Below are 72,089 nucleotides of genomic sequence, written 5' to 3'. Positions count from 1 at the left end.
GCCTTAGACCACTGATCCAGCAGGATGCCCCCGATAAAGTAGATATTAAATAAACTATCAGGAACAAAATGTTACTGATGTGTTTTTATCAGAGATCATTATATTGCAATTCTGCGTTATTACAGTGTTATTCAAGTATTTTTATGATTGACAAAAAGAGAAAGACAGGATGGCATACTGACTTGAGTCTCACTTGTATCTATCCATTTTTTATTAGTATTATTATTTTTTTTTTTTGTGTGTGATCCATGTAACGTGGATGATTGATGCCTTGTGATATAGTGTTGCGCTCACCAAATGAGCTGGACACAAAAAGTCCATCTTCTATTTGTTAGTATTTAGAAAGTTTTTAGAGATGGTTATTCTGCTGGGAAAGTACGACAACTGCATCGCACTGACAAAAACAAGAACCGACATCCATCTGGGTCGAGAGGCAGAGGTTCCCATCACTCACACACATTTGAGTAGCATGTAGATGGTCAAATACATTCTGGACAGAACATTTAAGAGAGAGGAAAGAGAACACAACAAAGCATGTGCCATTGATAACATAAGAAATGAGATGCTAAAATATAATGCATTGGATTTACAAACTGCAATTCTAAAATCATTCAACATCGTCTTGACCTCTGGATACATTCCAAATATCTGACTTACTGTATTTCACCCATCTTTAAAAACAGAAACCCTGCTGACCCAAATAACTACAGGGGAATATCCGTCAACAGCAATATGGGAAGATTATTTTGTTCCATTCTAAATTCAAGAATTCAAACATATCTCAATGACAGAAGAGCCATTAATAAATGTCAAATTGGATTGTAGCAAAAACACCATACAACAGATCATACACATTAAATACCTTAATTGGCCAATATGTTAAACAAAATAAAGGTAGAATATTTGCCTGTTTTATAAATTTTAGAAAAACATTCGATTCAATCTGGCATGAGGGATTATTTTATATACTCTTAAAAAGTGGGACAGGAGGGAAAGTACATGATTAAATTCAAAATATGTATATCAAAAGTAAAAATGCAGTTAAAGTTGCCAAGCAGAGGACAGATTTATTTCCCCAAGGATGTGGTGTCAAACAATGTTGCAGCCTAAGTCCAACTTTATTCAATATTTACTGAAGTCACCTGGCAGAAGCGCTTGATGAGTCCACAACACCAGGACTTACACTTCTTGACACAGAGGCGACACATCTTCTCTATGCAAATGATTTGGTACTATTGTCGAGAGCCAAGGAGGGTCTCCAACAAAGTCTTAATATATTGGAGGAATACTGTTAAAAAAATTGGGCATTGACGATGAACTTAAGAAAAACATTCAGAAAAAAAAAACATTTTATTTGAACAATACACAATGACACATATACCAACAGGCCAGAAGGACAGCAGCCTCAGCTGTGGCGGACAATGAAACATACCCAGAGCTTTACTTACAATGTTTGCAATAAAAATTGAAATTATACAAAATCGATATACCGGCAAGAATGGTACAGGTACAAAGGAAAACACCCAATAACCTGTGCAGGGCAGAACTTGGAATATTTCCCCTTAATATTTGTATTGAAAAGAGACTGACATTTTTGAACCGTTTGAATTTAAGCCCAAGTGATACTCTTCAATACTACAGACTACTACTACAATACTACACACTGCAGACCCAAGAGCTGAATCCAGGGAAGAGTCCCTTCAGTTAGCTGGTGTGCAGACTTACTACCCATAGTTACACCAACTACCAGCTCTGAATCCATACAGTTTATCTACTTATACTCATACTGAAGTGGAGGTTTTGGGCGGAATGTGCAGCAACCCAGCTCCACCACTAAAGAGATACCGACACACACACACTGATACAAGGGAGTGGGTAAAAATCAAGCTTTACTTATTGTTGTAAATTCCATCATATTCAATATTGTAATCAACACTGTCATTGAGGACACAGTCTGTCCTCTGTAGCCAGCCATGCCTTTTGGTGCTGTCCTTTTTCTGTTGACAGGCTAGTTCTATATTTTCTTTGGAAGAGGTCTTTTACCAGAGTCAGGTAACTGGTCAGTTTGAAGTCTTTGCGTGACATTGCATGATAATATATATATATATATATACATACCTTTAAGTATTTAAAAAGATGGTAAGACACATAACAGTGTCAAATCTTTAATCTTCAATATCTCAGAACTGCACTCCGGATAGAACCTTATAATTCCAAGCTCACAATATGATGGCAAGTATCATTGAAGCAGATCAGAACATTAGTGGCTTGATGAAAATATCTCTCAGAGAGGAAGATGAATGAACATGAGAGAACATTTACTATTCTCACTGAAGAAATCAAGAACACAGTGCTATCCAAAAACATGACTGTAACAACACTGAGCTTTTTAACTGGTAATTATTAGGGCATCAAAGTGGGTGGTAGGGAGGACTGCGCCTCCCACCCTTTAGGGCATATATGGATGATATCACTACCATAACGACTACAGCTCCTTGTACAAAAAGGTTGCTGAATAAATTGAATGACAACCTAAACTGGGCTAGGATGAAAGTTAAACTGAGTAAATCAAGGAGCATATCCATTGTTAAGGGGAGCTGGCAGGCAAAAGGTGTTACATAGATGAGGCAGCTATACCGTCAGTTATAGAGAAAGTTGTTAAAAGCCTAGGAAGGTGGTATGATACAAATCTGAGTGCCAGGGAGCAGGTTCAGGAGATAAGGCAGCAGCTAGTTGGAGGTATTCAGGACATAGGACCAGGCAAACTAAAGTTGTGCTGTTTGCAGTTTGACCAATGACAGTATATGAGATACCATTATCAAAGGTGGAGAAGTTAGAGAGACTGGTCAGTTCATATGTCAGGAAGTGGCTTGGAGTTCCACGTTGTCCTGGTAGTGGAAAGGAATTCTGGAACTAGGCCTGGGAATAGAGCAACTTTTATGGAGTAAGGCAAGAGACAAATGGTTGTAGATGAAATACATCAACAGGAGGAGGTGAAACAGAGTCTCAGGCAATGCAGGGCCAGTAGATAAAGTGGGAGAGTGAAGAGAGAAAGAAACTCATCTGGAGAGAACTATGTGGGATGGAGGCAAACCCCATTAAATGAATCAGGTGCTACTTATGATTTGTTACCTTCTCCCTAAAATCTTAGCCAATCGTTAGGTGAGGATCTCCTGCCGTATTGCCTCTGCGACCCTGACCCAGATAAGCAGCAAGACAATAAATTGGATGGATGCATGGAATATCTCTTCTACATACTGGGACGCAGAACAATAAGTAAACACCAAACAACAGAACTGAAGAAACAACAAACAGTGAAAGTTACTAGATGAGCAGGCATCAAGTAGAACATACAGACAAAATGGAGACCAATATGTTGATATAGCACTTTTACATACACTATGGTGCTGTCTGCATGAAAAAAAGGATGAGGATAACATGATCTATTTGTCTAATAGATCATGTTATCCTTTTTTTCATATTCATGTTGTTTTTTATTTGTGGAAGACAAAGAAAAAAGAAAGAAAGAAAGAAAGAAAGAAAGAAAGAAAGAAAGAAAGAAAGAAAAAGAATGAAGGAAAGAAAGAAAAAAAAAAGTTGCCTCTTGTTGGCTGCTGATGAGGTTATTAAGAAAGTGAATGAGGACACAACAGAAACACTCTTGCCTTGGAGGTTGACCGTCTTCTTTGTTTTTTTAAACAGTCTAATGGTCTAATGAGTGTGTGCTCCAGTACCAGAGGGCATCCTGGTGAGCTGTCCTTAATAGCAGCTGTATTTATACAACTCATTTTAAAAACAAAGTTTACATAGTGCTTCACCATCAGTTAGGTCTGGAGAACAGAGTCCTGCAAAATTCAAATGAGGACAAAGAGAAAGAGATAGATAGTAGGGTCAGAAACTAAAAAGCATTTGAAAGTTCATAAAATGCCTGTGAAATTAAAAGTGATAATTAGGAGTGGCCTTTTTACCATTTTACCCTGTTAACAGTTTTGTCTTTGAGCTGTCAAATACTCATAAGGGAATGCACCTACTGTCCCCTGTTGGCCACCGTAGGCGATATGTGAGCGTTACAGAAAAAAACCAACATGATTACCAACATGATTACTTAAATAGTACTTAGACATAAAATTGTAATGATATTTTTAAAACTGAGTGCACGGTAGATTGCTACTAGTTTGACAAATTGACAAATATTGACAGATATGTTGAAGATAGTTTGATCAATCTTTTTCAAACTAAAGACAAATGATGTCTGTACTCTCAAGATGTTTATCTGTAAAGCTATGTTTAAATTGATTAATGTGGGGCACATACAGTATACAGTTATAATATTATTTCTTAGGCTTTCAATATGAGTTGGACTATGACCAATCACTTGTCTCTTTGTTTTATTTCCCGAGTCTGAATGCCAAAGTGGAAGTTGGCAGAGTGGTTATCACAGGTCCTTGGAGCATAAGATTGTGAGTTCAAATCCCTCACACATTGTGATCCTTTGAAAGTTTAATGAAAAGTAAATCAACACTAAATCACATAAAACTCAAAGCAGAGATCTGTCTCACGAAGCAAGATTAGTGGGTTAGCGAGCTAATTTTGGGTTTAACCCTGGCTTTTCGGTCTCAGGAAGGTTCACTTTTAACCGGGGTAGATCACCATGGTAACTTATGCTGCACGGCTAACCTGCTCCGGACCAGGTTAAGTTCAGGCTATCGGATCAAAATGTATAAAAGGCCCACCTCCTGACCAATCAGCTGTCTGGAAAAATGGCATCGCCATTCTTACATGATCTTATAGACTTGGGTACACAGATAGTGAGTACTCTTCGCAGGGAAAGGGTGTTCAGAGACTGCCAAAAACCCTTTGATTTCCCAAATGAAATATTGTATCAGCGATATAGATTCTCTGCTGAGGGACTGTCTTACAGCTGTAATCTATTAGAGCATTATGTAGCAAATCCAGTTCGGCGGAGCCATGCAATAACTATGCCACAGACTATGTGCATTGCCTTGCGTTTTTTGGCTACCGGGACATATCTGCATACGGTGATGCTGAAAATCTCAGCAAGCACACAGTCTGCCGTGCCATACGTAAATCTCAGCAAGCACACAGTCTGTCGTGCGATACGTAAAGTATTTTTCGCTCTGAAAGAACTACTCAACTTGGTTGTAGTCTTTCCAGGCGATTTGCCCACTCTGGCTATAAAAGAGAGCTTCTATTACATCGCAGGTACAAAAAAGGCGAGTAGAGTCGAGTCGAGTTGAGCCGGTACCATGCGATGGAAAAGAGGCTATAAGGGAATGCAGCTACTATACCCTGTGGGCCACCGTAGATTATATGTGGGAGCCTGTGAACAGGGGAACTTTGCAGTGCATTCTGGGTGAATAAAATGTAGCGGTTGATGATGATGTTAATGTGCCTTCTCATATCATCTCATTGTTTTACTTAATAGACCTGAGTCCTTAGTAGCAATGTCCAAGTTAAACCACTTCTCCCACCACTTTAACTTGAAGGTTGTGGTAAAGCACTTCTTGGCTTTGGCCTGAAAAGTTGCGCTTTCAACACAGTCTAATCACCGTTGCTTATAGTCTCTATGCCGACAATGCATCATGGGCTTTGCTTATCTGATATGCTGGATCTTTGGCGCGTCGTTACCCGCTGCGGTCTTGTCGTCTCTCCTACCTGTGTTGAGCAGTCGAGTTCTCACTGTACCTCTCTTCACAACAACACAGACACAGGTCGGGTCTTTGAAACGGGCGTTTATTGCTTGGGCACGTATTGTTTCTCTGATGCATCCACGCCTTGACAACTATATTTGTAAATGAACATAGTACAAAATACATCAACAAATTGTACAGTGCATGGCATGAAAACAAATGAAAATACAAAATTACGCTTAGCGCGAACATGAAACAAAGGGCATTCTACAAGTAGAACAAAATACCTTGTTGGCCGCTGGTCATGAAAAGAGGTTCTTGAGTCCTTGAAAATCTTTCAAAAGTCTCTTTGACCGTCTGCTTTGACTTCAGACGTCAATAATTATAACTTTGAATGCAATATAGCAGAGCCTAATGAGACATCCGCTCACACTGGATTGTACACAGTCCATCAATGAATTCTGCCGTAGTGGTGCTACAAACAGACTAATGCACTAGTGGCTACGACCTTTTCAGTAGCCTATATTAATTTTATATAACTGTTATATATCTCGCTATATTCCTGTACTGTATGGGACAAATCCGTTTAATCACATCAGATTTAAATTTTAACTTTACATCAAATAGATTATTTATTTATTGCATGAAATTATGGAATCAATCAATTATGCATCATGAACATAGAGCAGTTATGTAACAGCACTTACACTGACTACTTGTGTTGACTAACACTCACGCTCCTGGTGTTGTATGTTATATTGTATATTGTATTATAAATTGTATTGTAGTGTACATTGTGTAATGTACGGATTGTATTTATTGCATATTGTAGTTCTTATATTTTGTACTGTATTGAGTAAAAACAGGACAATTACAGTTACTACATTTCAAGATATAACTTGTAAGCCTAATTCTGAGGAGAGTAGGCAACAGAAATATATGGTCAATCTGTCCTTTCATTGTCCCATACTAAAATTCTTTTACAATTCCTCATATTTCAAGTACACTCAGCAATCACTGACTGACCCAAGGGTGGAACTACATCACTGGTGGGGGACAACATGTTTACTATTTGCTTGTTTCTTAAAGTCACTGCCACCTGTGTAAGATAAACCCATAGCCCCCCAGCTCTCTATTTGGCCCTCTGTGACCTACTGCCAGTGACAGTGCTACTACTTCTACTACTATTACTAATACAACTACTGCTACTGCTACTACTACTGCTACTGCTACTACTAACTCCCAAGCAATTGTTAGCAAAACGCTAGCCACCACTTAGCACCACTTTTTTTCAGAAAATTTCCCTTTTCTAGTTTATTATTGTTACGGGGTATTATTGTTATTATAGAGCTCCGGTAGTTGACGTAACGCAATCCCGGCATTCAACAGTCAAAATCAAAACACCGCCATATTGGCAGGAAACAGGCAGGAAAGCGGGAGTATTGCTGGGCAAGTGATTGCTAGCAGCTAGTCTCTTCGCCTGCTGTATTTATACAGAGTGAACATGGTGGATAGCTGTTGTGCGCCGGGATGCCAGAGCAATCTGGGACAAGTAAAAGGGAGAGCATTTTATCGGATTCCTAAAGATCCTGAAAGACGACAAAAATGGATTACTGCCATAAAACGTGCTAGAAGCGAACAGAAGAAAACCGAGCGATGGGACCCCACAAGCAACAGATTCCGCTTGTGTAGTGACCACTTCATATCAGGTACAGAATTAGGGCTGTCGCAATAACCGCAATATTGCAATATTGCTATAGACAAGCCAACCGCGGTGGATGGCAAGCAACCGCCACAACCGCGCTATGTTCACGTTTTTTCTTTTTTTCATGAGGCTAGGCACTTCTTGTTTTACACTTCAATGCGTGTGTATTGAATGTTGAATAAATTCATAATGAAAACAATAAGAGTGTATTGTTTCCCCTGCGTTTACATGGAGCCTTTTAATCAGTCAATGTACGTAACTCTTTTTTCCGGGAGGATTGGAATGGATGTGCCCGTTACTAACCCCAGGGCGCTCGGGCTTGATGTGGGCGGTGCAGCCTGTTTTTATATCAAGTCCTGACTCCGCCTCTCCGGGCCAGTTTCGGTTTACAGTGGTGAAAATTACAATGGGACCCAATCACTGCGGGGGCAAAACAAAACGTCTTTTCTGACACTTATGGAGTCGTATGTTTTGATAAAGCTGTTGCTTCATCAGAAAGAACAGCAGTAAAGAAATAACCGACGCAGGTCCATCTTTCAAAAACGTGCTGGATTTGGTGTTTTACGCATGTCAGAAACTTTTATTCTGATTACATACTGTGGAGCATGTATTGTAAACACATCTTAATGCGATCGTTATATTTAGCGCTCATGTAAACACTCGCGTAGCAATCTTCCTTCGGAATGATTTCATTCAGAATGAAAAAAAAATCCCAAAGCATTTGCCAATAAATTGGTACGGCTGATGCCGGTTTGCTCTTCTTGCTTGTCATCCAGAGAGGTCTAATGATCACAGCGCTTCCCACACACAGTGCAGCCCCCCCTCCCTCCGCTACGAGCGGAGACTGTAGGTTATATATTTATATGCAAATTAGCATGTGACGTCATCCGGCGACTTCTTATTGCATACACCGTATACCGCGCTGTTGAGCCAACCTAAATCACCGCAGGGGAAATTCCTTCACCGCGACAGCCCTATACAGAATACAACGCTTCCTAACGTTAATATCTTATTTATTTAACAGGCTTTTATTACGCTTTCTGACAATTTTGTCAAAGGCAAGTTCGACCTATGCATTATGGCGTGGGTTTTGCGGGGCTAACAAAGGCTAAGCTAAAAGAAACCTGTTGCTCACTAACCATTTTCGGTCAGTGAACTGTGGTATCAACGCGGAACAAATGTGGGATAACAAATTGCTTATATTGCTAGAAATGTTAGAGTTAAAATCTTCCATATGAAAAATTCTTGCATTAAGGTTATGCCTGGAAGTGTGCTGTCTGCATTTTTGTTATACTGTATTTACAGCGAGGAAGAGAGCAATATTTGATAGTTTCTAACAATGAGATTCATGTAAGAGTCAGACTTTGATACCTCTACATCTAATAAACCTGTAACTACATGTGCATTTACTTATGTTTTAGGGAAAAAGAGTGATAACCCTCTGTCACCCGACTACTTCCCATCCATCTTCAAACATGTACCATCCCCGGAGAAGAGAAGAAGAAGAATGCGGTTAGATGTATTCAACAGAAGACAGAAGAGCAAACTCCAAAGAAGAGAGCAAGCAAAGAAGTCATCAGCTGCAGCAGTAATCCTTCCAACAGATGGTCCTCAAGACAGCAGCAAGCATCCTACTGCAGACCAGATTCTCACAGGAGAATCTCCTGTGAAGGAATCTACCCACAAAGAACTTGAAAATGATTTCCAGCCTATTCCTGATGATAATGATGACCCAGCAACTCCACCATGTTCCAGTGAAAACTGTAAGAAACACATTAAATCTCTTGAGTTGGAATGCCAAGCTCTGAGGACTGAAAACATGTTGCTAAAAGAAAAAATGAATAGAACTGGACTGAATGAGATGAGTCTGCAAAACAATGATAAAAAGGTTAATATTCTCACTGGTTTACCAACATATTCACTTCTGATGGCAGTTTTTCATTTTGTAGCTCCCCATCTCAAACCTAAGTCTGGCCTAACATTATTTCAGCAGTATATGCTAGCTTTAATTAAGCTTAGAATTAATTTGTCTTTTGACTTTTTGGCTTATTATTTTGGAGTTGATTCGACCACTGTTTCAAAGCTTTTCAAACACTGTATTAGTGTAATGTATTGTAGACTAGTGTCAAGTCTAGTTATATGGCCTGACAGGGAATCATTAAGAAAATCTCTTCCATATGCATTTAGGAACAGTAACTTTGAAAAGACAGTTTGCATTATTGACTGTTTTGAAATATTTATTGAGAAACCAAGTAACTTATTAGCCAGTGCTCAATGTTATTCAACATACAAGTCACACCATACAATGAAATATTTAATTGCCATTTGCCCACAAGGTTCCATTTGTTTCATTTCCAATGGATGGGGAGGCCGCACAAGTGACAAGTTCATCACAGAGCAAAGTAATTTCTTATCTCATTTGCTCCCAGGGGACCTAGTTTTGGCCGACAGAGATTTCAATATCAGAGAGTCCATCCATTCTTACCAAGCTGAATTAAAGATTCCAGCATTCACTCGTGGCAAGAAACAGTTAGATCCTGTTGACTTGGAGAACACCAGATGCTTAGCATCTCTTGGGATACACATTGAAAGAGTCATTGGAGTTCTCCGTCAAAAATACACTGTTTTGCAAAGCACTGTCCCCATAGGTTTCACTGACATTGACAGAGAAAATTATGTGACATACCTCGACAAAATTGTAAAAGTATGTTGTGCTCTTACAAATGTCTCCGAATCTGTTGTACCCTTCAGTGATCCCGTAACAGATGTGGGGTAATGTTACTCAATACAGATGTGGTTAGGGCTGGGTGATATGGACAAAATCAAGTATCACAATATTTTTGACCAAATACCTCGATATCGATATTGCAACAATATTGTAGGGATGACTATTGGTGCTTTCACAAAATATTTACACAATGAGATTTTTGATAAATAATCATCAGTAATGTGGATATAATGACTAAGTGGGTAAAGGCAAATAATAGAACAGCTAGAACAGTCTGGTAAGTTCAGAAAATGACATCACTTTACTGTAACGCAGCCTTTAAAACCAGGAAAAGACAACACTTATGCCATATTACGATATCCAAAATCTAAGACGATATCTAGTCTCATATTATGATATCAATATAATATTGATATATTGCCCAGCCCTAGATGTGGTCATGTAACTCATAACAGATGTGGGGTCATGTAACTCAGTGATTCTCAACCTTTTTCATATCAAGGACCCTAATTTAGTCCACATTAGAGCCATGGACCCCCATTTAATGGGATTTTGTCTCTTGGACCCAAATCTGAGAATATTTTTATTGTTAGATATCAAGGACCCCGGACACCACATTGAGAAACAATGATGTAACTCATTACAGATGTGGTCTTGTAACTCACAACAGATATGGCCACCATACAATACTTGAACATTAACTTTTGAACTGAATAATAATAGATGTGTGGTCATTGGACATCTGTATATTTTGCCTTTGAACTGAATTCAGTTAGTTAACTGTAAATAAACCTGTTTTTCTCACAGTTCTTGTTGCTTGTGACAAATTCCTTTTGAAGAGAAACTGAGGTTAAAAACAGGGTCATTAACTCCTTTTCAGATCTTCTCACCACCGATTAGTTTTTGAGTTTTTTTTGTGAATTGATTACTTTTCTGCAGCTGGGACATATCCACTGTTTAGGAATTATTTTCATGTGAAGGCAAGTTTGGTGATACTTTTTAACTGAACAAAAACCTGATGCACAGACCAACATGTTCCCTGCTTCTGGTTCACGACAGTAGCACCACTGTTGACCATGATTAGCAAATGCTGCTGCTGGTTTTGGGGCATAAAAATACTTGGCAAGCAGCTCTGGAATGATACATTTCGTAAAAAAGTCTCTGGCACATTCCAATTCTTTGTCAAAAAATGCCACATCTGGTGTCACACGTTCCACAAAAGGTGAAGTACTTTCCCTTTCAGTCCAAAGGATAAAATCACAATATGGTTTGTCAGTAACAAATAGCTGCATTTGTACTTGGTAATAATATGCATGGCCCTGCTTCAGTCTGATGGTTCCTTGCTCATCTTTTTCAAGGCAAAAGTCTGCAACAGAGTTTGCTGCCTCGTTTACAGATAGGTCCTTTGCACAAAATGGGCACTTTATTTCTATGACACCTGAACCACAGCAGCTGCAGGAAACATATCCATCAGGTGAGGCCCCGATAAATGGGTGTAAGGGTGAAATCCTGAATCCAGCAGTTTCTACCAGGACATCCGAGTGTGAGAGGTGATGCTGCATTTCATAGTATTTTCTTGCCAACTCCTCATGCTTACAACCCCATCTGGAACACAATAAAATTAGTTTAGATATCTTTTAGACAGTACTAATGCCTAACAGCAATGTATTAACATAAACATTCATCTCACAGACCACAGGTTTTTATGTGATAAACATTGTTATAAAACAGAGTGGAGGTTGAGTAGAATTTGTTGTTTGAGTTTGAGATTAGCACACAAGTCCAACTGCTAAAACGTCTATGCTCATAAATACCTGGTAGCCTCAGTGGTGAAGCTATGAGACTTTGGGTAGCATATTTTTCTTCTCAGGGACACTGAGGGCTTTTTGATGTCTGTCTTTGTGGCTGCTCTGAAGGTAGATGCTGTTATCCTACCGCTTCTTTGATCAAACCAGATTTTGGACTTAGACTGTGCTCGAGTCTCCTCCTCTACAATATCACTCTGAAAATACGATGATTCAAACTGTTACACAATTACATTTTTAAGTCAGCAAATGCACCTCTTTATTTACACTGACAGCATACACATGCAGTACATGTTTCATTTTAGATTAGACTATTATCAGCTCTTGGCTTTATTTTAAACAACATTAATCCTAAATAATGATTTACCTGTTCTTTGGTCACAGTTATGTGTTCAAACAGTGCTTCTGCTCGGTCTTATAACTCTGCTAGGTTGACATCTCTTGCCTGCTTGTCATAAAGATTTGTGAGGGGTTCTGGTAGATCTAGCATAACAGCTTTTGGCACATAGGATGCTGCATACTCTCTGACAACAGAGAGGACCACTGGCTTTATGATCTGTCCCTCTTGCGTACAGCTTTTGGAGAGGTTGTTGTAGAGTTGGGCTTGCTCAGCAGGGGTCAGAGATGGGAAAGCTGGTGGAATGGTAGAATGGCCTTTGGAAGATCTCTCTTTTTTGCATCGTTGTGTGTTGTTAAAAATGATGTCCTTGCCTTGCTGATATTCTACTCTTTTCAAAGATTCCTCACTTGGTGTGGCCCACTTGCACTTTTTTGATGTTACAGCTATCTCTTCCTCTCTTCCATGGTTATGCTGCCATACCCTGAACAACACAGTTGACACATGGGAGCAGCTCTCACCAAGTCCAGCTGTGCAATTGCAGTGGGCTCCTAACACAACCCCATCATTCCTGACCACCACCCATGGCTTCAACTGAGGGTCATTCAATCTTTGGGAATGATTCACCTGTAATACAAATTTCATGGCACGTGCGTGATAATAACTGCTGTTTATCATATAGGTATAATTTCATGTATGAGGTGGTGCCTTTCGAAATTCATGCACACAGTGATAATGAAGTAACTCTTGGTAAATCGAAGATACAGACTTGCTAACGCTACATACAAGTTAGCACACCGATTATATTACACTGCCCGTTGCTTATGCTAACATTAACTAAGATGAAGTGACACTTACCCTTCCAGTGACGATAACGCAATTTTTAGCCGGTAGACTCCAAAACTGCAGATTGATCACGAATCCAGATTGCGTCCATTTGTAGCCCTCCAGGCTTTTGTAGGCTTTCAAAGCCTCTCCAGAGTAGGACGAAGGAAAGTTGATCAGATAGTTGTAGATATCTGGATACTGCAGGTCTGGTACGTTTTCCGCTGTTTCAATCCTCGTAAAAAGCACCCCGGGGGCATTATAAGGGTCAGTAATATTTAATCTCTCTAGTTTTGCAATATAACGTTCAGTGTCTTTGGAATTAAAGTGCGCAGTGCACTCAGACGGGTTGAAATCGACGCTGGCGCCATTCATTTTTGCTCCCGCTTTTCCTGCCAACATGGCGGTGTAAACAAAACAAGTCACGTGACGTCCGGAGCTCTATTTGACAGTTTAACTGTCAGTAGTACATTTTTATTTTCTACAAATATATCCATCTGTTCCTGTAAAAGCCCAAAACCTAGTAATTGATCAAACCATAATAATTCACCATAATGTAGTCAAATCAAATGTTATAAAGCCCATAATGTAATAAAAATCCAATAACGTGATACATTTTGAACCTGTATTATAATAGCTTTGACATTACAGGCCTGATAACAATATGTTTGCTAAATAATGTAATAACATAAACCAGAACGAAAGGAGGAAGTAGAGGAGGAAAGGACGAGATAGAGGAGAGGAGGAGGTAGTGAAGAAAAGGAGGTAGAGGAGGTAGAGGAGAATGTAGAAGAAGAAAGGAGGTAGTAGAGGAGAGTAGGAGGGAGAGGCAGAGAGGAGGAGGTAGTTTTGGGATGCTCCTCATGTTTATTGTAGAAACAGTACAGAAAGCTTTCAGCCTGAAACACTTGTTCTCCTGCTGCTGCTTTTGGCAATAAATGCATTAAGATTCATTTTTGAGTGCATCCTCTGATTTATTCATTGAATGTGTGATATATGTAGAAGTAATAGTAGCAGTAGTTGTGGTAATAGTAGTAGTAGTAGGCTAGTAGTAGTAGTAGTAGTAGTAGTAGTGTCGCAAGGTGGAACTAAGACCAGGTTTTTTTGGTGTGTTCACTGGTGTGCTTTTGGGTTTTACTGCTGAGACTTTAATGACTCTTTTAAATTCCACTTGTGTTTTTAATGATGATCCTGTTCTATAGTGAGGCACCTGTTTACAGACAAGTGGATATTTGAACTGAAGACCTGCTGTGAGGCCACAGTGCTCACCACTGAGCCACCCTGCTGACCTACAGTGAGATTTTCATGTGATCAAATTTCTCCGCCTCCATGCATCTCATTGTTTTGTGCTGAGGCTGTTCTTTAGTACACTGTAGATGACAAGGTTAATGTGCTCCATCTAGTGGACACATAGCAGAACTACATCACCTGAACTGTGATTTGCCACAGGTTTGGCAACAGGTTCAACTGGTTTGATGTCATACTGATGTTTCTAGACTTATAAGTTTAGACTTAGAAGTTATGTGGATGTGACAGCAGCCTCAGATCAACAGACAGACTGACAAAGGAGAATAAGCAGCGTCTTCTCTCTCAATGTTTCATCTACAGATGAAGGTGGAAAGTGTCTTTGACTTGATCTGGTTGTGAGTTCACCAGGTAAGGATCCTACCAGGGAACATTATAAATGTTTGATAAATAGGCTGGCTCATATCACATTGTGTTGTATAACAGTATAGCAGACTTGCTTGAGATGATGGTGATAGGGTTTTTCAAAATGTCTATTTGTAAATATTCATTAGATGAACATTTCTGTCTGACTTTGAAGACAATGAGATGAGAATGATTTACATGTATTACTTTTAGTGGTTGCCAGGTAGAATGAGCAGCAGTTAGATTGCAATCTCAGCTTGTAAAAAATGCAGGAAGTCTCAGAACTGGTCTGACAGCTTGGATCAGCTTGACTGAGGTGCATACTTCAACTGTGCAAAACACAACCATCTTACCAATACTGAGATACACTTTGTTTCACTCAAACCCCTTTTGTAATGTCCATCTCAATTGCCCTAGAGGCTTAAAAGTCATGTACCTGCTCAGTCTATGTGATGGAAAGAGCAGTTATTTTTTAATATTTTGTACACTTGATGTATATGTGACACGAGCACTTGAAATAATATATCCTGTAATGGAAACCTTGTTGTAATGAATCAACCTAGTGTGTTTGTGTAAAGGTGTTCGCTCTACTATGAGTCAGTCTGAGGAGAGTCTGTCTAGGGAACATGACAGCCAGACCAAAGCTAAGAGGTAAGATGAGGATCTCTAACTGTCCATGACTGTTCTCCATCTCAGAGTTCAGCAGTGAAATCATTACAGCATCATTATTCAGAGTAAAAGCTCTGTCTCTGTTGTGTTGAAGCCCTGTCCAGCAGGAGAGACCAGACTCCCCTGTACCCAGCTGTGTGTCCATGAAGAGCGACCAGTCTAAGGATCCACCTCTACACTTTAAAGATAAACATCCCTCTGAAAATATGTAAGTCATCATTATGTTAGTATGTTAGCATTACTAAGTAAGTAAAATTGTCTTCATAAGGACACAGATACCTTCACTGTGTTCATAATGTTTCTATCAGGATCCAGCAGGAGAGACCAGACTCGCCTGAACCCAGCTGTGTGTCCATGAAGAGCGACCAGTCTAAGGATCCACCTCTACACTTTAAAGACAAACATCCCTCTGAAAATATGTAAGTCATCATTATCTTAGTATGTTAGAATTACTAAGAAAGTAAAATTGTCTTCATAAGGACACAGATACCTTCACTGTGTTCACAATGTTTCTATCAGGATCCAGCAGGAGAGAGCAGACTCCCCTGTACCCAGCTGTGTTTCCATGAAGAGTGACCGGTCTATGATTCATCGTCTTGATTTCAAAGAAGGACAGCACTCTACTGAGCAAAGGTAAGAAATGAAAACAGATGAGTTTGTTATTATTCATTTCTACTGAACAGAGGAAAGAAGTCATGATACTCATCACATAAAATATCAGAGCAGCATTTACAGTGGAGTTCACATTGTGTTTCTACTAGGATCCATCATGACAGAACATAGTCACCTTTAACCGCCTGTGTGTGTGTGTGTGTGTGTGTGTGTGTGTGTGTGTGTGTTTGTGTTTGTGTGTGTGTGTGCGTGTGACATTATATGACCTAATACATCATGTATTCTCCAGAGTCCACCAGGTTCCCAGTGGTCAGTCTGTCCAGGAGCTTCAAACAGACCTGAACTCCATATTTATGGTGTGTAAATGTACAACAACACATTTTACTTTACATTTTACTTCAGCTACAAATGAAATACAAAACAACAACTCTGGCCATAACAGTCTTCAAGCTGCACTCTTTAGACCAGTGGGCTTTCACTCTAAGCCAGATGGATCTGATGTTGTTACCTCCGCCAAGGAGGTTATGTTTTCGGTGCCATTTGTTTGTTTGTTTGTTTGTCTGTTAGCAGGATTACGGAAAAACTACTGGCCCGATTTTCATGAAACTTCGTGGAAGGGTGTAGCATGGGCCAAGGAAGAACCCTTTAAATTTTGGAGCGGATCCGGGTCCGACTCACGAACAAGCAATAATAGCACAAACCTTGGCGGTAGTGTTGGGCGGTATGGAATTTTGTATACCGGTACGGTGCCGTTAATTTTTACCCCGGTATCCGGTATTACTGTCCAATTAAAAAAGCAAGCAGCTGCGGCAGATATTACAGGCTGAATTTCCCTTTTATTTGCTTGCTATATTTTTTTAACGCCACTAGATGGCAGCGGGCCCTGTAGGAGCCGCCAGAGAGCATACTAAGTGATGGAAAAACATTTTAAAATAATGAAACAAAGACAAAATGTATGATGTACCACGTTAACAACTTTTCTTAGCTACTCATAAAAACCTGAGTTCAAAAATAGCGACTCATTTAAAAGCCTGAGTGCAAATGTGGGTACTCAATCATGAACCAATTATTACAGTCAGTAGTGCAAGAAGAACATGACATCAATTTTAGAAAAAATATGTTGAACCTGAGTGAAAATTCAGCGGGTACTCATAAAACTGAGACTGCCAACATACAGTAGCCTATACTGTAGCCTTAGTGCAAGAGGAACATGACATCAACTTTAGAAAAAAAAAGTATTGATTCGGCCTCAATTCCGTGCAATAAACAAAACAAAATCACAGTCTTTACTAGTATCTCTCACTAGGTTTATCAACGTGTGTCACAATGAAATAAAAAACAGCGTTGCCCATCTACAGGTCGCAACATTATGGCTCTTCATTCAGCCGACTTTACATAAATAATGAAATATAACAGGCAGGCACCATTAACGAAAATACGCACTTCAAATAGAAAAAAGCGTAGCCTATCTACACAGGCCAACAGGCTCTTCTTCAACCTATTTAAGGAAATAACAAAACAGGCGCTTAACGAAAATTGCACTTCACTTAAACTTAAATAAACACTTAAATAATAAAAAACAGCTTATCTATAGACCGCAATTAGGCTCATCTTCAAATAGAACGAAATAACAAAATAGATTTAACGAAAATATACAGTTGCAGCCAGGTTCACTTAATAAAAGATTCACTAACTTAAATAATAAAAACAGCGTATTTACAGGCTGCAATTCGGGTGCATGTTTTCCACCGCTTACTCTCCCGACTGTACTTTTTCAATTTCCCAAATGCACCTGTAATTGTTGGCTGTGCTAGTTTAGATCTGGCAAATAAAGTCGGGACTTCAGGGCTTTTTTGGGGCTCCCTTTCGCTTCCAGCCTCGCAGCAGTTAGGGGATGTTTCTTGCGGAGATGTGATAGCAAATTACTGGTATTTCCTCCCGTGGCTTTCACTTCTTTCATACAATGCTTGCACGAGACGAGATCGGGATTATCTGGTTCTCCTTTTTCATTCGGCTGGAACCCGAAATGCTGCCATATAGGAGCATTTCCAGTCCGTTTGGAGACCAACTTGCTCGGGCTTGTTACCCTCTTCGCCATGTTTTTTTTTTTCCTTTCTGTGAAGGTGGCACCGCGACCGCACCTCTCCACTCATCTCTTAATTAAATTTAGCTGGCATGTACAGGTTATTCATTAGGCAAATTATAGTTGTTTAAAATAAAACTGAAATAGTGTTGTAAAATTATCACACACAGACAGTAGTACTTGACAAAAAAAAAGCCATTTAGGCGTTTATTACAAATTATTATAATAATATATATATAATGACGGTATGGGTGGTATTTTTAATGACACCGGTGCTATTTTTAGATACCGTCTTATACGGTTTTACTGGTTACCGGCACAACCCTACTTGGCGGAGGTCTGCGCTCTCCGAGTGGCCTTCTAGTTATTCACGATTTTAGTAAGAAAGTTTAATTCATATATTATTCTGTTCCAGCTGCTTGAGGAGAACATCGTCACTTTTGTGAAGAATGAGCTGAAGAGATTCCAGAGGGTTCTGAGTCCAGATTACGCACAATGCTTGGAGAGGCAGAGGGAGGACGAGGAGGATGTGGACGGTGAGGAGGAAGGGCAGAGGAGGAGCAGCAGAGAGGCTTTTCTGCAGATCACACTGCAGTTCCTGAGGAGAATGAAGCAGGAGGAGCTGGCTGACTCTCTGCAGAGCAGTAAGAGGCTTTTAACAGGTTTAACATGATGGAGAGGGGAAATGGTGGATGTTTACATCTACAACTCTGCTGTAAATATAGACATTTCTCAAGTCTCAATTCCAAATTGGAAGGTAGATGAGCACAACCCTCATGAATCATCAGCTAAAACCATTGATTTGTTCATGTGGGTGTATAATGATGAACACAGTATTGTTTATAAAAATAAAAAAATACCGCCACAGTTGCCTTTCACATTCGGCTGCACACACAGTCAGGACCTGTTTGTCCACCAGTGAGGAGCAGAATAGATGCCATGGGGTTGGGAAAAGTATGTATTCACTGAGAAATGTTTACACTCCTCATATTTACAGCAATATCCACTGATTGATGTAATTTGTTCATTCAGAAACTCTTGCTGCAGTGTGCCAACGTAAACTCAAATCTAATCTGAAGGAGAAGTTTCAGTGTGTGTTTGAGGGGATTGCTAAAGCAGGAAACCCAACACTTCTGAATCGGATCTACACAGAGCTTTACATCACAGAGGGAGGGAGTGAAGAGGTCAATGATGAACATGAGGTCAGACAGATTGAAGCAGCATCCAGGAAACCAGTGGGACCAGAAACACCAATCAAATACGAAGACATCTTTAAACCCTTACCTGGAAGAGATGAACCAATCAGAACACTGATGACAAAGGGAGTGGCTGGCATTGGGAAAACCGTCTTAACACAGAAGTTCACTCTGGACTGGGCTGAAGACAAAGCCAACCAGGATATACAGTTCACATTTCCATTCACTTTCCGAGAGCTGAATCTGCTGAAAGGGAAAATGTACAGCTTGGTGGAACTTCTTCATCACTTCTTTATTGAGACGAAAGAAGCAGGAATCTGCAGCTTTGACAAGTTCCAGGTTGTGTTCATCTTTGATGGTCTGGATGAGTGTCGACTTCCTCTAGACTTCCAGAACAACGAGATCCTGACTGATGTTACAGAGTCAACCTCAGTGGATGTGCTGCTGACAAACCTCATCAAGGGGAAACTGCTTCACTCTGCTCGCCTCTGGATAACCACACGACCTGCAGCAGCCAATCAGATCCCTCCTGAGTGTGTTGACATGGTGACAGAGGTGAGAGGCTTCACTGACCCACAGAAGGAGGAGTACTTCAAGAAGAGATTCAGAGATGAGGAGCAGGCCAGCAGAATCATCTCCCACATCAAGACTTCACGAAGCCTCCACATCATGTGCCACATCCCAGTCTTCTGTTGGATCACTGCTACAGTTCTGGACCATGTGTTGAAAACCAGTGAGAGAGGAGACCTTCCCAAGACCCTGACTGAGATGTACATCCACTTCCTGGTGGTTCAGTCCAAACAGAGGAACGTCAAGTATCATGGGAAAGAAGATCCACTCTGGAATACAGAGAGCAGGAAGATGATTCTCTCTCTGGGAAAACTGGCTTTTGAGCAGCTGGAGAAAGGCAACCTGATCTTCTATGAAGCAGACCTGACAGAGTGTGGCATTGATATCCGAGCAGCCTCAGTGTACTCAGGAGTGTTCACACAGATCTTTAAAGAGGAGCGTGGGCTGAACCAGGACCAGGTGTTCTGCTTTGTCCATCTGAGCATGCAGGAGTTTCTGGCTGCTGTTTATGTCTTTCTGTCATTCATCATCACTGGTGTCAGTAAACTGTCAGAAACTCAATCAACATTCTGGTGGTCAAAGCTATTAAGAGACAAATCTAAACTAACAGACCTCTACCAGAATGCTGTGGACAAGGCCTTACAGAGTCCAAATGGACACCTGGATTTGTTCCTCCGCTTCCTCCTGGGTCTTTCACTGCAGACCAATCAGACTCTCCTACGAGGCCTGCTGAGACAGAGAGGAAGTAGCTCACAGACCAATCAGAAAACAGTCCAGTACATCAAGCAGAAGATCAGGGAAAATCCGTCTCCAGAGAGAAGCATCAATCTGTTCCACTGTCTGAATGAGCTGAATGACCGTTCTCTAGTGGAGGAGATCCAACAGTACCTGAGATCAGGAAGTCTCTCCGGAGCCAAACTCTCCCCTACTCAGTGGTCAGCTCTGGTCTTCATCTTACTGTCATCAGAAGAAGATCTGGACGTGTTTGACCTGAAGAAATACTCTGCTTCAGAGGAGGCTCTTCTGAGGCTGCTGCCAGTTGTCAAAGCCTCCAATATAGCTCTGTAGGTGCATACATAACTGGATATATTCAATATATTAAATTTAATATTCATACAAGAGAAAAAATAAATATTTTCAAACTTTTTGTTCATCACTAATTCTTCTTCAGGCTGAGTAGCTGTAAGCTGTCAGAGAGAAGCTGTGAAACTCTGGCCTCAGTTCTCATCTCCCAGTCCTCTAGTCTGAGAGAGCTGGACCTGAGTAACAATGACCTGCAGGATTCAGGAGTGAAGCTGCTCTCTGCTGGACTGGAGAGTCCACACTGTAGACTGGAAACTCTCAGGTAAGATCAGGTTATGATGTTTTTGTGTAACAATATGTTGTAACTATAACATTGTATGCTGTTTTTGATGTATCTTTTATGTAAAATAATTTTGCATGGTATAAACTGTATGATAAAAATGTATGTATGTTGTATTCCTCTTCTTTTCTACTGCTGTATGTTCCTTTAATTGTATTAAAGGGCTGGGCAGGTTAGATCATCATGTTTGATCTCTGAAACGCCCAATGTTCTCTGTCCAAGTGTACTTGAGTAAGATACTGAACCCCTTCCTGCTCACTGACAGAGTCGCTCTGGGAAGCTAAATATCTAAAATATAAAAGAAAAAAAATATATATTTTCAGGTTGAATCAAAACAAGCTCACAGAGACATGCTGTAAGGAGTTGTCATCAGTTCTCAGCTCCCAGTCCTCTAGTCTGAGAGAGCTGGACCTGAGTAACAACGACCTACAGGATTCAGGAGTGAAGCTGCTCTCTGCTGGACTGGAGAGTCCACACTGTAGACTGGAGACTCTCAGGTCAGTATTCCTGAACAGAGGTGGAACTTAAGGATTTGGGGTACTAGTACACGCTAGTGGGCTGAAATTTCTACTAGCCCGGACAAGTTATTACTACTACTACTACTACTACTACTAATAAGAGAGTGGAGAGCAGACCCATGTCTGAGGACCGCAGATTCCAGGACGGGGTATAGGGGTGGAGGAGGTCAGATAGGTACTAGGGGGCGAGGGCATGGAGGGATTTGTAGGTGAGGAGGATGATTTTGTAGGAGATGTGGGACTTGACCGGGAGCCAGTGAAGGTGGATGAGGGTGGGGGTGATGTGCTGCCAGGGCTTGATGCAGGTGAGAACCCTGGCAGCTGAGTACTGCACATACTGGAGCCTGTCCAGGGCTTTGCTGGGTACCCCGAACAGGACTCCACTGCAGTAATCCAGACGAGAGGTAATGAAAGCGTTGATGAGGGTCTCTGCCACGGAGTCAGAGAGTGATGGCCGATGTCTGGAAATGTTTTTGAGGTGGTAGAAAGATTAGAAAGGAGTAGAAAGGATGGATTTGATGTGTGACTGAAAAGAGAGGGTGGAGTCCAGAATGACACCCAGGTTGCGGACTTCTGGGGATGGGCAGATGGAGCAGCCGTCCAAGTCGAGAAGAATTATTACAACTAATTTCACAGTAGGTTACTAATAAAATCTGACATGTGGCTTGATTTGTGTGTGTGTGTGTGTGTGTGTGTGTGTGTGTGTGTGTGTACAGGCTGTCAGGCTGTCTGCTCACAGAGGAAGGCTGTGCTTCTCTGGCCTCAGCTCTGAGCTCCAACCCCTCCCATCTGAGAGAGCTGGACCTGAGCTACAATCACCCAGGAGCCTCAGGAGTGAAGCTGCTCTCTGCTGGATTGGAGGATCCACACTGGAGACTGGACTCTCTCAGGTATGGAGAGGCAACGTCTGCTAGAAGGCTGAGAGTCACACACATTTTCTCTGTCACACTGCCGAAGGAGTACTGATTAATGTTTAATTGTGGATATGAGTGATTTATGGAAAATCCTTCATAGGGAAGGTTATGTTTCTATCATATAATAGAATATTCTGGTCTGACTTTGTTTCCCCCACAGTGTGGACCATGGTGGAGTCCAGAGGTTGAAACCAGGTGTGAGGAAGTGTAAGTGTGTATTTAGTTTGATTCAGGAAAACAAAGCAGCAAACATTCAACTGCTTACATGGAAAGCCCCTCTACACAGCAGTTTGTGACATCTATTCATTCAAGTCCTACTGTGAATGAAGATGATGGCTGATATAATGCGTCATCATGAAACTGTTAAGAAATTAAAGGTCAAAGTGATAATCAATCAACAAATAATAATCAGCTCTATTAGAATAAAAATAGTTTCTGTATTGTGTCTTGTTCTCTCCATCAGATGCCTGCGTACTCACACTGGACCCAAACACAGCACACAGAAACCTCTTCCTGTCTGAAGACAACAGAAATGTGGCAGTGACAGAGGAACAGCCATATCCTGATCACCCAGAGAGATTTGACTGCTGGTATCAGCTGCTGTGTAGAAATGGTCTGACTGGTCGCTGTTACTGGGAGGTCGAGTGGGAAGGATGGGTTTATATAGGAGTGACTTACAGAGGAATCACCAGGAGAGGATGGGGTGATGACTGCAGGCTTGGATGGAATGAAAAGTCCTGGAGTCTGGACTGCTCTGATGATCGTTACTCTGCCTTTCACAATAACACATTAGTATCAACAGGAATCTCCTCCTCTAGCTCTAACAGAGTAGCAGTGTATCTGGACTGGCCTGCTGGCTCTCTCTCCTTCTACAGACTTTCTTCTGACACACTGATCCACATCCACACGTTCCACTCCACATTCACTGAACCACTCTATCCTGGGTTCTGGGTTGAGTTTGGTTCCTCAGTGTCTCTGTGTCAGCTGGAGGAGAGAGAGAGAAACACTCACACTGCTGACCAAAGACAGCTGCTGAAATGATATTCACTCTGTTCAGGATCACACACACACACACACACACACACAGACACACACACAGCTATGCCTTAAAATGAGAATATTAATGTTTGTAACCACATCATATGTACAAGAAACCAGATATTTTATTTGGAAAATGAAATGAATGAGTTATTAACACACCTGAGAGTCTGTTGTTGATGATGGACAGGTTAAAATATCTTTCCTTTGGAAAATTAACATTGTTTGATCGTATTGGTTTCAAACAAGCACAGTTTCAAACAAAATTGTTGTTTTACTTAATATGTGATTATAATTTTCCTAAAATCAACCAATATCTTGTTCCACAGTTGTATAAATGAAGAGATGAGTGCGTGCATAAAAGTATCGACAGTTGACATCAGGGACAGACTGGGGAAAAACAAGCACAGATCCCAGTGTTTCCAACAGAATTTTGGCAAACAAGAAATTAGCAGGGTAGATCCATTATGAATTGTGTGGTTTTGTAAGCAATGCAGTCATAAATACATATTATAAATACAAACAAACCTATGTTATTGATGAATGCATATATTTTTATATATATATATATTTATGGTGGAGTTATATATTTCATAAAAATGAGCTCTTGCTCTATTATTGCCATGCTACCTCTGATTGTTGTTTCTCATCATCTCCTCTTTTGTTTAAGTAAAGGGTGTAAACATACAGCAAAAATAGGGTGTAAGCGTGCATCGAAAAATAATGGTTGAATTGAATGAACGTTGGCATACAGTCACGTATTTTAAAATATTCATCTCGAAATAAAGGGTATAAACATTCTGCTTATAACAAATGTCAAATTGGATGAACATGTAGGATACAGTAACACTCGCTATTGCCCCTAATACACAAGCGGTGGGGTGCTCACTTATTGAATTTGACGATTAAATACAAAGTAATTGGTTTAAAACAGTATTTCTGGGGCACCCGGTGGCTCACCGAGTAGAGCGCAAGTAAGGCTCAGTCCTTCCCGCAGCGACCCAGGTTCGAATCCGGCCCGCAGTCCTTTGCTGCATGTCCTCCCCTCGCTCTGTCTCCCATACCTTCCTGTCTCTCTCTCACTATATCTGTCCAATAAAGCATAAAATGCCAAAAATAAATCTTTAAACAGGAACAGTAACTCAACCAACAGTGGAGAAACATATGTGACAAAGACAATACTGAACAGTTCAATTAGTGGTGTTTATTTACAAGGTGGTAAGATGGTGCTATAAGTGCACAGTGACTATTTACAGTATTTTAGAAGACCATATTAACCATTCATATGCACGCCGCTGCTAGGTGCATATAGGGGAAACACTGAGGCTAACGTTACCTGGTCATTGATGGCAATGAAAGAGCAGTCTTTAGCCTTGCCTTGCTATGCCATTTACTCTGTCACTGTGATTAGCAGATTCATTATTTTTGTTGTTTGATGTTACCTTTTTGTTGTTTTTGTTGTTTGATGTTTCGAGGTTAAACATGATGTGTTGTTAAAAAGGTAGGCATTATAAGCTGTAGCTTCAGCCTACACCTTTTTCAGACTGCAGAGATCTTTAAGTTGTGTTATTTTGTTGTTGTCAACTGCGGTATTGAAGTATCTGCCTCTTTTTTTATGTGTCTATGTATGTATGTATGTATATGAATTCGCTTTTAGACAAAGGGCAAACACATTTACGCCAAACCATGCAGTTGAAGAAGAGGGTTGCTGCAATGTGGTACCTAGCAACCGGCACTGACTTCAGAACCCTGTCTGAGTTGTTTGGAATAGGTAAAGCAACTGTACATTTCTGTGTTTGGGAGGTGTGTGTTGCTATACGGACATTACAAAGCCAATTCATAAGTCTGCCTAAGGGGGAAAAACTGCAGGACTCGTGGACGGCTTTGAAGAGAGATGGGCTTCCCTCAGTGCTGTGGATCAGTGGATGGATCCCATATCCCAATTACTCCTCCTAGCAATAATGCAAAGGACTATTACAACCGCAAAGGGAGCTATTCAATATTGCAAGCTGTAGTGGATCATCTCTCTCGGTGAGTAATATAAGTCTGGTTCCCACACAACCCAAATCCCCCTGCTGTAAATATCAATAATCTGTCAATTTGTTATTCTCTCATGCAGGCATGTCCCAGTACATAGTCATCATTCTGTTGATGAATTTTTCATCTACAGATTTACAAACATCAACGTGGGTTGGCCCGGCAGTGTCCATGATGCGAGAGTACTCCAAAACTCTACCTTGTTTGAGCTGGCTGAGAGTGGCAACCTTTTCCCACCGGTGAGACATTTTTAAAAATCTTTTAGCCTACTATTCACAAGTTTACACAAGTTTACCTATGTATTATTCTTCACATAAAATGTTTTGCTTGCAGATACATATCAGTTCTACACTGTATGCACAATTACTAGGCAATTAGTGTTTTTCAGGATTAATTTCACTATTGAACAGATATAATGCTATCACTGAATCCAAAACTTTAATTTGTATCAAAACTGAATGGTGAAAGAACACGAAATTGTCCTTTCTCAGGGGAAAATCCAACTATTTTCTCAAATAGTGAATGCAATAATTAAGCAACTACACTACAAATTATTTTTCCTCCACTTTTTCCTACACAATTTAACAATAAACAGGTAGTCTACGTTTTACAAATAACTAACATAAAATAACATAGCAATTAACAAATAACATTTTCTACTCACTGGTGTAATTGGTGCAAGAAAGCACAATTTTCACTCATGTGTAATACAGATGCAAATGGTGAATGGTTTAAACAGTATTTAGAGGATGAATAATTTACAATTTGCTGCCTAACACAGATACTTCTGTCTCCTGGTGGCAGAAGTTAATGCACCTGACATTCCAATAGCTGAGAGAGAACATCCACTTGTTGTGAGACGGGCCCTTGCTCAGTATTTTTCTGGGCAGAATGATTAGTGTTGTCAGCTATTTCAGGGTTTACTGCAGTGAGCATTTGTTTGCTTTGAGTTTATATCACTGATTCTCAACCTTTTTCATATCAAGGACCCTAATTTAGTCCACATTAGAGCCACAGACCCCCATCTGGTGTTAGTGTGTGTTACAGTGTGTTACAGTGTTACACTGAGATTTTGTCTCTTGGACCCAAATCTGAGAATATTTTTATTGTCAGATATGATTTTGTCCAGAGTCCCACGACTGTCTGTATTACAGGTAGAGAGATAACAGAAACTATGATCTTCTACGTTTTCTAAATGTGTTCACTTCTTGTAAATTAAATAATGGTGAAGTTCAATTCATCAGTTTGCTGGGGACCCCCTGGAACCCCCTCAAGGACCCCTGGTGGTCCCCGGACCCCACATTGAGAACCACTGGTTTATATCAATCACTTGTAGTTCATTTGACATTTGCATTTCTAATAAAGCAGTACTCTTTGAGAAACTTGTCCAATTGCTATTAAAGAACATAATGGCTTCCTAATGTGAGTGTAAGAACATTCAGAATCCCATCCTAGTAAATTCACCTGTGTACTACGAAGCTGGCTGAGTTTGCTGCCAAACCTGTGCTGAGTAAAACTCCTAACAGTGTTTTTTCCTTCAGTCCATGTTCCAGATTTGGAGGGTTCCAGGTTTTAGTCAGCACAAGATAGCCAGCTAACTCATTTAGCCAGCCTTGTACTACACCCCTCTGTTCTTAGAAAGTTGATCACCTGTGCTGGGCAGCAGCCAACCTTTAACTCATTCAGTGCAAAGAGTGACAAGGTGGCCATTCACACAGAGATGCGCTGCTAAGGAAAGACGCTTTGAGCTCCATTCACTTCAATGGAAGGATGTGCCTCCAGGTGCATCCTTCCATCTCTCTCTAGCGGCGCATCTCTGTGTCAATGGCCACTTTGTGACCCTCTGCACTTAATGAGTTAATGTAGTACTACACATAAAATATTGAGGGTAGACAGTTTACAGTTGTCAAAGGAAATAAGACAGGAAGATCAACATAGTATAACCCAAGAGCTTTTATTGGTGCTGCTTGAGAAGTTAACCATCAGCACATAACCTTGTAAAAGTCTGGCAAAATAACACAAGGCATATAACCCTATATGCTATAAAATTAGCAACAAATAAACAGACACAATATATTGCCTTATCTGGAATAACACTGCCAAAAACAAGAAAATATTATCATATAAAAGACTTTATGGAACACAACTCTTACAGTAGTACTGCAATGTCTGGAACATGTAAGCATTAAGTAAGCAAACAACAAGACTTGTGTTGAACACAAATCTTACAATGAGGTGAACTGATAATGATGAGCTGGTGATGAGGTGAACTGATGGGGTGACACAGGTGGATGGGGTGATACGGATGTGCTGCAGTGTGGGAGGTCAGCAGTATGCTGCAATAGGCTTTATGCACACTCTCTTCCGCATTCCGAGTCAGCCAGCTATGTCACTTCCGGCACTCGTAACGCCAACAGACTACAACAGGCAGCTATAGCATTTTTCTTACCCAGACTTACGGTCAACGATGTTAGTCGCATTATTCAAGCATTGTGCCACACGTCAGCAACTAAAAAGGAGAAGGGCTTCAAACTATACATTTCAAGCTACATCCACAATTACGAAGGTAAGATCCGGACGTGTAATGTTAGCCCTTAACATGTTTGTGTACTAGCCAACGCTAGCTTAGTGATACTGCTAACGTTATGTGTCAATCACTATTACAGTTTTCTTTACGTCATTGTCAATCTCAGTTTCAAACAAGGATTCAAGGACAGGAGAGGTAACCATTAGGGCTGAGTGCTACAGATCAATGAGGAAAAGCCAAAAGCCTCACAGTTTGAGCGTAAGGGAAAGTTATCCTGCAGGTCCAGTGCAGACTGGTTCATGAGACAGGTTCCTGTTCGTCAAATCAAGTTTCTGTGAATCATATCAATGCTATGAATCTAATACTGCTAAAGGCTACTTTAAATATATATTTTGTACGATATTGCATAAATAACACTAGTGTGTAAAAATATGTAAAAGTAATGGGATTCACAGAAACTAGATTGAGTTCTGAGTTCTGTCACTTATTTTACACACGTTCTGTGTTCCTTGTTATTTTAAATGAGTAAAGTGAGATTAATAATGATTTTGCTACAATTTTAGCTTTTACACATTATTTAGTGCATATGAACTGTAGTTATTTGGTTCATATTTTTTTTCAGACCTTCTCACTGTACTCATGTATTCTCCTTTTATAACAAAAGTTCACTAATTTATTGTTTAAAAAAAAGAACATTTTAATGTTTAACAGCACTTGCAGCAAGTACAGTATGTATTGTAACAGATTTGTGTATTTTCACAGGTTGTGCTTAGGGATTCCCATCCTGTGCAGCTACAAAGCTACCCGTGTACCTGTGTGGCAGGTACAGCTTTGTGCAACCATGTGGCAGCACTTTTGTACCAGACTGCACATTATTCCCAACTGAAGATCACCTCTGTTCCCCCAATACACAGCTGCACAGAGACTGAACAGAAGTGGCATGAACCAAGAACCATGGTAACTAACCTTTTTAACATGGTACTTTGATTTTATTTATGTTTTTTTTGTTTAAATGCAGGGTGTTAAACGTGGTCTGGTAAATGACATGGTGATTCTTTCAGCCAGACCTAGGGAAAGAAGACTGGTAGAAGGCATCAGGTTATTATTATTATGTTTATTAATAAAGTAATTTTCTGTTCTGTGTAGATATCAGATAAAGTAATCATCTGCTACATTATTGGATACATTTGATTTTAGCATTTATTGTTTGTATTTATACTGTCAGTCGATCAAGCAAGAAAGTCCAAACCCGATCTCTTCAGGCTTTTCACACAAATAAGGTCTTTATTTATTCATAGGTGTTTCATTTGAACTTATGCTTTAGCTTACTTTATGCAAACAATAAGACATTTTTTTGTTTGTTTTTTCTTTTTTTAATTTGTCTTTTTCATATAAGGGAGTCAGTTCACCTCTGCCTGAACTTTCCACACTCAGGGTGGATGAAATCTACAAATGACCTTCCCAGTGATGTGGCTCCACTGATAACAACTATGGGTATAGCCAATAATGTACCTCTGGTTGACAGAGGAAAGTGCAACAAGGAAGTGTATTATCCTATCACATGCCACCAAAGAGAGTGCCGAAAACCTGTCCACACACAGATGCCCCTTCTCCCCCACAGCTGCCACTTCGTGATTACAGGCTGGGACCGTCTACCTGTTCTTTTGTCTACACTGAACATCAGCAGCTCCACATGATGTCCCCGGAAACATCCTTAGAGACAGCACACAAAATTGAAAACAGTACAAAAGAGCAGAGTTCCTGCGTTGAGTGGCACCAACTAAGGCGGTCCCGTGTCACCTCCTCCAAATTCAGAGAGGTCTGTCACACTAGGGGACAGAGCTCTGCCGAAAATCTTGCGAAAAGGCTTCTGAGACCTAGCCATCAGACTGCAGACATGAGGAGGGGGCTTGACATGGAACCGACATGAGTACTGCAGAGCAAGGGAGGTTAACCACTATCCTTGTGGGTTCCTTATCCACCCCAACGCACCATGGATGGGGTCATCACCTGATGGGATTGTGTATGATCCAAAGGGGCAGCCAGTGTTTGGCCTCATTGAAATTAAATGCCCAAATGTAACAAGCTATGTGGACTGCCCATATATTAGGATCAGTGAGGGCACACATACACTAAGGAAATCCCATCCTTACTTTTGGCAGATCCAGGGCCAGATGTTGATTTCTGGATTTGACTGGTGTGACTTTGTCTATACACAGGAAGACATGTTTATTCAGAGGATTCACAGAGACAAGGAAATCACAGAAACAATTTAAGAAAAAACTATTTCTTTTTTTATTTTTACCTCTATGCTTTCCTAGATAATTAGATTGAGATAGGACTGCCCTGCAAACAGAACAGAGAGAAGCCTGTCACGCTAACATTGCCTTACTCAGCTCTGTCCATGTGTTGATATGACCTGTCTGCCCATCACCTTGCTTTCCAGCTACTGTGCTGTCCAAAAAAAAAAACTGGCCAGTGCATTGATGGTCACTGTTGGTCTATATCTGTGGGGGAAAAAAATCTTGTGCTGCTTTCTGTACACTTGGAAAATGTTTAACTTTTAAGCTGTAATTGTATCAAATATTGTTACTGGCAAAATGTTGTTCAAGGCAAAATTTTCAATTTGATCCCTAGACACTGGCAGAGTGAGATATTGTGCTAGCTAGAGAGCCAAATGAGGAGATCTTTCCTCTCCTGAATTTTCTTGTGTTCATATAAACATACAGTCACTACATGAATCCTATTAAGCTGCATCTTTGTCAAGCTGCTAATAGCTAAGAACGGTGCTATACCATCCAAAGTGAAATTGGAGGTTGATCTCCTACCAGCAGTGTATGCACTTGTGTCGAATGTTACAAATTTGTTTTGGTTTGAGGTAAATGGAATCTGGACTTACAGTGTTTGATCACATAAAACGTTTATGAAATAGTCTGATCATAAAGCACTGTTGTATCATCCTTTCTTGTGTGCGAGTTAACACTGAAATGTGCATGCAAACAGTGATCAGAGCTTCTCTATTAAATAAAAGGTGCAAGTAGGCCTACTGAGGGGCACAGGCTAGACAAATGTATACTGATTGCAACAATATTACATCAGTGAAATGTTGTAAACGACTAACAGTATAATAAAGATAAATGATTAGCATTGGAGTGTTTGTGTCTTGTGTAAACTACGGTAATTGTTATAGAAAGGTAGGTGAGCAGAACTGACAGGTGGGTGACCAAAAAAATTGAGTACTAGTTAAATTGAAGTGAATGTATTTCAATAAACCAATATTCAATAACTTCAACAATATAAAACAGATTTCATGCAAGTTTATACAGATAATTGCTATTTACAAGATTTACATTTTGCCCTCAAGACCGTATGGAGCAGTATGAAGCTGAACAGCCTTTGTGTCAAGCCTCCAGTAAGTACATAGTACTATACTACAGTGGTTCTCAATGTGGGGTCCGGGGACCACCAGGGGTCCTTGATGGAGGTTCCAGGGGTCCCCAGCAACTTAATGAATTGTTAAACTTAAGCATTATTTAATTTACAAGAAGTTAACACAATTAGAGAATGTAGAAGAATGACTGTTTTGATCATAGTTTCTCTGTTATCTCTCTACCTACAGTACAGATAGTCATGGAATTCAGCACAAAATCATACCTAGCAATAAAAATATTCTTGGATTTGGGTCAGAGAGACAAAAACTCATCAAATGGGAGTCCGTGGCCCTAATGTGGACTCAATTAGGGGTCCTTGTTATGAAAAAGGTTGAGAATCACTGCTATACTGCATACTGTGATGTGAATTGTTGAACTTGCCACCATTGGACCGAGTGTGATGAACTAATGAACATCAGGTGTGACTGAACGTCAGGTGTGACTGATTGCACAGCCTGTGGGACTCTGGGACAAAGAGAAAGGGGAGAGCCAGGCATTGTGTGTAGGACTGGGAAGCGTGCTGTTGTGCTGTGTGGCTGTGTTCACTCCAGGGAGAGGGGGGGTGTCGTTCGCAGTTGTTTAGGGCTGCCGGCGACGAAGCTAGCTACAATAGGGGGTTAGCGAGTTCCTGTGTCAGGAGGGGAGGTCTGCGCCTCCTTTAGCTAGTTATGGCTGGGGCTTTAGGAGCGCAAGCCGCCGCCACTCTCCAGCCTTGCTGCCGCCTCCGGCACGCCACCGTTGGCGTTCCCTGCCTGTCCACCTGCTGCGCCGTCCAACGAAGCCGTGGTCCCCCGGGGAGTTGGACGGTGTCACAAGCCTAGACCCCGGGGGGGGGGGGGTCTCGCCGACCGTGCAAGTTTAGTATATATGTTCATTTGTATGTACAGTGTATTTGTTTGTGTATTTTATTAGAGTGGGGACCGGACAGAGGCTGGGGCGGGGTTGAGTTAGGTCGCAGGTAGGGGGGGCTTATTGGTCTCACCTTAATTCTTGTAATTTAGAAGTGCAACTCCACTGTGTGTAGCATGACGGGTTTTCATGCATTTTCAGAAGGTTGTAGTGATGTGCTCTTATGATGTGTGTTTTGCATCCCTTGATGGTGGTGTGTACATTTTTTCTATAGTGTGGCCAGTCCTGGCTTCCCCCCAAGTGTGGTAGCTCTCCCGCCTAGTCAAACTCCAGGGACTCTTTTATTAATTGATGTTGATATAATAAAGATTGTTATTTTATCCGTTATTCCTTGTGGTCGAGTGTTGTTCTGAGGTCTCTGACATTTCTCCCACACGATCCCTGGTTTCTGGTAGCCTTTTCCGGCCTAAAGTCAAACCCAAATTCATTACAATACTATACTACATACACTACTACAGGGTGGAGGTGGTGGGAGGCTAACACCTCCTCCATCTTCAAAAAAGCCCAGCAGAGGATGTCGCTTTAGATAAAAGCATTTGCCAGTTGACTAAATGTAAATGCAATACACATGCCCTACTCTGGCTTCTTTGCCCAAGCCTTTACAAGAGGCCCATTTTCATAGTTTGTCAGGAGACATGCAACAGTATACAGCTGATTAATGTTGCCAAAAAGCCAGAGTGGAATCTCGGTGTCAAAGAACTTGTGTTCCTTCACTCGGCGTATGAGGAGCTCCACATGCACTCTGAGACGTGCAATGGCCTGGGTCTCCCTGACCTCACAGGCAGACATCTGGGATCTGCCAGAGAGAAATGCCGGCCTATAGATCTTACACAGCACAAAGTCATCAACAAGAAAACCTCGTTCGACCATGATGGCCATCCCAGGTCTCAAAAGGGAGAGAATTCCAGACTCTTGCATTATCTGTTTGTCACTGATAGATCCGGCATACAGTGGAGAGATAAATGTGACCGCCCCATGATGAGCAACTCCAAGCAGCCCTTTGAGAGTACAGTGGGACTTGTATGCAGAAAACACTTCACTTTGGAGAAGAGGTGATGATGGGCACTGGCACCTCAGCTCCGTGCAGTCCAGGATGACTGTAGTGTCTGCATAGTCCTTGAACTCTGCTGGCAAATGTTCCCTTATTTTCTCCTCTGGTATCCAGATCCTCACTGACCCTAGCACAGTGTACAGAAAGTTGCTCCACGTTGTAATAATCTGACTGATTGTGGACTGGTGGACTCCATACCGGTCAGCAAGGTCACGCTGTTTTGAACCCAGTGCGAGATAGTTCCAAAAAATGAACATCGCATCTATGGGCTGCAGGGAATGAGTCTGTTCAAAACAAATGAAAAGTTATATTATGTTTCTCTCAATTTATTTTAATTCCATCAGCCCTGATCTTTGTCAAGTTGTATTGTATGGTCTATGGAAATTATTATTATTATTATTGTTAGATTATTATTATCATAATTATTATAATAAAGAGTACTTACTGCAGTGGCACTCTCTGTGCTTGTGTCACACTGACCATAGATGGCAGCGAGGGCTCTATTAAGGCCCAGAAGCGCGTTGGGAAGGTCATAGGATGCAAACCTAAAGAAATACAATTCAGATGTTACCATTTAAAACTTGTATCAGTGTCTACTATGACACACTATGGACATACGACAAATATATGATTACATTAGCCTTCATCACACACACAGACATAATACTATATCTGCTGCTACTGCTTAAGTACTACACAACAATCAGGAGTCTGGACATCTTACCTTGTGAAAAACCGAATGTCTCTGTCTGAGCCAGCAAAACGGTGAATGCCAAACCGCTGCTTCGTAGAAAGCTTCTCAATTTGTTTCCTCAGCTGGAGGATCTCCTCTCTGAGAGACATGTTTTTATCGAGAGCTAAGTCAACAACTGTGGGATCCGGAGCTGAGCCCTGGCTCACGAACATCCTTGTTTTTAAAATGCCAGCTACAAACTCGGGTATGGGGACTAACTTTAAAGTTCTCCCTCCGGATAGCGACAATCCATTTTTGCCTGGTTTCCGCATCAGAGGGAAATGTATGAAAACTAAGTACTGGAGGCTTGACACAAAGGCACACAGCAATGTTCAGCTGTAGTGCTATCGGTTCGTTGAAACTTAAACTTTTTCTGGGACATTTAGCATCAGACTAGCAACAGTATGGATCTAGCAAAAGTGATTTAGCTGGCGGAGATTTTACCGGAAGTACGTCAGCACCACCGTGTACATATAGCCTATTCTGTGGCCATCACAGGATTATGGAACGCAGGGCCAGGTTGTGGTGGGTGCACTGGTGGGTACCAGGGGTAAGGGGCTTAGTGGTCAGGAAGATGTTGGGCAGACGCCAGGGAAGCAATGGACTGCATCATCATACCAAACTCCTACCAATCTCCTCGTGACAGTGCCGGGCCTGTTGCATCTTCAGCATCAACCCTTGTTGCTGTCACTCAAAGCTTTAGTGAACCCCTCCAATGTGGCTTCGAACCAAGATTTCTTTCTTCTGGTTGTGCCCCTCTCTTTCTCTGGTCAGATGCACATGAAGCTGGAGCTGCAACCTCGGACCCAGTAGTGTCTAATGTTACAAACACAAAGTTAGACTCCTTGCCAACCAATAGGTTTTAATCTCACACCAACAATGCAGAAATCTTTGCTTACAACAGCCAAATTCTCAGAATTACAATACATACTATAATACTGTGCAACCATAGTTTTGTTAACAATGTTAAACCTGCAACATACCTTCATTATTTTCTCCAGATATATCGTCCACACTCTCGCCAGTCACGTTAGCGGTTGTGTCGGTACAGCTGGAGATATCGCTGTCAGCAGAATCTAACACATCTCCTTCCATAGGGCAAAACGATGGACGGTCACGCAACACTTCGTCCAACTCGTCGTAAAATGGGCAAGTTATCCTGTCCCTTCCAGACTTGCTATTGTTGTCTTTGGCTTTACGGTATGCTAGCTTCAAATGTTTGATTTTACGCTGGCATGAGTGTAAATGCTCTTGCCATGCTTGGTCCTTCCTTGCTGAAGGACCATGAACAAGGAGAGCCACTCAGTCTACGGTTGGATGTGAGAGAGTGTCCAGAGGAGAGGGACAGAGCCGTACTGTCATTTTACAAGAGACCTCACGTGCAGTGGGCCAATCGCCTTCAGTGTTTTTTTAAGCATTGGAAGTTCAGAACAGTATCAATTGTGTAAATTTTACAAGGTGATGCAGCCATTGGCGAGTGGGTGACACGACGTGTTATCAACAGTGATGTCAAAACTTCAAAATGGTTTTGACCTGGACTCAAACAAAGGTATTTTTTAACCTTGTCATATATAAGCCTGAAGATGTACTTTTACAATCATCTGTTAAGTATAGATCAACTTTTTAATTGTGTGAAAGGACAACTTTGCATGTTGAAGGTGCACAGCAGTATCTTGGATTCAAAATTGGGTGGGATTAGGCGTGTGTTGGTGGTGGGTTGGGGGGTCAGTTGATCAACTGCATCTATAGCATAATTGTGCTTCATATTCTATGTTCTAGCTGCAGTAACTTTTTGAATTGACATTAAAAGCTTTAAATTGTGGGACAGGATGCAGAAGATGGAGGACTGAATGTGGTATCTCTGCCAGCCAGTAATATTGGGAGAACATTGAATGCTGACACCCAAATCAACCAAACGCACTACAAAACTTGGAGGTTTTGAAAAGTGTGTCTGAAATTGAAGACATCACAAGTAATGTTTTTTTTCCTTTTAGGGGTGAAGACACTGCTTTTTGAAGGCGAACAGGACCACCTAACTCCTTCCACCTCAAAATGTCTTGTGGAGAGTGACATGTTTGTAGCCGCTGGACATATGATTGGCCACAGTTTTTTAAAATAGTGGTCCACGTCTTACTGGCTTGAGTCCAGCTATCCTCCATGTCGTATTATATTTAGACTTATTATATTTAGACTTGGTCCTCAAAATGAATGGAAGTGAATGAGGAGCCTGACACCAGTAGTGGTCGCTAGCTTATTTGTAGATGACTTTAGATAGAGGTAAGACTGCTGATTTTTGACGTTTGAAGTTCTACTAAAGTGAAATATCCCTTTAAAGGTTGAGATTTACCAAGGTTGGGACTTACCAAGTGTTAACACCAGTGCCCCTGTTTGCACCTGTTTTTTTAAGGAGTCACTTTTGTTTCGTTTCCATAAAAGTAAAATATACAGCTACATGTAAAGTAAAAATTGTTTCAGGTATTATCTATAATTTGAATCAATTTAGTATTTAGAGTGAGTTTTTTGGGGAAACATTACATTAGTGAAATGTAAATGTCCATCATTCAGTTGTTCATCATCAAAAAGTTGTGTCAAATTGGAGAGCTCAATTTCTGTTATGACCCGTTAAACAAATAAATTAATTTTACAACGTTGTGTGTTGTTCTTGCATAGATTTAATGATATTTTTTTTCACTTTACTTAAAGCAAACAATGACCACTTATTGTGACTTATAACCAGCTTGTAATGTATTATATCTGCCTATACCTCAGGAATTTCATTACTTAACTTAAAGCACCCAATGACCACTTAGAGTAACTTAAAATCACATTATAATGGATTATAACAGTGATTATAATGCATTATAACAGTGATTATAATGCATTATAAAATGATTATAACGTATTAAAACTATGAGAATTATAATACACAAGGATCCTTGCAAAAAAATCAGTCAGTGAGTGACCAGCAATTATGAAGTATTATGATACTTGACCTTATAAGTCATTATAAAATGCTTTATAATGTGTTATGAATATTTATGAGTTCTTATAACTATACTGATACAGTGTTATAAGCAGATTATAATGCATTATAAGTATGTTTATAATGCATTATAGACATGGACGTCATAGAAAGTGTTACCAAATTTATTAAACACAAGTATTGATGCCCTTTGCTTCAGTTGGACACAATTTCCACTCTGGCCCAAAAAAAATTCAATCTTGATATCATATTTCTCAGACATGATTTTCACTTGATATTTAGGAATTCTAAAAAAAAAAATTATAGCTGCTGTGCAGCGGTGAGTCGGGGCCGGGCATTTTGAGGAGGTAGAGGAAGAAGAGAAAATTTTGACCTTTAACTTCCCCATCAGGCCGATTGGGTAAATATTTCTTGAGCAGAAACTAGCCACCAATATCTGTCATTGGGTCAAATTTCATGTCTCTGCGATGTACCAGCTCACGGCAATTTGCGTCGCGGCAGAAGAACAATAATAAAATATAGCCGCAAGCAGCCATGAAAGGGGTTCAAGCCTTGTCTGAGCGGTACTGACGTCGTGAAAAAAGCGTCAGTGTTTCTTAGGAAATCGTCCAAATATATCCCTTAATATATGTAACGGGTCCCAGGCTTGGTATATATACCAAGCCTATATATATATATATATATATATATTTTCTTTATATATAAAAATAAAGAAAATACATCTTTTAAAAATAAACAATAAAACCTTTATGAAAACAAAAATATATATATCTCAAAACCCTTTTTGTGAGTATCACATTCACCCCGACAAACAAAAATGGCTCCTGATATTCCAAATAAAAATGGCTCCTGGCATTTTCTTCAAACTCATAACTCAAAGACTCTTATTTCACCCTCAGTAAGCTGGTGTGGTGTATGATGTGTAAGTGGATGGCTGTGCGTATGACATGCATGTTGGTGGTGTGCCAGGTGTTATGTATGTGTATGGCATGTACATAGGTGATGTGTAAGGCACAGGTGAGAGTAATGATCGGATGTGGTGCGGCATACTCAGTACAGGTAAGTGAGATACCGGTGTGGCATATGTGGTGACTGTGTCAATAGCGGGGTAGGCATGTCGAGAGGGTTGGCCAAGTGTCTCATATGTAAATATCTGCCTTGGTTTTCTCTCCCTGGCTGACTGTCTAACCTCTCTGTGTTCATCTCTCGCAGGACTAGATACTACAGGGGGGGAAACCAGTATCTCCTCCTGTTCTTGTTCAGGGTGTCCATCGTGCTTATCTTCAAGCTGTGGTAAGTATCCGGTATCCGATAGTTCATTTGTCTGTGTTTCGTCTCTCATTGATATCACATCTCTTTCAGGTAAGTTTTGATCGTCCATCTCTCCATCGTCTCTTTCAGGTGTTTCCATTACATCAGGTAAGTATGCATCCATAGGTTGGGTTTCTCTCACAGGTATTATTTTTGCATGTTCTCTTTGGACTATAGCAGGTCTCCTAGGAGTTTGAACAGTCACCTTCGCCGGTGAGGACGGCGCTTCCAACACTGGCATTTGCTCTCTCTGTGACACTGTCGGTCTGTCATGTCCAGTTGATCTTTGTTCCATCCTATTTACAGGTGTCCTCAACCAGTAACCTCCTGTCCACTCATCATCAGAGTCTGATGTCTCATCACTGCGAGCCAGGTCTTCTGCAGGTCTTGCTCTCAGCTGAGGGTTTCTTTGCCTTTGTGGCGGTTTTAAGACCATGTGGGCTGGTTGTGGTGGGGATTCAACTGGTAAGTCATTGACTAGCAGTAGCAGGTTTCTGTGCAGGGTTCTGGTTTTTCCTTTATAGTCTCCTTCTGGATGAATGACATATACAGGATTGTCTGAGACCTGCTCCTTTACCACATATATCCTCTTCTCCCAGTAGGAGCGCAGCTTGCCGGGCCCACCCCGCTCACCTAAGTTCCTAACTAGCACTCTATCCCCTGGTTTAAGGACTACTCCCCTCACCTTTTGATCATAATAGGACTTGCCCTTAGCACTAGATGACAGGCTGTTTTTGTTCGCAATTCTGTATGCTTCTGTCATTCTTTTAGCCCATTTCTCAGCATAGCCTTTGTGTATTACCGGATCTGTCTCCTCCAGTAGTCCAAACAACAGATCCACAGGGAGGCGGGGGTGCCGTCCATACAGCAGGTAATGAGGTGAGTACCCGGTTGACTCGTGGTGAGTACAGTTATACGCATGTATAACCTGTGGGAGATGTTCTTTCCATTTCTCCTTTTCCTTTTCTGTCAGTGTTTGTAGCATCTGCAGCAGCGTGCGGTTGAACCGCTCAGCCGGGTTGCACTGGGGGTGGTACGGGGATGTCCGAGAATGACCGACTCCTGACAGCTGTCCGAGTGTTCGAAAGAGTTAATTCTCGAACTCGCGTCCTTGGTCATGGTGGAGTTTATTTGGATATCCAAAACGAGGTACATAGTCGTCGTAGATCCGCTCTGCTGCAGTGCGTCCAGATTTATTTTTGGTTGGGTAGGCTTGAGCGAACCTGGTAAAATGGTCGATGACCACTAAAATGTACTCGTAGCCTCCTTTGCTCTTCTCTAGATGCAAGTAGTCTATGCAGACAAGTTCAAGGGGAGAGTTAGATGTTAAGCTGCCCATAGGTGCGCGCACATGCATTGTGGGCTTCTTTTGTTTTATGCAACAGCATTTTCTTGTAACATAGTCCTCTATACACCTTTTCATATAAGGCCAGTAAAACCTTTCTCTGGCGAGATGAAGCACTCTCTCTGTACCCACATGTCCCATGTTGTCATGGAGGTGTTTCAGGGCAACAGATTGGTACTTGACAGGAAGGACTAACTGTTTTCTTTCTGGTGTCCGTCGGTATAGGATTCCATCCTCAAGGTGTAGTTGACTCCACTTATGAAGGAGCTTTCGGGTGGACCCACTCACAGACTTCCGGATCTCATCAGTCAGAACACTGCTCGCCTTTTTGAGCCTTATTATTTCCCCAATGGCAGGGTCCTCTTGTTGGGCTTTTACAAGCTCATTGTGGCTGATTTCAGGCAGGAGTACACGGGGCGGTGGGATTACATCGAGAGAGGAAGTGTAGAGGGCAGCTATCCAGGCCACATCTTTCCTCTGGGCTGCTTGGCTACCTTCCCAGGTGGCATGTAGCATGTCCTGTGACAGCTCCTCTGTACATGTTGCCACGTAGCTGTTAATATCCAGAGGGATGCGGGAGAGGGTATCAGCATCGATATTGGCTTTCCCAGGCCTGTACTTGATGTTGAATCGGAAATCTGATAATTCTCCCACCCAGCGGTGTCCAACTGAGTTTTGCAGTGCTCATTACGTAGGTCAGTGGGTTGTTATCGGTGTAGATGGTAAAGTGTGGAGCATAAAAGAGGTAATCTCTAAATTTTTCACACACTGCCCACTTTAGAGCGAGGAACTCGAGTTTTCCACTATGTAGGTTGTAGTTCCTCTCCGCAGGCGTCAGCGTTCGTGATCCATATCCAACGACTCGCAGTTTTCCATCCCGCTGCTGGTAAAGGACTGCGCCGAGCCCTTGCTGTGATGCATCAGTATGCAGGACGAATGGTTCCTCGAAGTTTGGATATGCTAGAACTGGCGGATTGGTTAGCATGTTGACAAGCCTCTCAAGTGTACTTTGGTGGTCTGCAGTCCATTCTATAGGCGCCCTGGATGACAACTGCGGACCCTTGGTCCTACAGTGACGGTGATGGGTTGGTGGCATGGAGGGCTTCACTTGGAGTAGCTCATATAACGGCTTGGCTATCCTGGAGAAGTCCTGAATGTAAGACCGATAATAGCCTAGGAAGCCGAGGACCCGTCTGATGTCACCAACTGTTTGTGGTGTTTTGGTTTTCAAAGCCAGCACAGCCTCAAGGTCTTTGGGGTCAACTCGAACACCCTCGGCAGACACCAGGGGCCCCACGTACCGAACCTCTCGCTGGAAGATGTCGCACTTCTCCGGTCGAAGCTTCACCCCATGGCGCTGCAGAGCTTGGAGAACTTTACGGATCACCTCCACATGGTCACTGAAGGACTTTGAGTAACACAGCAGGTCATCAAGGTAAGGAATGCAACATTCATCCCTCAAGGAGCTCAACATCTCCTCCATGCTTCTCTGGAAAGCTGCAGGTGCATATCCGGCCTTGCTGTCTGAATACAGCTCACAATGGCTTCAGCTTTTTCACTGGGAACAGAGATGGCATTACAAAGCAGGTGAACAAGGACAGGTACTAAACGTTCTGGTTGGCTGGAGATGAGCTGTTCTAAAACATTAAAACCAAGCAGTGGTCTCTCCATGGGGAAACTGCTGACTAGGAATGGGACATTGATAGAAAGACTGGGGTCCTCATTTCCTGGCAGGTTTATCATTATGGCTACCCATCCATCAAATGGAACAAGATCTCCATTTACTGCAAATACCTTCAGTTCCTCTATTTCCTCAATGATTTCAGACACTGGACGAATATTGAGGTCAGGCAGGTATTCGTCTTTCCAGGCACGGCTTACCATACTAACTTGCGCCCCGGTGTCGAGCAATGAGGTAACTGCTAAGCTATTTAGATTACATTGAACCAAGGCTTTTCTTCCTATCAGGTTAGCAACGGCTCCTCTTGCTGTAAGTGGTGGCTCAGGAGAAGGCTGTATTGTTTGTTTACAGTTTTTTTGTGTACCGGCTGTTTCTTGAGTGGTGGACGAGGTAAGGCTTGTGTTACTACTATCACATTTACATTTAACCTCACTGGAATGTTCAGATTGGGACTTATTTTCAGATCCGGTCACTGGTCGCCCCTCTACAGCGGCCGGCTGAAGTTTCCCTGATTCTTTTGTTGCTTTAGACAGCCAGCTGCTCGGTGTCCTTCCTCCTCACATGTGAAACAATGGTTGCAGTCTTGACGGTTTTGTTCGACACATTTTGGACAACCGTAGGGTTTTCCCCGTTTGGATCGCATCCTATTTTGAGGATACTGATATTCACTGTGTGACAGTCGTGGTCGGTTTTGTTGTTTCATTGCCTCAACCATTCTGGTAAGTTCATCTACTTTGGCTGCAAGCTCTTTAAGTGGGTCTGGTTTTGTGTTGCAATCTATGCTTCCTTGTTTGTTGCTAGACCCCTTAACTGTATTAAGCTCGAGCTGCGCGCTGTGTGCATTTGTTGCGGTTTGGCGGCGGGAGGAGCCGAGCCTCCTCTGTCTCTCGCTTTCCTCACTGGTGATTCTCATTACATGGCGTAGTATTGTTTCTTCACTGACTTCACCGTTTGACAGGAGAGGTTTAAGTTCTCTGCGTATGTCTGTGTGTTTGTGTCCCAATCCTTGGTACACGGTATGCAGGAAAACGTCTTGAACTGTAGCTGCAGAGTATTTTATGCCTGCGCCTGACAGTTTAGATGTGAACAGGATACGTTGTTTTAAACCTATAACACGGTAGAGAAATTGTTGTGGTGTCTCGTTCTCGTCCTGTTTTGTGCACATCAACTCTTGGAATAACTCTGTTATTAACTCTGCTGTTTTTTTCTCTTAGGTGGGCCTGGAGGAATCCCTTGAGCTCAGTCACTGTTATGTCATCTTTATTTATTAGCATATCTTTGAAATTTCCAGGTCTTATTATTTTGAGCACACCACGGACTATTTCTGTGTCGGTGAAGCCTTCCTTGATTCCTTCTTCGACCTGCTTGCAGATTGCACATTATTATAACTGATGTCTGATGAATGGTCACTGATTTGACCCCCTTGCACTTTAAACTCCCTCCTTTGGAGGTAGGAGAGATCTCTTAAGGAGACCATCCCATCACGAACTGGCTGAGTGATAGATTCACCAGATGGGTTGCTGCGTGGTGTATCACTGTGAAGCTTGCTAGACAGGGCTGGGGACGGTTGTGAGTACTCTGGTGACTGTGTAGCAGGTACTGGAATACACTGTATTAGTTTTTTGCTAAGCTCTTCATAGCTAGCGAGCATTTTAAGCAACTCAGTGTTCGATGTGTCAGATGTGTTTAGCATTGTAGCATTAGCTAAGCTTGAAGCTGGGGCAATAGTCACTGGACTAGCGGTGAGAATATCAGTACTATTGCTAGGCAACGCAGAATTGACTGGGACAGTTCTAGTAGGACTAACTACCTCAACAGCTGGAGACATCTGAATGGTAGTGTCACCTGTGATGGTTTCAGTGGCAATTTGGTGTGAGTGAATGGCACTACCATCAGTAGTGTGAGCAGTATGAACTGATTGTGTGTCTGTCTGCATGGCATGTGATTCGAAATCACCCCTTTCATTTAACAGTAGCAATACATCACGGTTATTAAGAACAGCATCAATAGCATCTTTCAAAATCAGTAATTCAACCATGCCACTGTCCTCTGACTGCAGTAAGTGCTTACTGTACATGAACAAACTGATGTATTCGAAGCATCCCTCATGGTCTCCCTCCTCTAGCTCGGACTGCTCCTTGCCCGACACTGGACCAACAGTCTAGGCCAGTCATCCTCAAAGTCCGGACTCCGGTCCGGATCCGGACCGAACCACAACTGTCTCCGGACTCTGAGCAAATTATACTTTTCATATGTATTATTTGTATTATCTGCGAGACTTTGCCGCAACGCAACGAGTCAAAATGATCCGCTTTCTCCACTGCAAGCAGCGCTCTGAATGCCCGACTGCTCCACTGTCTGTGTGAGGACGTCTACTCTGCTTTGGTTTGGTCCAATCACATTCAGCGTCCCGTCATCTCCATGACAGCGGTGGGTCGCGGACGCGACGTCATACTGTAGAGCCGCACTTTTTTTTTCAAACTTTATTTTTACAAGAGAAGAGAACAAAGACCGGTGTAATCAAGTTGACAGCGCAGCTCGTTTCGTCAGCTGTTAGCTACTAGCCTAGATTTGGAACGTGAATCAATCTAAAATGGCGTGTTCAAAGGTGGCCAGCCTACAGCAGTGAGTCTGCATTCTCAACAATGAACACGGTGAAGAACAAGTACCGCAGCCGACTCACCAATGAACACTTGCATCAGTGTCTCTGCCTGGTCATCACACCTTTTGTGCCAAAGTTCAAAGTCTTGGCAGCAGACCAAAGGTGCCACTTCTCTCATTAAGCAACAGTGTTTGACACAATGTACAATAGTTCTGGACGTATTTGGACTTTGATTCTTAGGATGGTTTGATTCACCTCTGGTGGCTGGGTGTGTGAACCGGGTTTGGGGGATGGGGATAATGGGGAAATGGTGATTTGTAGCTTTAATTTAATTTAATTTTATATGTAATTTTATGTTTTATTTAATTTAATTTTATATAATTTAAATTTATATTATATATATTTTATATTTAATTTTATATTATTAATTTAATAATTTAATTATAATTCGTTAAAAGCTTGACTGACCTTAATAAACGGACCTTTGTCTAATTGAAAATTTTCTTTGTGGACCTTTAAGATTTGTATTTGAGTACCCCTGGTCTAGGCGATCTGGTAGAGCTCTTCCGCTGACAAGGTGAGTAGACTCTTCCTAATGTCCCACACTAGGCTCTTCCTCTCACTGTCCGACATGGTAGCTCCTCCTTCTCCCTCACGGTAAGTCACACAGTTCAGCAATGGCTCAGTCTCTGCTCCGGGTCAAGGGTCTCCGCTCACTCAGGGTCACAGGTCTCCGCACACATCAGCCTCTGCGTCGGTCCCAGATGTCATCAGGATGGATCAGCTCCAGACCAGAAGGCGGCGCCGATCCCGGACGAGCCCCCAAGAATCTGTAACGGGTCCCAGGCTTGGTACCGTTGACAGATTAAAGAAATCCTGTACACAGTAGGGAAAGTTATTGAGACAGCACACGACTGTCCCTTTCTCCAACTACTGGATAATGTTTATTTCTCACATACATCATCATATTATTTTCTTCTGTTTTTTCCGGTATGCATTCGCATAAATTCAGGTTAGACATAACCAGACATTCTTCTCTTAAAGAAAACCTATAGAATATAGTTCCCTATATGTCCTATAGTACTCTATTGTATTTATCACAAATTAATTCAGCTTTGTATAACAAAAATAAACATCTCAGTCCAACACACAGTCTCTATTTCTCTATAGTTTCACATATCATCTTCACCATACACCAGATGTAGCATACTCTTCAATCAAATAAACTTCTTATAGAAGAAGACATTAATGTAAATAGTTTACTATACTCATACATACTAGTGTATACTAAAAACAGAATTAAGATGCTTGCACCTGAGATAATTGTCAAAATACATATAGATCAACACATAAACTTGTCAAGTGCCCATGGGAACTGGTAAGGGTCTGAACACCGCCGACCATTACAACGAGGTGGAAAAATGCTAATGTGAATAGAGGCTAACAGCTAAATTTAAGCTAACCGGACTACATTAAATTAGCCACCGGTAACTCTTAACTAACCTGACAATGTAAATTATATCTACATACGCTCAATTGTTTCTACAAATTATGCTACCTTGAAAAATGGTAACGTAAATGCCCAGGAGCTGCCAACTGATATAAAAGGACAAAGAAAGCAGTACGTGCCAAAACCGCCATTACAGGGTACACAATGGAAGCTACTATTCCAGTATTTTAACCTAGTTATCAACTGTGTAGTGTAACAATGAACTTACATTACATACACACAACACTTACACATCTTCTACATCAATTTTGAGTGATTTTTAGGTTCCAACCAACCTGTACACAGTAGGGAAAGTTATTGAGACGGCACACGACTGTCCCTTTCTCCAACTACTGGATAATGGACGCGATCGGTGCCCGCATGCACTTTCCCAGTCCTAGTGACCCTTTGGAGAGGTACTGCCCCCTACTGTTATGAAATAAAGTTGCATGACATTATTTGACCCATAAATTTGTAATAGTAAATAAGTAAGTCTATAAATAAAGTTTGACAAAAATAAAGAAAATACATCTTTCAAAAATAAACAATAAAACCTTTATGAAAACAAAAATATATATATCTCAAAACCCTTTTTGTGAGTATCACATATACCTGCCAAGTTTTGCGATCATTGAACCAACGGGTGTGGAGTTACGGCCGTTTTAGTGTTAGGCCACACCCATTTTTGGCGTTTGCAGCGCCCCCTTTTGGTCAAATTGCACAAAATTCGGTACGCATGTTCAAAATGCCATTCCAGACGAGGCTGAGAAGTTTGGGACCGATTATGCAAATGAGCTTGATTTACTGGCTATTACATGGTTATTACACCATAGGCCCCACCCACTTTCACCAATTATGTCAAACCTTCTGATTTTGACTAGTACAGCCTCCCTGAACATGTGTACCAAATTTCACGCAATTTTGTCATCTGGATTAGGAGATACAGTTTACTGTTCAATCTTAACACAGCTTTGCACACATGGTCTTTGATGATATCTGAACATGTTCTCCAAGTTTCATGATGATTGGACAATCGGTCATGAAGTTATGACAATTTAGCTGACAGGCCACGTCTTCTTACAATTTAAAAAAATTATATTTTCAAAACTAAAGCCGATATCAAAAATCCGAAAAGACAACTTGTAGTGCTTGGTTCATAGATGCTACTGACCAAGTTTGATGGTGATCGGTCAAACGGTGTGTTTTTCAAAACTTTCAAAATATCTCAAAAGTTTTCCAGGTGGACCTTGAGGGTCCTTGAGGCAAAAATATTTCTTGAGCAGAAACTAGCCACCAATATCTGTCATTGGGTCAAATTTCATGTCTCTGCGAACTCCAGCTGGATTCAACTCTTGGGTCTGCAGTGTGTAGTATTGTAGTAGTAGTCTGTAGTATTGAAGAATATCACTTGGGCTTAAATTCAAACGTTTCAAAAATGTCAGTCTCTTTTCAATACAAATATTAAGGGGAAATATTCCAAGTTCTGCCCTGCACAGGTTATTGGGTGTTTTCCTTTGTACCTGTACCATTCTTGCCGGTATATCGATTTTGTATAATTTCAATTTTTATTGCAAACATTGTAAGTAAAGCTCTGGGTATGTTTCATTGTCTGCCACAGCTGAGGCTGCTGTCTTTCTGGCCTGTTGGTATATGTATGAATGTTTTTCTTAAGTTTATCGTCAATGCCCAATTTTTTTACAGTATTCCGCCAATATATTAAGACTTTGTCGGAGACCCTCCTTAGCTCTCGACAATAGTACCAAATCATTTGCATAGAGAAGATGTGTCGCCTCTGTGTCAAGAAGTGTAAGTCCTGGGGTTGTGGACTCATCAAGCGCTTCTGCCAGTTGATTTAAGTAAATATTGAATAAAGTTGGACTTAGGCTGCAACATTGTTTGACACCACATCCTTGGGGAAATAAATCTGTCCTCTGCTTGGCAACTTTAACTGCATTTTTACTAATATATAAAATAATCCCTCATGCCAGATTGAATCGAATGTTTTTCTAAAATTTATAAAACAGGCAAATATTTGACCTTTATTTTGTTTAACATATTGGCCAATTAAGGTATTTAATGTGTATGATCTGTTGTATGGTGTTTTTGCTACAATCCAATTTGACATTTATTAATGGCTCTTCTGTCATTGAGATATGTTTGAATTCTTGAATTTAGAATGGAACAAAATAATCTTCCCATATTGCTGTTGACAGATATTCCTCTGTAGTTATTTGGGTCAGCAGGGTTTCTGTTTTTAAAGATGGGTGAAATACAGTAAGTCAGATATTTGGAATGTATCCAGAGGTCAAGACGATGTTGAATGATTTTAGAATTGCAGTTTGTAAATCCAATGCATTATATTTTAGCATCTCATTTCTTATGTTATCAATGGCACATGCTTTGTTGTGTTCTCTTTCCTCTCTCTTAAATGTTCTGTCCAGCATGTATTTGACCATCTACATGCTACTCAAATGTGTGTGAGTGATGGGAACCTCTGCCTCTCGACCCAGATGGATGTCGGTTCTTGTTTTTGTCAGTGCGATGCAGTTGTCGTACTTTCCCAGCAGAATAACCATCTCTAAAAAACTTTCTAAATACTAACAAATAGAAGATGGACTTTTTGTGTCCAGCTCATTTGGTGAGCGCAACACTATATCACAAGGCATCAATCATCCACGTTACATGGATCACACACAAAAAAAAATAATAATAATACTAATAAAAAATGGATAGATACAAGTGAGACTCAAGTCAGTATGCCATCCTGTCTTTCTCTTTTTGTCAATCATAAAAATACTTGAATAATACTGTAATAACGCAGAATTGCAATATAATGATCTCTGATAAAAACACATCAGTAACATTTTGTTCCTGATAGTTTATTTAATATCTACTTTATCGGGGGCATCCTGCTGGATCAATGGTCTAAGGCGTAGGACCTTTGTCGCATGTCATCCTCCTCTCTCTTTCCCAATGTTTCCTGTCTCTCTACTTTAGCAAATAAAGGCAAAAAATCCCCAAAACTAAATATCCACGTCCCAAAAAATATCCACTTTTTTGTTTTTCTTTTACATTACATAGCCTGTGGGCCCTAAATGATCTCTAATGCAAACACACACACACACACACACACACACACACACACACAAGCCTGAGGCCAATCATTTTAGGATATATATTGCAGGTGGAGAGTCTGAGAGATCCAACTCAAATCCATCACCTAGACGGTCATCTCACCTGAAAGGAGCGACTACCAGCTGAAGGTGAGTTTAAATACTGAGGGTGATTTTATTTCTACTTTTCTCTTGCAGCTCTTTCCTCACTCTTAAAGGTTCTGTCCAGAATGTATTTGACCGTCTACATGTTGGGGATTTTCAGGTACAAGTTTGACATTAGGTGGTTGTTGTAAACTCCATTACAAGAGTTACTTTACCAGGCAGACTGCATTGCTAGTAAAGAATTTGGGGCATAGCAGGATAACTTCTGCTAGGATTGACTGATATGGGTTTTTTTTCCAAATGAAGCTGCCGATAGCCAATATTTTTATTTATTTGTTATTTTTTATTTTTTTATTTTTTTATTTTATTTAAATTTGACCATTTTCATGGAGTAAATTTGACCATGATAATAACAATAATAATAATGATAATAATCAAATTGTCTCATTAGAATCAATTCAGATTCAGTGTTTCTCATAGAATTCAAGAATAAAAATGTAATCATTCAAACTGCGTCATATCAGAGGTGTATGACACTGACTGACTGAAAGGACAATATCAATCCTTCTTTTCCTATGACGACATTGTGGAGTGAATCTGCAACAATATTTGCACTAAAATTCACAGTGAATTAACACAACTGTAGCTACTGAAAAGATGCAGAGCATCTAGTCTGATGGGCGTCATAGACTAGTGGCTCCTGATGTGAAACGGGCAAAATCAGGAATACTTCAGTCACAAATATTCAGTCCAGAATGTGTAGGTGGAAAAAGAAAACTTTACAAACTCACATCATCCTGTCAGCCCTAAAAAATGTAAAACTGATGTTTAGCTGACACATTCTGTTAGTTCCTGTATCATAAACTGAGTACGTTTTAGAGACAGAACAAAAGTCTTGAAGACAGCAGTCGGGCGACAGTTTCAACAGGAAATCTTATTTAAGGATGAGAAGATTGGATCAGAGTTTTCTGAATTTGTTAATTCAGTCTTACACAATAGATGCCTATGTGCATCTATTGTGTAAGACAAACTGAGACAAACTCAGAGATGCTGTGATGTGCAAAACAAAAAAAATGGAAAAACCATGCCGGCAGAGTACACTCAACCATTGCTCATAGATTCCTATCCAAACCATATTGTTTCAAATCACGGTGAGCCAAATCTCCTCTTCTATGGCTTTCAAGTATTTTACTGTCCACACTCACAACACACTGTAAAATGATGAGAATAAAAACCTGGTGGGATTGCTGGTGATGCAGCTGTCTGTCTGTATTCTGACTTGCTGTTTTGTTTTGGTATAGGATGAAGACTCTGATTGTTTTCTTGCTCTTCGCTCTGTTTGCCGGGCTGAAAGCCAAGCCAGGTGAGGATACTCATGGTAAGCAAAAATGTGCTGTGTGTGTGTGTTTGTGCATGTGCAATATACTTTACTAGCTAAATTGCAATTTATGTAATATAATGAAAGTAAAGATGTTTCTAAATGGTTTCCCCAATCTTAAACCCAGATGAAGAGCATGGCAAGGAGGAGCATGGCAAGGAGGAGCATGGCAAGTGTTATGTGTGTGTGTGTGTGTGCTTGTCCAGGGGGGGCCTCTGTTTGATAATAAAGTATTTATCTATCTATCTGTCTGTGTAACAACAGAACCAGGTCGTCTGCATAGAGCAGGATTCACTATCATGAGGAGTGAGATCAGAGCTAGTAGATTGTTCTAATGATGTTGCTAGGTCATTAATGTAAATGTTAAATAATGTTGGACTCAAAGTGCATCCCTGTCTCACCTCATGTCCTGGTTTAAAGTATTCTGTTCTGTGATTTCCAATTATTAAAGCACGTTTGCTGTTTGAATAGTATGGACTTAATAATATTGGATGTTAATTCATTAATATTGAATTTTTCTCTCTCGCTCACTCTCTCTTGCCAGGGCATCTGGTGTTCCACGATGCATTGAAGTCACTGTCGCCCGCCCACCAAAAAGCCGTATCTGCCTGGTTGCAGAAACACAAAGGACAAGCTGCTGCAGCTGGAGGTCCGTATAGATCCTTTTTTATGATGTTATTATTGTTGTTATTAAAATAAGCCATTGTGCAAATTTTATAAAATGCTTTGCTGAAATCAACAAAACATGCAAATATTTTCTGTTAGGTTGAATTTATGTTTTTGCCAATTACATTGTATAATGAATAGATATAGTCTGATGTTCTCTCTCTGTCTCTGTCTCTCTCTCTCTCTCTCTCTCTCTCTGTCTATCCTGTCTCATAACACTGACAGCAGGCGAATTGCCAGAGCATCTGCAGCTCCACCATGCATTTAAGTCACTGTCGCCCACCGACAAAAAAGCCATATCTGACTGGTTGAAGAAACATGCGGAAGGGAAAGGTGCTACAGCTGGAGGTGCGTATAGATCCTTTTTTATGATGACACTGTTAACTCTGTTTTTTTAAATAAATAATTAAGTGTTTCATATAAATAGTTTTTATTTATAAGATTCAGATATTTCCAAAATTTTAATGTTGGTTTTTTGATGTCAATGTAAAGGGGGGACAGGCACTGTTTGGATGTTTCTATGGACATTGTTTCTATGGATAATTTTAACCAGATTCTAATTGGAACATGAATTAGTCTGAATCTCGACTTGATAGCATACATCGCTCTTCTTGCCTTTTCACTCACAAATTCAATTTTCAAATTCACAAATTGAATCAAACACCTTGTTGAAATCAACAAAACATGCAAATATTTTCTGTCGGGTTGAATTTATGTTTTTGCCAATTACTTTGTGTAATGCATAGATATTCTCTCTCTCTCTCTCTCTCTCTCTCTCTCTCTCTATCTCTCTCTCTCTCTCATCTCACAGCACTGCCAGAACTGCTAGAGCCTCTGCAGCATGCATTGATCTCACTGTCATCCAAACACAAACAAGCCATATCTGCCTGGTTGCACAAACACACGAAACATGCAAAATAAAAAGGCGCTGCAGCTGAAGGTCTGTAAAGATCCTTTTTCATGATGACACTGTTAAATCTGTTGTTAAATATGTTTGGCGTTCATGGCTCTGCACCAAGCTGCTCCTTGCTCACCCAGCAGGCATGCTGAAGGTATAGCAGAGGTGCCATGCAAACACAACACAACTAACACAATGCTCTCTATCTGTTTTGTTAAGTAATAATCCGCACAATTTTTCTAGAAAAAAGTCAGTTTTGTTACTTTCTTAGCTATTGTTGAGGTGCCCTTGATCAAAACATTTAATTGTGAACACACACACACACACACACACACACACACAGGCTGTAAGCAGCTTGTCCAATGTCTATTAGGAGTGAAGAAGTTTCTAAAAGATTTTTGTTTTCCTAGATGCCTAACTCAGTCCCGTGTGTGATCTATGATTTGAACCAGATTCCCTGGAAACAAAACAGACCAGTGACTGACCAGCGACCATCTCACTCTCAGTCTTCATCTCCATCATCTCTACCACAACCAATCATCATATACCCCCTCTCCCATTTCTCCTCCAACACTCAACTTCTTGTCAGTTTGTTTGGTGATCACAAGGCTTTTTAAGTCGATGGATGTGTTTGAAATAAACGCTCTATGAAAGTGTATACATGTCTTTCTGAGTGTAATCACTAAGCTAACAGTAGAACATACTGCACTACAACAGAATGAATGAAGTCTGGTTTCCACTACGGGGTCAACCAGGGCTAACATATTAGCCGAGTTTCCACACAAACAGAGCTATCCAGGGCTTGCTTTTTAGCCTAGTTTCCACTTCAAGACAAACAGGCCTGATTTCCACTACAGAGGCAAACAGAGCTATCCAGGGCTTACTTTTAGGCAATACTTTTCAGAACCTGGGCCAGGATCCATAGTTGGTCCAGAGATGCCCCCCAAATTATTACGAAGACATGGCTGATGTGGAAAATTCTAATTTTATATGAAGCTATGAAGGGTATGTCGTGTTGCCATAACACCACAGTAGCATTCCCAAGTCCCTCCAATGAATAACAGTCTGAAGAAAATACTGTAAGCTGGCTAGCAGGGTCTTCTCCTATAAATTAAACTAAATGTTTAAAAGCATGGGGAGGACTTTTAGGAATACTGCAATATATAAATTATAGTAAATTCTGCCCTCCAATGACATCAATGGGAGACAATTTGGCTTTTTCTCTAAAGCCAAATTGTACAATATAGTCTCTGATTGAGTTGAGAGTTGATTCAATGCATGGATTAACTTTGTTTTGGAGTGGTGACCTTTTTTTAAAAAAAAAAAAAAATGTTAAGAAAGGCAAAAGCAACAAGTCTGTTAAGCGCTGATATGAAAATTGCTGGATTATTAGCAGTCAAAGAAGTTATACAACCTACAATTGGAAATATGACTGAACTGCAAAAGTCCTGCTGGACCAGTATAGGGCCCGAAGTGTATCTATACCAGGGACGGACTGGGACAAGAAAATGGCCCTGGACTTTTTGACTCAGACCGGCCCACATCCAGCCTGCAAATATTCCACTCCATCCCACCCCATTGACACAAACATGAATACAGCAAGACTTAGTGTCACTACTTATAAAAATTAGTGCTACATACGGTTTGTCGCCAGCAGACCAGAACAGATACAGGCTGCTATATTGTGCATTTAGTGCATCATGATAACGGGCTATATTTTAAAAGGCGATATAATCTATATCAATACAGATGAAATGAGTGTTAGGCCACGCTGCTGCTCAGGAGCTGCTGAAAAGGTCAAAGGTCACGGAGGCCCTGGGTTATAATCATCCAGCAGTCAGTACACACAGAGTAACAGCATGGAAATCACGGAGAGATAATGTAGTGTCGACTATAAATGCGTGAGAATTCTCAGTTCTCAATTTTATTGTACTATTTTATCCTTGTCTTTTATTTGTATGATTTATCTGTATGATTTAAGTTTTGCATTGGTATTTTGCTTATTCTGTTCTTTTACTTAAAGGCTATATTTCCATGATAAATATGCATTGTACTAGTAGGCTGCTATTCGATAGGGTGGAGGTGGGCCAGGGCGGGGGGAGGGTGGAGGTGGGTATAGTTGGTAATTGCTGCGTACATTATTTAAAAACAGGGGTTCTGTGCAGAACCACCTGGATAGATTCTAGGTACCCCAGGGTTCTGTAATGAACCCTGAGGGATGGTTCCTGTTAAAACCTCAGGGTTCTTTACTGAACCCTTCTTAGAGGGTTCCAGATGTAACTACCTACTGTGAGTTCTAAGTAGAACCATTTAGTAAGGGTTCTAGATGAATCGCTCTGAGAGGCTTCTAAGTCTAACCTTCAAAAAGGGTTCCACCTGGAGCCAAAAAGGGTTCTCCTGTGAGGACAAGTCAAAGAACCCTATATGGTTCTAGGTAGCCCTTCTATTTCTAAAAGTGTAGGCATTTTTCCACCGTCCTTGACCTAGGCATTTTTCTAGGCTAGGCAGATCTTTAGGGGCAATTTTATTAAACTATTAGCATTGCATATTAGCAAAATAAATACTCAATTTTGACCACTAACTTCTTTCCCACTCGTGGAAACTGGCAGCAGGCCTTCCAGAAGACTCTCTTTCCCAGCTGGTCCATCTGCACCCTCATGTTGGCTTTTTTATTAGATTGTGCTCTGCTTTGCTGATGCAGTCGATCAATCAATCAACATTTATTTGTATTGCATGTTTGCATACACCATAGTGCAATGCAAATGCTTTACAGACAATAACAACAGATCAATAATAAAAGAAATAAGATTAAGTAAAACAATGAGATGATATGAGAAGGCACATTAACATCATCATCAACCGCTCAATTTTATTCACCCAGAATGCACCGCAAAGTTCCCCTGGTCACAGGCTCCCACATATCACCTACAGTGGCCCACAGGGTACAGTAGCTGCATTCCCTTATAGCCGCTTTTCCACCGCTTGGTACCGGCTCAACTCGACTCGACTTGCCTTTTTTGGTTTTCCATTGGGCAAGTACCAGGTACCAGGTACCATATTACCTGGTACCTGGTACTTTTTTTGGTAGCACCTCCGTCGAGGTTCCAAGCGAGCTGAGGCGATACCAAAAGGTGATGTGAAAACACTGCTGACTACGATTGGTCATAGAGAATCGCCATCATTGCGTGACACGGGACATCCTGCACAAACCCGCCATATTTAAATAGCCAATTTTTAAACTTAATTTAACTTAACTTAATTTTAATTTAATTAACTACTATTAAATGGTAACCCGCACGTTAGCTACCAGGTTAGCTTACCCTCTTGCGTCGCCTTTGAGCAACCAGAGTCATCACGTCGTCTGAGCTTTGATGTAGGATTTCCCAAACTCTCCTGTTTTTTTCAGCAGTCTCCTTGCTGTGACTAACAGCCACATACCGAGAATCAAGAACACCATCCCTTCCATATCCTCCGTTGTTGCTGTGTGTGTCGCGTTGAAGATGACGTCACGGCGGTTTCATGCGGCGTCACTATGACGACCAGTTGTGTGTGTGTGTGTGTGGGGGGGCACATTGAGGGGGTAGTATCTGCAGTGGAAAACCAAGTGCTACTACCTAAAGCGAGTAGTGGAGTCGAGGCGAGTTGAGCTGGTACCATGCAGTGGAAAAGCAGCATATGATTATTTGACAGCTCAGAGACAAAACTGTTTGTCTTTAGGGGTCAGGGTAAAATGGAAAAAAGTCCACTCCTAATTATCACTTTTAATTTCACAGGCAACTTTCAAGTGCTTTTTAATTTCTGACCCTACTACCTATCTCTTTCTCTTTGTCCTCATTTGAATTTTGCAGGACTCTGTTTTCCAGACCTAACTGATGGTGAAGCACTATGTAAACTTTGTTTTTAAAATGAGTTGTACAAATACAGCTGCTATTAAGGACAGCTCACCAGGATGCCCTCTGGTACTGGAGCACACACTCATTAGACCATTAGACTGTTTACAAAAACAAAGAAGACGGTCAACCTCCAAGGCAAGGAGGGTTTCTGTTGTGTCCTCATTCACTTTCTTAATAACCTCATCAACAGCCAAGAGGCAACTTTTTTCTTTTCTTTCCTTCATTCTTTCTCTTTCTTTCTTTCTTTCTTTCTTTCTTTCTTTCTTTCTTTCTTTCTTTCTTTCTTTCTTTCTTTCTGTCTTTCTTTCTTTGTTTTTTTCTTTGTCTTCCACAAATAAAAAACAACAACATGAATATGAAAAAAAGGATGAGGATAACATGATCTATTAGACAAATAGATCATGTTATCCTCATCCTTTTTTTCATGCAGACAGCACCATAGTGTATGTAAAAGTGCTATATCAACATATTGGTCTCCATTTTGTCTGTATGTTCTACTTTATGCCTGCTCATCTAGTAACTTTCACTGTTTGTTATTTCTTCAGTTCTGTTGTTTGGTGTTTACTTATTGTTCTGCGTCCCAGTATGTAGAAGAGATATTCCATGCATCCATCCAATTTATTGTATTGCTGCTTATCTGGGTCAGGGTCGCAGAGGCAATACGGCAGGAGATCCTCACCTAACGATTGGCTAAGATTTTAGGGAGAAGGTAACAAATCATAAGTAGCACCTGATTCATTTAATGGGGTTTGCCTCCATCCCGCATAGTTCTCTCCAGATGAGTTTCTTTCTCTCTTCACTCTCCCACTTCATCTACTGGCCCTGCATTGCCTGAGACTCTGTTTCACCTCCTCCTGTTGATGTATTTCATCTACAACCATTTGTCTCTTGCCTTACTCCATAAAAGTTGCTCTATTCCCAGGCCTAGTTCCAGAATTCCTTTCCACTACCAGGACAACGTGGAACTCCAAGCCACTTCCTGACATATGAACTGACCAGTCTCTCTAACTTCTCCACCTTTGATAATGGTACCTCATATACTGTCATTGGTCAAACTGCAAACAGCACAACTTTAGTTTGCCTGGTCCTATGTCCTGAATACCTCCAACTAGCTGTTGCCTTATCTCCTGAACCTGCTCCCTGGCACTCAGATTTGTATCATACCACCTTCCTAGGCTTTTGACAACCTTCTCTATAACTGACGGTATAGCTGCCTCATCTATGTAACACCTTTTGCCTGCCAGCTCCCCTTAACAATGGATATGCTCCTTGATTTACTCAGTTTAACTTTCATCCTAGCCCAGTTTAGGTTATCATTCAATTTATTCAGCAACCTTTTTGTACAAGGAGCTGTAGTCGTTAGGGTAGTGATATCATCCATATATGGATGATAAGGGTGGGAGGCGCAGTCCTCCCTACCACCCACTTTGATGCCCTAATAATTACCAGTTAAAAAGCTCAGTGTTGTTACAGTCATGTTTTTGGATAGCACTGTGTTCTTGATTTCTTCAGTGAGAATAGTAATTGTTCTCTCATGTTCATTCATCTTCCTCTCTGAGAGATATTTTCATCAAGCCACTAATGTTCTGATCTGCTTCAATGATACTTGCCATCATATTGTGAGCTTGGAATTATAAGGTTCTATCCGGAGTGCAGTTCTGAGATATTGAAGATTAAAGATTTGACATTGTTATGTGTCTTTCCATCTTTTTAAATATTTATGGTATGTATATATATATATATATTATCATGCAATGTCACGCAAAGACTTCAAACTGACCAGTTACCTGACTCTGGTAAAAGACCTCTTCCAAAGAAAATATAGAACTAGCCTGTCAACAGAAAAAGGACAGCACCAAAAAGCATGGCTGGCTACAGAGGACTGTGTCCTCAATGACAGTGTTGATTACAATATTGAATATGATGGAATATACAACAATAAGTAAAGCTTGATTTTTACCCACTCCCTTGTATCAGTGTGTGTGTGTCGGTATCTCTTTAGTGGTGGAGCTGGGTTGCTGCACATTCCGCCCAAAACCTCCACTTCAGTATGAGTATCAGTAGATAGACTGTATGTATTCAGAGCTGGTAGTTGGTGTGACTATGGGTAGTAAGTCTGCACACCAGCTAACTGAAGGGACTCTTCCCTGGATTCAGCTCTTGGGTCTGCAGTGTGTAGTATTGTAGTAGTAGTCTGTAGTATTGAAGAGTATCACTTGGACGGTTCAAAAATGTCAGTCTCTTTTCAATACAAATATTAAGGGGAAATATTCCAAGTTCTGCCCTGCACAGGTTATTGGGTGTTTTCCTTTGTACCTGTACCATTCTTGCCCGTATATCGATTTTGTATAATTTCAATTTTTATTGCAAACATTGTAAGTAAAGCTCTGGGTATGTTTCATTGTCCGCCACAGCTGAGGCTGCTGTCCTTCTGGCCTGTTGGTATATGTTTCATTGTGTATTGTTCAAATAAAATGTTTTTTTTTTCTGAATGTTTTTCTTAAGTTCATCGTCAATGCCCAGTTTTTTTTACAGTATTCCTCCAATATAAATGTTGAAGCTGTTTAATTCGTGGTGAATTGTATGCACCCACAATGCTAACTATTTTAGTTGAGGAAATAATTACAATTATATCACTCTCCCTTCCTTTTTGCATGGTACCACACTGCCACCGTGTGGTCATTTATAACTAGGACAGGTCAATATAATGTCGACCAAGCTTTATTGTATTAAATGGTTAAATTGTTTTTCACATTAGTCACATAGTTAGAAACACAAGATACATATATTAGTTAACTTGGTAAAGACTGTATAGTTATAGATTAGGCCATGAAGGTTTATTTGAGGTCCTTATATTGATGTGCTAGCCATATAAATTCGAATGTAAGTTCCCAGGTTTTTATTATTTTGATCAATTGACAACAGTAATTGGTGGAGATGTAAAATACCTGCATATTACTTTAGAGAGAAATCTTTATTAAGATCACTTTGTAATAGATCTCAAAATAAAATAGACTAGAGGAAAAAAATCCTCTTAAATTCATTTTTCCCCCCTCTCCCTTTTCAGGGTGGAATCTTCTCAAACAAAGAAATTAATTAGTGAACAAGGCGTAACAGAAAAAGACCACGAAGCGTGATTTGCATGGCAAACCACGCCTGGAAATTCAAAGATCTATAAAACTTTCTTATCTGGCCTTGTTCGCAGTTCAACATTCCGCTCTCGCCAAGAAACCTGCTGAAACCAAGATCAACAATTTTAGCTGCAATTCGCCTTTAGTGAAATTTAGAGTTTGAGCCTGGAGTTAGAGACGTCTTCTCCAGATGAACTTAAGAATCGCTTGCAAGAAGTTTGAAACTCACGTCTAATAGTCAAGAAGTTATCAACGCCCGGCCAAGCGAAGATTGTTTTCAAAGCTTTTTAGGAACGAGATTATTTAGACTTTTACAACAGTTAGAAGAGCTAGAAACTTCAACTACATCCAGCAGCCAACACTGGTGCAACATCGCCACAGTGTTCCACATCCACGGGTCTGACGACTACAGCTTTGAGTAAGCCGGTAGCGCTGCTTGCCTCGACGTGACGATAGTACCAGAGACCAGCTGTTCCATCCAGCGTCTGCCGTTGCCAGGTAACCGGCCACGCCGAGTCCACCTCTCCGAGCTCAGCGGGACCAGACAACCCGACCGGCAAGACCTCCCAACTGAACAAAGTAGGCTCTGACTATCCACATCTTTACTGCTGAGAGTTGATGCAAAAGCTTAGATTCAAATTAAATAGATCAAGAAAGTTAGGCTTTATAGTTTAGTTGTCCCGTAGCTTTCTGCCTCGTCCCTCTGCTTAATTGATCCATACATACCTCCATTTACTGCTGCCAATTCTTATTCTTACATTTCATTATCATTTTCCTTTCATCCTTAATTTTTTGATGTTGAACCGGTGCCTTTGTATCTAGGTACTAATGACTTAGGAAAAGAATGGTTTGCACAGTATGTACCAATAAAGGAAACTCTTTCTGCACTTTTTGAATCTGAGGCTTTCAAAATGCAGTATGATAAAGCACATTCTCGCCTCTCTACCCAAGATGTGTTTGAGGATATATGGGATGGACACAATACTGCTGATAATGTCTTATTTAAAAATGACACATCATCGTTAGCCTTGATTCTCTATTAAGATGCGTTTGAGGTTGTCAGTCCGTTAGAATCCGGCCGAAAAAAACACAAGGTCCTGGCAGTATATCTTTTTTTTTTTTTTTTTTTTTTAATGGTGTTCTGGCAACAATTACATATACTTCCAGTTCGGAATATGTACAAAACCACTTTTTTCCATAGGTTTTAGAACTACCTTAACAAAACACAAAAACGGCAGGAGTTACAACTTCACAAACATGATACATAACAGACAGAAAAAAACAAAAACAAAAAAAAACACACACACACCACTAGCTGACATAATTACATTCATATTACTAGGGTTTGCTGCAGTCAGTTCCAATGTTGCTAATCAGTTAGAACGAAGTTCAATCCAGAGGGGTCCACCGCGTCCAAGACTAGTTGCCATACCTTAATAAATCCCTTGACATTGTTATGAAGGGTGTAGGTCAGTTTTTCCAGAGGGAGTATTCTCAGTACCTCCTTATACCAATCGTCCAGTGCAGGGATGTCCTTAGAAATCCAGAATTTAAGAATAGTCTTTCTTGCCATATACAAGAGTATCCCAATCAATTTAGCGTTGTGGCTGTTCCTTGCACTGTCCACTTCAGCTGCCAAAATACACTGAAGAGGTGATAGTTCCAAATCATATCCAACCAAGGTAACCACCTCATCCTTTACTTCTCTCTGAGGGGCAAGCTTAGACCAAGCTTGCCCCTCAGTAATGGTGTACAATGAAGCCTGTGTAATATTTTAAATTGTGTCTCTCTATCAGTATTACAGCTCAAAATAGAAAGTGTATTTTCTATAACTGTTGCCCAGACATTTTCCTCTATCTGACATTCTATATCAATCTGCCACTGTTTTCGGATGTGATCAGTAGAATAATTAAAATTTAAACCAAAGGTTTCATAAACATAAGAAATAAATCTCTTTGGTATGGGTTGTGTAAGAATGTCTTCCAAGAAAGACGCATTTGGAGCACGTATATTTTTTGGTATATAATGTCTTATTTGTAAATAGCGGAAGAAATGAGACTGTTGTAAAGAATATTTACTCTTCAAGCCTTCAAATGACTCCATTATTCCTCCTTCATAGAGTTTAACAAGCTGGTCCAGACCCTTTTCCTGCCATAGCCTAAACACCAAATCCTGGCATGAGGGGGGGAAATCTGGATTTCTCCATATGGGAGCCAGAAGTGAAAAGTGAACCTCTATTTTGAACCTCCAGTTTTACTTTCTTATGATTTACAAAGGGGCAGTCCTTTAGTGTCAGTATGCCACCGTTTCTAGACTCCATATCAATCCATGTATTTGTAACATCTGGATTCACCCATTCATATATATACCGCATTTGTGCTGCCCAATAATATAGCCGTGTATTTGGGACTCCCAGCCCCCCTTGTTCTTTGCCTCTCTGTAATTTACTTATTTTCATTCTAACCTTTTTACCCTGCCAAATGAATTGTGTAAACATTTTATCTAAATTTATGAAAACGCCGTTGGGAATTGAGTTTGGTAACATCTGTAGGGGGTACAACAACTTAGGTAATATATTCATTTTGAGCACACTTATCCTGCCCAACCAGGAAACAGGTAGGGTTCCCCACCTATGCAAGTCTTCCTTAATGTGCATTATGATTGGTTTAAGATTAAGCTTAATCAGTTTTTTAAGAGAGGGACCAATTCTTATTCCAAGGTATGTTATCTCCTTAGGTGACCAACGAAAAGGAAAGCCACTAGGTGGAACAGAGCCTGCCATAGCACCAATGGGCATGGCTTCCGTTTTTAATAAGTTCACCTTAAAACCTGATATGTGTCCAAATTGTTGTAAACATTCAAGCAGACATGGGATGGTAGTATCTAACTCGACTAAGTACAGCAGGACGTCGTCTGCATAAAGAGAAATTTTATGTACTGTGCCTTTAACATTGAAGCCCTTAATCACTGAGGTAGTTCTAATGAGCTCTGCTAAGGGCTCAATAGCCAATGCAAACAAAAGGGGGCTCAAGGGGCATCCTTGGCGGGTTCCACGCTCTAATGGAAAAGGATCTGAGCAGTAGGCATTAGTAACAACAGCTGCTTTAGGGGACCAATACAGCAATTTAACCCAATCAATGAATTCTGCACCTACTTCAAATTTTTCCATAGCATAGAAAAGAAAGGGCCATTCAACCCTATCAAATGCTTTTAATGAATCCAGAGATACTACCAGACCCTGTACATCATTATCACTGGCTAGCTGTATTATGTTCAGAAGCCTCCTGATTTTATTAAAGGAACTCCTTCCTTTAATAAAGCCTGTTTGATCAGGTTTTATTAATATTGATATTAGTGGTTCAAGCCTCAAAGTCAAGACCTTAGCCAAAATCTTTGCATCTACATTAATGAGTGATACAGGCCTGTAAGACGCTGGGTCTTCTGGGTCCTTGTCTTTTTTCAAAATCAAACAGATGTTGGCTAATGACATTGTTTCCGGTAAATGGTGGGCAATGTTGAAGCTATAGTTATAGGTTCTAACCAGGTAGGGAGTGAGCTTATCTTTAAAAGCCTTAAACCATTCCACCGGAACCCCATCTGGGCCCGGGGATTTTCCACCTGGCAGTATATCTGACGCTTGGTGACATTTTGCCTTACAACAGGTCAAATATTGATCACATGCAGCTTGTTCTTCTCTGCAAGGAACAGGACTTTAAGTATTTTGGGCAGGAAATGGTTCTCAATCCATTGATAAAAGACCTGAAGGAGCTAGAGGATGGCGGTATTGTTTTGAGGGATGGAACAGTTATTAGAGGTGCTGTATGTGCCATAGCTGGAGATAATCATTTTTTGTAGATTTTGTGACATAGACAGACAAACATTTGAGTCTAGTCCATTGTCAGCTAGTTCAAAAAGAACAAAGCAGTCCTATCAGCAACATGTACAAGGCCTAGCAAGAAGTCACACAGACTCAGTGTGTGGCATAAAATTTGACTCCGTATTCAACCAGCTGCATTATTTTCATGTTTGCCAGCCTGGTCTTCCGCCATGTCTCGGACATGACCTTTTTGAGGGCATTGTTTCTTGTGACTTAGCATTATGCATTAACCACTTGGTAAACCAGGAGAAACATTTCACCTATGTAGAGTTGAACAGAAGCATAAACCAGTTTACCTACCTTGGTAATGAAGCGCATGACAAGCCCCCTGAGTTCAGCCCAGGCAGTGAGAAGTTAAGTGGTCATGCAGTCCAAAATTGGTGCCTGTTGAGAGTATTGCCTCTGTTGGTTGGAGACAGGATAAAGAATCCTTCTGAAAGTGATGTATGGAAGTTGATTTTGCTCTGAGAGAAATAGTTGGGTATGTATGTTCACCAACAATTACTGCCGACCAGGTTGCCTACTTGGATGTCCTCATTGAAGAATATATCCAGTCCAGAGTTGAGTTATTTCCAGACCATCCCCTTAAACCAAAGTATCACTATCTCTGTCACTATCCTGAGCTCATACTTCAGTTTGGCCCACTCATCCATCTTTGGACGTTGAGATTTGAAAGTAAGCACACTTTCTTCAAACAGTGTGCAAGAAAATTGCACAACTTTATGAACCTGTGTGCTACTCTAGCAGAGAGACACCAGCTCCTTCAAGCGTACTTAGGTGCTGGGAGTCTTTTTCCACCTGTCATTCAGGTTGAGAGAGGAACTGAATTTTATGTTAGTGACTATAATGAGAGCATCAAGGCAGCAACTGCAGCATTTGACTTCACACAGAACACCACTGTAGCCACTAATGAGGTCACTGTCAAAGGTACAAAGTACAAAAAGGGCATGTATGTTGTCCTAGGACAAGACGATGAAGGTTTGCACATGGGTGGGATTAAATTAATTCTGATCCATCATAATGATTTTGTCTACTTTGTTGTGGGGAGGCAGCAGGCTGTGGAGCTTGTTGATTTGGGTATCCACTGCCTGGAGGTAGTTGAAGAGCCAAACTACATGTGTGTTAAGCAAGAGGACCTCCTTGATTACTACCCATTAGTTGAGTACAAGCTGAATGGCACATCAATGATGATCTTTCATCACTCTTTCCCTGATTTGTAGAGACATGTCAGTGTTGGAGGAGGAGATAAGAAATGCTGTGTTAGCAGTATTACCTGGCCTACCAGAGGATAAACTCTTGTCCCTCCTGAACAAATTGGTGAGCATAGGAGTTGAATCTGCATCTGACCTGCAATACATTAAAGAAGAGGATCTGCCCGACCACATCACGCCTATACAGTGTCGCAGGCTCCTCAATGCATGGCATGTCGATGGTATGTCATAGGGCGTAAATGTACAGGGTGTGTACAAAATAACCAAAACACCTTACAATATTAAAAAATTGTATTTAGGCTCATTGAAAGTTATCGTTATCATGGTTTGTGGATATTGAGTTATAGTATTACCTGGAAAGATGCTAATTAATCTTTTTCTCTTTTTTTTCAGACCAAGCAAGATGCATAACACTGACTCCTGTAGAGCCTACCAACATAGTTTTCAATACTATTGCAGAGGATTCTTCTTCATTCCCCTCCTCCTCCACATCAAGCACTCCAAGTGTATCAAGTGCCAACAGCTCCGCTACACATGTGGATTTAAGTGCCTGGACAGACAACTTCAAAGTTCCTTGGAACAGAATGCCTTCTGGTATCACAACAGCCATCGCACTGGAAAAGCGTCCTCCTGCTAAAGACCGCAGGGAAATGGTAAGAATCGTGGTTGATGAAATGAGACTGACTGAGTTAAATCCATCAAAATCTCAGTGCCTCTCAATCGCCAAGATGATTGTAAAACAGTATCCCAAATGCTTTGCTGATGTCCTGAGAGACGGCACTACAATTGGCAGTGGCTATGGATCCCTTTTAACTCAAATAAAATCGCGAGTAGAGCATGTTTATCGTGGTAACACTCTCTCAAGACGTAGGAAGCACAAAAGTGTCTCAAATTCATTAGTGGAAGACATTGCCCGAGGACCAGCTGACCAATATGGCTGCGTGAGATGGCAGCCTGACTGCCCACCAGAGGAATCTGAGGAAAGTCTCAAAGAAAAGCAGCAAGAAATGAAAGACCTTTACAGCACTGAGGGGCCAACTGGGGCAGAGAGAGGACATCTGCATCAGTTGATGAAAGCAACATACTATCTGCAGCGGAAATCCATCAACGCCTGCCCACCTCCATCAATTGTTGAGTTGAAGCATGACTGGCCATATCTTTTCACACCCAAAGAAATGTACAACCACTTCAAATTACTAACAGACATCAGCATCTTGGATAAAATGGAGCAGGCAATAGAAGAAAGGGGGAAGCTGATACTTCAGTTTTTCCGGCAAAAGTCAGCAGGGACTGGTGGAGATGAGATACAGCGCATCCTGATGAAGTTTGATGACAGTGGAGCAACCTCTTTTGGCCTTCTTATGGCACACTTCAGAGAGAAACCTGAGGCACTCATTCTGCAGGCTGATGTAAGTGTGAAATTAATAAATGTGTTGTTTTTGAAAATTATGTTATTATGGTCTTGTAAAAATGAAGTCTTAAATAAGGATGGAAATTAAGAATCGGGTCCAAATTTTCAGATTCTTGAGAATCGTTTGGCTCTGACTATCAATTCCACCTATACCTACGCATTGCAATCAATGACGTAACACCTAAGGGACACACTCTCTAAGTGTTTTTTTCCGGATATGACTGCTATCCGAATACTACGGACCAATATCTGTGGTTGGAAAACCGCATTGCATGAGCAGAAGCGAATAGGGCACTGGAGTAGCACAGCGTCCAACCGCTTTGTGTTTAACTCCCTCTCTCCGGTGCTGCTAAGTACTACAGAGCGGTGAATTCATTGTTTCTTCTTCTTCACTCTTGAATCTTTGTTCAGTGTTGTTCAGTGACCATACCGTTTTTTTTTTTTGTTTTTTTTTCATGTTTTAGCCCATTTACTACAAATTCCATATACTTGATAATGCTTCCTTGTTGGTGCACAAGTGCACTCCGAAATCCAGGATTTAGAGTCTACTACCAAAAAGCATTGCAAACACAAGCTATATTGTTAAAAAATCAAACATGGTAAGTAAACGCTCTCTGCTCTCAATGCGACAATAAGGCAACTTTGACAAAACAAATAAAGGCTAAAATGTTACTAATGTTACAACTAAATGTTCACTGTGATGGATTACCTATTGTATTTCAAGCAAGTTTCAAGTCTGCAAGTTGATTTTCATACTGTACTGAAATGAAGTGAAACCAGTGGCTGCCTGGAAAAGTAGAAAAAACGCATTCATCAATCTAAATACCCACGGTATAATTTAGAAAATGGTCGGCAGTAATGTCAAGTATGTGTAATTTGTACTAAATGGGCTTAAACGTGAAAGAACATTGGTATGGTCCTTTAGCTGTTATTCACTTTTGTATGTTTTGTTTGTCCTTTTGCCTTTTAGGTATTAGCAACAGCAGCTGATGTAGAAAGAGCTTTGTTGCTTCCAGACTCTCCGAGACTGATAGTCTTAGGTAGTGTATAAACAATGTTTTGAAATCTGTCATAAAGCATTTCATAAACTGTGAATGTTATGCCTTAGTTTAACAGTTCAGCCTGTGGATATGGTATGTGGAAAGCCAGAAATTGCACATTTACATGGAATTCTTACGTTTATGGATTTTGGGTGAAGTGCTCACAGCAACCCAATGGATGCTGAGCGTCGAGGGCCAGGTGGTTGTGCCTCCATAATCCCAACTTCGTGGCTGGAATGGCAACATTATTTTCAGCTTTTTACAACTTCAATCTGGTGTACCAGGAGCAGGTGTCTTGCACGCTGGAATTCATCCAAAGGTAACCATGTGCTTATTAGGATTTTTTGAAGTGCATTTTTATAAAAATTGATTCACAGGTGCTGGACAGAGATCACATATTAAAAAAATGTAAATAAATTAAATTAATGTAGAATTTGCATTTCATGTGGATAATATTGAATGTGTAGAAAAACATCACTGTGCATGTCTGCATGCTTGATTTAAATCACAAAGTTTTCCTAACGCTTTTGTGTTTCATTGGAATCAACCCAACCACCGGCACCAAGACGGCCCCCACAAAGGTTGTGGGAAAAAGAAGTGGAAAGGTCTCTGAGAAAAAGAACAACACAATCAACCCTCATGTGTGTACACTCCTCAGATGGTTAATGACTTTGAATGGCTATGCACATGTCTTGCATATCATATGCAAAATACTCATGGCAAGGAACCATATAGGAGGTTTCTCTTTTGAAAGATGCTTGTGCCTTATGGACATTCAGGTTTTCCCACCTGCGCCTGTGTGCTATGTGTGAATGTTAGTAGTTATGGAAATGTTTGTTAATCTCACTACCATCTTTGCTTGTTTTGTCCCTTTAAGATTTTGGATCACTGAGAAAATTGGTTACCTTAATACAGTTAAAAAAAAGTACAAGAAGCCATTGTTGTACTGTTGTTTAATGTGAGAATTTATTCATCTACCTAAAACAGTTTTATGTGATAATGTATTGGTCAGTGTTATTTCCATTGAAATGAAGACCAAATTGTATTTAGGTGATTTGTATCAGCAATTCCATTAGGTGGCTGAAAGGTATACAAGTGTACGTTCACATCATTATCCTAGTTCATGTCACCTTGTTCATGAATAGATGCCTATTTCTCAGGCTCTAATGTTAAAGTGTAAGTAATCACTTAAACTTTTAGGTGGATGCTCAAAAGTATTTTACCTTAAATACCTGTCTTGAATACCTGTTGTGACTTCACTTATTGGGGTGTGGTCAGAGAAACCACAGGGTTGAAATTTGTGTGAAGTGCTTACTTAGATTTTGACAGTTCTTTTGAAACAGGAAATTCAGCTCATGGTATCATGACAGCAAATGTCTTGTTCAAGTATGGCATTGTGCTTTGCATTTTGTCAATTTTAATAAATACCTGACTTTGTAGCAGCTCTGTCTTTGGTTTTATTTATTTGTGAAGATAATCGAATGCAATGCAAAAGCTTTTTGGATTTACAGCAGTTTATTGATAAAGATTATTTGACTGACTACTGTAATTGATACATTTTCCAAATTTTCATTGTAAAAATGTTTCACAGCAACATCTTGGATTTTGGGGGTATTTACAGGCCTTTATTGACAACTCTAGTTGCCAGGTAACTACAGTAATTCAAGTAGATTACAGGAAATTGCTGTAAACTGGATTACAAGATCAATACAATGTTACTGTAAAAAAACAATAAAGTGTTGTAATTTACTTACAATTCACTGTAAATTGATATACTGTAATATATTGTAATTCTTTTTTTTTTTACAGCAAATTACAACAATTTTACAGTCCTTTTCCCCAGTTATTTACTGTAAATTCCACAGTAAATTCTTTACAGTGTAGTCTGCAGTGTTTTCACGTCACCTTTTGGTATCGCCTCAACTCGCTTGGAACCTTGACGGAGGTGCTACCAAAGGTGGTACCAAGTAATATGGTACCTGGTACTTGCCCAATGGAAAACCAAAAAAGGCGAGTAGAGTCGAGTCGAGTTGAGCCGGTACCATGCGGTGGAAAAGCAGCAATAGTAGGCTCCATGCTAACATTTTAGCATACACTATGTTGAGTGATAGTAGACTCCATGCTAACACTTTAGCATACACTATGTTGAGTGATAGTAGACTCCATGCTAACACTTTAGCATGCACTATGTTGTGTGATAGTAGGCTCCATGGTAACACTCAACATACACAGCCTCTCTGCTCCCTCCCTCTGCCCCGTAACCCCTCCCACTCGTTCGTAATGCCTCCCCCCAAAGGAGCCTCATGCGCGTTCATGAGTTCGCCTGTCAACTGAACTGAGCTAGCCTACTGATCGATGTGTGATTCCCAGGTAAGAAGAAATGCTGGTAATAAAAAAAACAAACATTGAGCATTTACATGTTACTCACAGATATATGCCACGCTATACCTTATCTCAGAAATGAGTGTAATTGTGCTCGGTGAGCTAAAGACGTTTGATAAATGAAATAATTTTCCTCGTAGGCTGTATATCAGCCAAGTAGGTTAGCGAGCTAACGTTAGCTAGATTATGATAGCATTACCAATATAAACAATGAAACTAGCCGTAAACATTTCCAAAGCTAGATAACCACAAATATCAAAAAGTATCAACTTTTCTCAATATTAGAGCTAAGTAGGGAGCATTGGCTCTGACGATGACTACACTCCAGTGCCAAGTACATCAGGTGGTCATATTGGACGGACCAGGGGACGGGGGAGAGGGCGAAGTAGCAGAGGTCCTGCTAGCGGCAGGCAGCAACCGGACTCTTGTGTCTCCATGCTACCACACATACATGCTTACATTTTGCGCCTCACCAGGAGGATATGGGATGTCATCCGGGCCATTGTTGACCTTCCTAACCCAGGGGAACACAACAATTTCGATATGCAGCCTATAGACAATTTTTTGTGTGGCAGTATGGAACACTTGGACATACACAGGTTTGTGATACCCAGTTGCTGCGCCTGGAGAATCCGTGATAAGTATCCTGATCCACATGGACAATATGTAGGTTTTGTTTACAGTTGGGTGTAATTACAATACTTGCTGTTCTGCAATACTACTATGCAAGATCACTGTACTGCAATTTGGTTTATACAATATAATTTCACTGCAATTAGGATTGCTTTCTTACTGCATTTGCACATTTTATGTATTTTTTGTATTAGTTTCATGTTTGGTTTTACTTGTAATAACTGAGGACATTTATATCTGCCTTTCATTTACAATCACAGCATAAACCACACACAATACTCCCAACGTGATTTCAGTAAATCTAATTCTGCATGAAAGATGACATTTCAGGACATGTGGTATAGGATCTTATTTTTATTACAAAATAACACTATACAAAACCGAAATTGGGGAGATTTTCTTAAAGAAAAAACAATGAATTTGTCATACAAAAAAAAATAAAAAATTCTCAAACAGTATTATTTACAGTGCCAGGTAAAATGAATAATGAATTGTGCATGAATTTGAGTGTGCAAAGATGGACACAAGGTGTGGCCTCCAAAGCTTGGTTAGTGTTCAGTAGGGTCAGGTAGGACTGGCTGTGCAGACGGCCTCCATCTTGTGCAGGAACAATCTTGTGCAGTGGTGGACCTTGCCCTTTTGAAAGAATATCACAATTACATATCTGACAGCAGCATTTCACTGAGAGGATTTTGATGTCTGACATGTGAACTTACAGTATTCATGGAAACCCCATAACAATCAAAAATGACTAAAATTGTTACTGTGTTAAAAAAATAATAATGGTATGACATCAAATTACAGAAAAAGTACACATCAGTACAAACATGGGCACTAACACATGTAAGCATAGTTTCCAAAGCTATGTAAGAAGCCATGTAATGCAGTGGTAGAGCTAGCAAAGCTTAGCCTGCCAGCAAGTTATGCTCACCTGTCAGAGAGTCTCTGAAGGGATAGTGGAAGCAGGAGGCGCAGCCATGGTCTGCAATCCAGGTTTCCGGGGAGTCGATGTTATTAGGCGATCTTTCTTGTAACTGCAAAAAACATGTAGCTCGTTAAAAAAAAACATCATCGTAATGGCAGTTGTTTTACTGTAACCTAAATTGGTTTCCTTGAAATAATTGTACTAGTGAGCTAGATCTATATCACTTCCTAGACACAGGATGGCGTTAGCATCCCGGCTAATAATCACCTCTATATGAATGATCGCCGTATCGAAGGGGATTATTCATGTAGAGGCCAAATTTTCCAGTAACGACTACCATGCAAAATAGTATAAAACATCAGGCTGTACTGTTATAAGTGTAATGGCAGGAACCTACAGACAGCAACATTCACCAGCTACCTCCTCTAGATTCAGGCTGAGTGAATGTAGCTCGGGAAGTTATTGGAATCTCAGCCGTTTCCCTCACCGATATCGTTTAGACCCAGGACAGCTCAAGAAGGTTCAAATTAAGCAATATTACACGAGAGGGTGTGCGTTACCGTCATTATTGGCACGACAGTGATGCGATCAGGACCGAGGCGCTTGCGCCGAGGTCCGTAAGCATCACTGACGCACACCCTCGAGTGTAATATTGCGTAATATTGCGATTATACAACAGTTACCTACAAAATAAAAGATATAAACAAAATGTATTCATATTGTGGGGCAATTCGCTCTCAAAATAAAAAACTTTTTGCTAGTGTTATCTCCGTTTCCCTGGAAATACATGGGGTCTGACTAATAACTGGAAAACAATCAGTCACGTCAGTAGACTCCTATGTAATGGAACCTAGTTTACTACTCCAGCAAGTAGGCGGAGCCTTAGTAACGACCTAGCAACAGAGACGATTTCTAGTCCCTGTTGAGTCAGCCAGCCAACTTGAGCTAATGCTCTCTAGAGATCGCGGGATTTCCCAAACTGAATAAATACCACACATATAAACACAAAACTGCCTTGCTAACTCAATCTTGTTGTAACTAAGATATCTGCTGAAAAAAATAATTTTTCCATGGACAGATTTAGCTACTATGTCCGCGAACTTCACATGTATTTTTAAGCTAGTAGCGCCTTGTCACCGACTCACCGGCACAGCTGATGGAGGATGCAGAGCGTCTGGTAATATCAAGGCTGAACAGAGTTAACGTAGCGTTATATTTAAATATATTGTATGATAATATATGGCGGAGTAATATTTAGTGATGAGCACGGCTAGGTGTGCTGTCATGCTGATTTGAGCACGTTCTAAATGTCTAGTTGACCAATCAGATTGCTTGGTCGGAACTACCTGTTGTATAATGTGTATTCTAATGTCCTGGAACCCCCTCATTTACACTCACAACGTAGCGACTCAAACCCGCTTCCAACCGGTACAGATTGGGTTGTCTTTGCTTTTGCTTCTATGGTGCAAAGCTAGCTCTGCTAGCTTTGTCTCTACCAGCAGGCTACTACATCAACTAGCTGATACGTAACTAGCACAGCTGCTTACCTATTACAACGTACTGTTTACATTATTAAAAATGGAGCATGGTCACTCATAAAGCGCAAACCAATGCTATTTACTGTGCTGATGTACAAACGTGCTACCGGGCTACTTGCTAACAC

The 72,089-nt window shown here is 40.7% G+C and overlaps 1 protein-coding gene, 1 long non-coding RNA gene and 1 pseudogene across 4 annotated transcripts; all 3 read left to right on the top strand.

Annotated features, from left to right (window-relative positions):
• Window positions 1-14,569: 14,569 nt before the first annotated feature.
• On the top strand, window positions 14,570-24,875 carry LOC139662196 (protein NLRC3-like). 3 transcript variants are annotated; one of them, XM_071540824.1, is made up of 13 exons: window positions 14,570-14,707; window positions 15,280-15,352; window positions 15,465-15,578; window positions 15,679-15,789; window positions 15,890-16,003; window positions 16,272-16,338; window positions 18,481-18,709; window positions 19,098-20,895; window positions 21,003-21,176; window positions 21,518-21,691; window positions 22,429-22,602; window positions 22,787-22,833; window positions 23,090-24,875. In XM_071540824.1, exons 2-13 carry the CDS (start codon window positions 15,294-15,296, stop codon window positions 23,665-23,667), a joined length of 3,639 nt encoding a protein of 1,212 aa, XP_071396925.1. In that variant the 5' UTR covers window positions 14,570-14,707; window positions 15,280-15,293; the 3' UTR covers window positions 23,668-24,875. The 3 variants fall into 3 exon arrangements, with proteins under 3 accessions (XP_071396925.1, XP_071396927.1, XP_071396926.1); XM_071540826.1 differs by lacking the exon at window positions 21,518-21,691; XM_071540825.1 differs by lacking the exon at window positions 15,280-15,352 and having other exon boundaries at window positions 14,611-14,707.
• A 26,427-nt stretch (window positions 24,876-51,302) lies between these two features.
• Window positions 51,303-52,492, top strand: LOC139662195 (uncharacterized). Its single transcript, XR_011696642.1, has 3 exons — window positions 51,303-51,373; window positions 51,837-51,965; window positions 52,376-52,492. It is a non-coding gene; the product is annotated as an uncharacterized lncRNA (long non-coding RNA).
• An 11,556-nt stretch (window positions 52,493-64,048) lies between these two features.
• LOC139662197 (uncharacterized) lies at window positions 64,049-67,305 on the top strand (annotated as a pseudogene).
• Window positions 67,306-72,089: the final 4,784 nt, after the last annotated feature.

Source organism: Centroberyx affinis, unplaced genomic scaffold (genome assembly GCF_046629955.1).
Source record: "Centroberyx affinis isolate AG114_WGS23_722 - 3 ecotype Tasmania unplaced genomic scaffold, CSIRO-AGI_Caff_v1 ptg003728l_1, whole genome shotgun sequence".
In the NCBI taxonomy this organism is placed as follows: Eukaryota; Metazoa; Chordata; class Actinopteri; order Beryciformes; family Berycidae; genus Centroberyx; species Centroberyx affinis.
This window is presented reverse-complemented; position numbering and strand designations above follow the sequence as displayed.

What these genes read in the sequence shown, in the direction of transcription:
- LOC139662196 (XM_071540824.1), top strand. Translation starts at nt 15,294, where the DNA reads ATGAGTCAGTCTGAGGAGAGTCTGTCTAGGGAACATGACAGCCAGACC. An exon ending in AGCCAGACCAAAGCTAAGAG is followed by an intron (nt 15,353 to 15,464) that starts GTAAGATGAGGA and finishes GTTGTGTTGAAG; the next exon opens with CCCTGTCCAGCAGGAGAGAC. An exon ending in GAAACCAGGTGTGAGGAAGT is followed by an intron (nt 22,834 to 23,089) that starts GTAAGTGTGTAT and finishes TCTCTCCATCAG; the next exon opens with ATGCCTGCGTACTCACACTG.